We start from the raw sequence: 72,089 nt of genomic DNA, 5'->3' as shown, positions 1-72,089 counted from the left end.
TGCATGCATGGGGAGAGAGATCCTTAGGGCCTCTTCTTTTAAGGGCACCAGTCCTTAAAGGACACTCATCCTTATGACTTCATTTAACTTGACCTCCATGAAGGTCCTGTCTCCAGACACAGTCACATTGGAAGTTAGGTCTTCACCATTTTAGGGGGATAAAATTCAAGCCACACAGAACTTTACATACTAATTGATACACATGGTCAGCATTCACATTGTAGGCACACAACAAAACAGTACTAATTCATATTCCATGGACTTATTTGTCTAACCTTAGAAATTATCAGGTTTAGCAGAAAGATAGAACTGGAAATTTTAAGTTTGTTAATGCCATTTGAGCAAGTCTGTTCGCCTCCTTTTCTTCCTCTGTGAATTAAAATACACCCGTCATCAAACATTAGTGTGACCATGTGTTCATAATTATATTCTTACTGAAATTAAGAGAGCCCAAGAAAGAGAACTTCTGTAGGAACCAATCCCCTTTGTAGGAACTAGTTATATCCTGGGTACTCGAGAGCGTCCTGTGATCTTCATGGCCTATAGATCCCTGAAGTCCTGACTCAGGGCAATTCAAGGCTCTCTGCTCTGAATGGCTGTTTGAAATTTGGCTAGGCTGTATGTCTATATCCCAGCACTTTCCTCCGATGTTCACCACTTCCAGTGGAGAGCTCGTTATAAATGGGCCTTTTGTGACGCTTGTTAAATCCACAAGCTCATAATCTATGCAGTCCTGATTGTTGCTGTTCTTTTCAGAGAGGAGACCACTGCCCACCATGCAGTGCATTTCATTTGAGACCAAAGAGATCTGCTAAAGTTCTACTTTTCATGTATTTAATATCTTTTAATCTCCTATTTTCCCATCTGTTTTATGGTTGATCACGCTAATTCAGGTCCCACCTGAAAGCTAGTAATAAAGGCAAGGCAGACAAATTATCCCTCCACTTAGAAGGATGAATCTACGAGAAGGCCCTACTGTAACTCAGGTTTTCCCACGATCTCTCTGACATTTCTGTGCTGAGAGCTACGTAGTATCTAAGACTGACCTCCTGATGAATTATGTGTAAATGCCAGTTTCCTCTCTGTGACTAATCACTTCGGATGTCGCCCTTCATATGCAGATGAACCTTATCCTAACCTCAAGGACTCCAGAATATTATTATGAGTAACTGATGGAGTTGCGAAAATAGCTTTCCAAGGGGTCTTTTTTTTTTTTTTTTTTTCCAAGGGGTCTTTAAAAATGGATTCACTTCTACTGTAGGGTAAGAGTGACGTTGTACTTCCTGAATGGGGGGAAGTGGGCCAGATGACTCTGAAGAGTGTTGTTCTACCCCAAGATTGCCACAAAGAGCATCCAGGTGAGGGGATAGATAAATGAGGCTGAAATTCAACCCAGGTTCTGCTCACCAAGCTATGCACCCTGTCTTAGGGCTGTGTCCACCTGGAAGAAAAGCACTTTTCTTAATTTGCACTAAGTAACATAGGAGTTAAAGAGACCCTGCTCCAACCTACAAGTCTATAAGTGAATCTAGATCCACATTTCAATTTGTTATAACAACTATTCTATTCTACAACAATTTAATGAGCATCAATTATGTGCATGGCCAATGTCCCCCATTCTTCCTGAAATCATTTGTGCTGTTTAGGAACTGTGATTTCAGAGCATCATTCCAAACTATATACAGAATAATGATCCCTGTGCCTATGGTTTAAGGGAGTGAGAACCATTCACATCATTAAATATTGTCCAGTCATTGGGAGCATTTTTTTTTTTAATCTCTGACCTAAGAAAAATTACCAGATCTGAACCTTGATATAACATGACACGTGTATCTTTATCATATATTTTGAATTCTCCCAGCTATTTCTTCCCCAAATACTGTCCTCTTAAAGCAGCCCCTAGCTGAGGAGTCAGAACACTTGATTTCAAACATTGGCTTTACAATTTGACTCACTTTTTGACTTTGAATACAAATCACTTAAGTTGGGTGCCTGGGTGGCTCAGTTGGTTAAGAGACTGCCTTCGGCTCAGGTCATGATCTTGGAGTCCCGGGATTGAGTCCCGCATCGGGCTCCCGGCTCAGCGGGGAATCTGCTTCTCCCTCTGACGCTCCCCCCCTCATGTACTCTCTCTCTTTCTCAATCTCGCCCTCTAAAATAAATAAATAAATAAATCTTCAAATCACTTAAGTTCTCAGAGCATTACCTTCCCTCTGGACAGTAAAAGAAAAACTAGCCTCTGACTCCACAGGGATGTTGTGGAAATAAATGAGATGTATCTACAGAGTCACTTTAAGCTCTTAGGAATGAAAGAGCTTAAAGAGATATAAGGTTTCAGGAGTTATTCTTTATTTTTTCAGCTTACCAGTGAGAGAAAAAGGTTCCACTTTGGTTAAGTCTGGAAGAATACAGCCTCACTGACTACTTCCCCAAAATACAGCTTTTTCTCTTCTACATTCACAAAGTCTATTGTAATTCTGGCCATTGCCTCAGTGAAATTAATAAGGATCTGCCATACCCTCAGGCAACAAACAAGAGTGGTCACACTCTGTGTGGGGTGAATTATCTGCTACCAGTCAGGCATCATACGATACATGCCCCTGCAGTGGCTGTGAGAAAAACTCTCTAATGAAACAAAGAAAGTGTTACATTACAGAAAAGAAGAAGTTGCTGAGATGGAGTTCCCAGCTAGGATATTGATCTTACAAAGTCTAGGGAAGTCCAGAGGTAGAAAACTTCCAGCACTTTCTTTTAGGAGAACTAAAACCACATTTTGCCAGTGTCAGAGATACTCTCTCCTGATGCCAACAGTGGAGTCCTGAAGAGGATCACAAATAACCAGCTAAAACTCCTTATCCTCTCCTCTGCCCCAGGATGAAGAGTCCCTGACAGGTGATACAGATAAGTGCTGTACAACCTGTCTCTTTATCTTCCTTAAGAGAGCCGCATAATCCATGGAGCTCACAAAACCCTTCTGTGGCTTCGATCCCATTCTGACATTCAAGAGAAAAGTTGACAGCCATAGATTAAAAGAAAACACTATAGTGAAGAGATACGTACAATAGGTGGCTATGACTAAAGAAGTGTTTTGGCAAGAATTAGCTAGAAAGACATATTGGCATACTGACATGGGTCTGTAAGCGTGTGGATTAAGCTAACATCTTTGTCTTGGTCTCATTGGGGCCCATGTTTACTTACAGGCTTTGATTTTCTTCATTTGCTCATTCAATAGGTGTTCATTGAGCACTGTAATGGAAATTGATGGTAGTGTCCCCAAATCTATTCTTCTCTCCTTCCTGAGCAAGTAGCTGTCCAATAAGAACCTAAATTTTCCAACCTGTCTTACAGAGAGATGTGGTGACCTGTTTGCACTGATGGAAAGTGAATGGAAGTGATAGGGGCAACCTTGATATTACTTGCTTGAAAGAAAATCCTTGACCTGGATGTCTGCTTTCTCCTGGCTACTTACTGAAAATCGCTGCCAAGCCTACCTACCTGCCAGGGACTGTAATGTGAGAAGAAAATAAACCTCTGTGTTTTGAATCTTTTTGTTACATCAGCCTAGCCTTCACTTTTACAAATATAAGTGCCTTCTGGGTATTAAATCCTGTGCAACATGTTGGTATTCAGCTTAGCAAAATTAGATGCCACATGTCCCCAAGGAATGTATAATCTAATATCTAACCTACTCTTCTGTCTGGAAACCCAAATCCATGGGACAAATGTCCACCATACTCAACAACTTCAACTCAACCTAGCAGCGCAGAAAGCAAGAGGGTAAGAGTGGATAAAGCAGGGGCTTCCATGCCATGCAGATCTGAGTTCAAACTCTTGCTCTATTCCTCACTAACCACATCCTTGGGACAAAACACTTAACTCCTCTAAACTCCTGTATTCTTCCTTGTGAATCAGGTGTACTAGAAATAATAATATATACTTAATAAGATTGTGATGACAATCAAAAGGATTAGGCATGTAAATAGCTTAGATAGGGATTTGTGTATTACCAAGTGTGATTATCAGAATTTGGTCCTTCCACTGCTCTTGTTCTCTCTAAATTTCATGGGGAGAGGCTTAAAGAAAAGGTACGAGCATTGTTATCTTATTCAACCACATTATGTGAGGCAAGAGTCATCACTCCCACTGTGTAGATGAAAAACTGACTCTCAGAGGGAACACCACTTAGAAGTGGCTCAGCCAGAATTTGTTTCCAGATCTGCCTGATTCCAAAGCCATACCACTACACCAAATGTATCACAATCATGGCCAGTAATCACTGATCAGCTATTAGGGGCAATTCTTCAAGGTCATATCATAAGGTTTCCAGCTCTGGACCCAATGGATAAATTGGTTCCCTTTCCTATATTCTCATGGTACTTTGTACCTCTGTCATAATTCAGTTAACACTGTCTCATAATTATGTTTGTTCATCTGGCATCCCCTACTAGAGCATGAATACTTGAGATAGGGACTATTTCTTAAACATCTCTGTCCCAGGACTTAGTATGATGCCTGGCATGTACTAGGCACTCTATTAATAATTGTCATGAATGATTGTCATGTGAATAAATGAATAGATATTAAAAAATGGAGTGTGAATAAAGAAAAACCTACTAAGGTAGTTATTTGTTTGATACAAAGGAAATGGAGGCATTCACTGTTGAAAATAAAAGGATGGCAATGAAATATTTAATAAAATCCATCAAGCATAAGAAATTAATACAGAGACACCCCCATGATGGAAATGAATATTTTCCAAAAGTTATATGCTGATTGCTTTGACCTCAAAGACATAATGAAATGATATATATTATCTATAAGGTCTAGTTCACAAAAGCTTTTAAATTTCAGTTGAAACTGAAATATTGTACAATTGCATTAGAAAAATATATATATATAACAAACAATATGGCTGGAACACCAAAAAATAAAAATAAAGAGAAAAAAACTGAAAAGATAAATATTTTGTTTTTTGGTGAAAGCAAGTTTAGTTAGAGAAAGATAAGGAAGTAAATGTTGACTTTTAATGACCCTGAATGCACTTACTGTGCATTTTTCAGTGGGTTTAGAGGCTCAGTGCACTGGTTCTTTATTCTCCCTAATTCCACTTCAAAGCTTTCGGCTTTCATTCCATTTACTATAGAGATATTGCCGTCAAAACTCATATACTGAATAGTCTGGATTAACCTCTTTTTTTTTTTCTCACAAGTGGGACAAAGAGAGGGAAATAAATATTTCTTAGAAAACTGGAGAAAAAATTGGGGAAAAAATGAGTTGCATAAGAAAGGTTAAACAGGAAGAAAATAAGTAGCCTGAAAGAAAGTGGCTGGTGTGAAATTTACTGACCTATGAGCAGTAAAGGTTAAGAAAAATAGGGAAATTAAGCAAAATCTTTATAAGACCTTAAAAAATAAAAAGCAGAAGACAATGATTCATAGTATTCTTCCATGCTGACCAACAAATAATATCATCAGCCTGAAGAGTTTGGGTTGTTATTAAGAATAGACAAGAGGATCAGATACATTGTTGTAGAGGAAGAAATGAGGTATAACAGAATTTCCATTTACATAAATGGATTAATTTCAACTTGATTTATTTTTAAATTCAGAGAAACTGAACTGATGTTCTCCTTGTCTGTGGAAAGGTGAACAAAAAGAAATAATGTAAAATGGGTATTTAAATTTGCTGAAATACAAGGAAGAAACTCCCTGACATGATATGCATACAAAAGCTAAAACGGCAAACCGAGAAATCAACATGGAAAATAAAACACTAAAGGGAAATCACCTTGAACCTTTTATGTAAAAATTTTGTTACTGTTAAAAAATATAAACTTGATTAATAAATGAAAAATCCCCCCAAAACTTTAAAGCTACCCACATGGGCTTAGCAGAGTGATTTTACTGGTTAAATGAGTGAGAAATATTTATTTTCTGTGTCTAGGATAATGCTCCAACTCTCCCTCTCCCCCACCCCATCTCACGCTCACTCAAAAACGCATCAACGTGAACATCACTTTCAGCACCAAGGACAGCAGCTCTGGTTGCCGTAGGTGTCAGTAACCATTAGAAACTGGGTCTATTGATGATACCCATCTCAGGAGCGCATTTGAACTCAGATTAGAAATCCCTGGAGCCTAGCTCAAAGTTGTAATCATATGCTCTACAATACTACTTTTCCTATTCAGACTATGATTTCTAAAACAGTGAATATTTTACTATGTTCTCAGAGGAAACTATGGCAAAACTGAGGATCATAGACTACCAGGTATGGAAAGACCCTTCATGAGTCTTCAACATAGCCTATTCTGGAAGACTTACAGTTTTTTTCAATCAGATTCCCAATAATCATTTGTCACATGAAAATGCTAAAATTAAAATTTTACAATCTAGTCCTTGACTCCAATATATAACCATGTCTTAACAATAACTTGGCAATGGTACATCAGCTCATGGAACTTTTTGTTTTTTAATAAAAATATGATTAATAGATTCACATCCCATATGCCACATGCCAAATATTTCAAAAATATGACTGGAGTTTATCCTTAATTTTTTGTCATGGAGAAGGTTATATTACTTGAATTTCCCCTAGATACAAATTTAGTGGAAATAAGTTAGTTCATATTCAATTCAGGCATCACCTCTTTTAGGAAGACAAGAACTCGAAGTCTGGGCTATGGGCCCCTTTTCTTCACTCTCATGGTAACCCACGCTTACCTATAATAGTGCATTTATCTCATTATACCAAAACTACATTTTTAGATGTCTACCCTCTAGCTCTATGAGCACTTAAGAGTGGTGCAAAAGCCTCCCCATTCATCTCTGTGTTCTCAAAATGTATTGCATGAAAGACATTGTACTATGCACTGGAGATGTAACTGTGATGAAAACATTACTCCTTATCTCAAAAGTTTAAAGTTGAATAAGTGAGAGATCAGGAGAAGAAGGAACTTATTACACTGTATCATAAGAAAGAGTAAAACAGGCTCTGATGTCTTACCAATGAGGGTTTAAATCTTAGTTCTGCCATTCCTAAAACATCTAGGAAAATTAATTAAATGTAGTTAAAAATGAGATAATGGTAATAATATCTACTATTTAGAGTTTTTTTAAGGATGAAATAATTGCAAATGGAAAATAATTCCTGGCCACAGTAAGTGCTAAGGATATGCACACAGCTATAATATTGATGGTGAGAGCCCAAGATACCAAGGAAACAAAGAACAAGGGTGCATAAATTTGTTATATTTCCATCCAAGACTTAAGTGCTTCAGAGAGGTGTAAAGGCTGAAATAGTAGATAAGGAGCATTATGGAAAGCTTCCCAAAGGAAGTGGCATTTCCTTTAAGTCAGGAAAGATGAGTAAGCATTGACCACATGAAGAGGGGTAGAAAGTAATCCAGGTTGAGTGAGCATCTTTTGCAAAGAACTTGAGATAAGAAAGCACATGGTGCTTTCAGGTAATTACAAGTAGTCCTGTTTAACTGTGGCATCAAATCAGAGGCATGCTGAAGGGTGGTCAAAGATGAGGCTGGAAGGCAAGCAGTAGCAGGCTCATGAGAATCTCAGGTGTTCTGCCAAGAAGCTAACACTGTATCCTGAAAGCAATTGATAATCACTAAAGAATTTTATTCACGGAAGTAACAGCATAGAATTTGCATTTTAGAAAGATAACTCAATCTGTAATTTGAAGAACAAGTTGGGAGAAGATGTAATGTTGAAGTGGTGAGATCAGAAGCAAGATCTTTGGCTAAGAGACTGGGGCAGTAATCTGGGAAACAACTAAAGGTAGCCTAAATATTTTGTATCCCAGGGGCTTAGCACATAGTGTCTACACCAAATGAGTGGATAACAAACTTGTTGAAATAACTGAATAGTAAGAAAAGGAATTAATATACCACAGTGGGAAAGCAACATAATTCCTGGCTACATGGAATCATTTATATATATCCCTCACTTCTGTATCTTATGAAGTCCCATATAATTAAAAGTTTCAGGAGCCCTTTGAGAGGAAGGTAAAGAGATAAGAGAAGTATGATCACTTGATAGATGAATGGATAAAGAAGATGTGGTATATACATACAATGGAATATTACTCAACCATCAAAAAATGAAATCTTACCATTTACAACAACATGGATGGAACTAGAGGGTATTATTTAGTGAAATAAGTCAATCAGAGAACAATTATCATATGATTTTACTCATATGTGGAATTTAAGAAAAAAACAGCGGATCATAGGGGATGGGAGGGAAAAATAAAATAAGATGAAATCAGAGAGGGAGACAAACCATAACTTAGGAAACAAACTGAGGATTGCTGGAGGGGAGGTGGGTAAGGTGATGGGGTAACTGGGTGATGGGCATTAAGAGGGCACTTGAAGTAATGAGCACTGCGTGTTATACAAAACTGATGAATCACTAAACTCTACCTCTGAAATCAATAATACACTGTATGTGTAATCACTTTTTAGTACTGGTATTTCACAGTTAGGATTAGCACCCACTTTTATGTTAATTGTGATGTCAGGTTTTATATGTGCATATAACTTATGCTTCTTGGTCCGTGATTTGACTTACAGTCTACCCAAATCCATGAAATTGCAGAAGATACTAATACGCATAAGCCTATTTATTTATATCAATGCAAACATATATACACATTTCTATCTCCATATTTGTACATCACACCTAATTTGAAAAGAAAAAGCTGCAATATATATATAAAAAAACAACTTGTTGGTATCAGATACTCTATCCTTTTCCTGGTTTCTATTTCTGGTTCCTTAAATTTTTTCTTTCTTCACTGTTCAGTTTGTTCAAATTGGTGCTTGATGTGGGATTCTCAATGCTCATGACCATGACCACAGCCAAATACATCTACATAGGACATCCCCTCCCTGTCCAATCTATTACAATTTCAAAGGACTTTCAAAGGGCCCTGTGACTTCTGGTGGCTTCCCAGAGGCTCTTTGTGTCTAATTTCCTCCTGACCCTTCATATCTTGGCATCCGTGTTGGAACAGGTGTGAGCAGACACAGGCAGGTCCATGGAGTCCACGGTTCAGTGCTGGCACAAGATAAGGGTTATTTTTTTGCAAGAGATAACTCCAACAATGTTTTCCAGGTTGCCAACTTCCAATTAGTGTCATCTTTTGCTCCATGTCCTAGGGCAAATGTCCAGTTTATAGTGAGTAGACAGGCTGTTCTGAGAGATGGGCATTAATGCCATAAAAGAGATGCATTTCAGCTTCTTTCCCATAGTCAAGGAAGACTGGTCTGTCACCCAAAGACACAGTCATTGCTCTCCAGTGCAAGGTCAGCTCCTTGTTCGTGAACAGGGATGCTAATTTATTTTCCAACAATGAAGCCAAATGTGCTTCCAGATGTTGAGCTATGAAGCAATTGCGATTGTTGAAAGCACATGAAAAAAAAAAAAAAAGAAAGAAAATCCCACAGATAAGACCTACAAATTGTCCTTGGGAGACTATTTGTACTGGGGGACTGTGTTGATATAGACAGCAAGGCAAAATCTTCTGTCAGCCAGACTCAGAATGGTCTTTTAACAGTTATCCCATTATTAACAAAAAAACAAAAATTCTTATAGTAAATTCCTGAAGACCATAAATTTCTCTATAGCTATTGTGCAAAAAAGAGCAGGGGGTGGGAAGTGGATCCTTTTCATAAGATTATGTTCACAAGGTGCCATAACACTGATGGTGGGGGCAAGTCAATGTCAAATATGTTAAAAGGTAATTGGATAATGTCAATCATTTTTGTTTTGTTGTTTGTTTTTATTGAAGAATGGGGTAAGCAATTATCAAGGAGTGACTCTGTGTATGCAGAGAGTCTTTACAATGGCTACTGTTTCAAATGGCACTGTGTTTGGTAGAAGAACCTCATCCAGGTACAAGCAGAGATTGTTGCCTGCTCTATTTTCTTACATGAGCCTGGCCCCCACATTCAGAAGCTGGACCTTAGGCAACACCTCCTTGACTCCTTTTTAGTCCAGACCACTGGCCACCTTTGATACTTTGACATACCCTTCTGTGTCCTCATATCTGACTCTGAAGACACTTTTTTTATTAACCCTTGATGAACTCTCTCACATATAAGTCTGTACTCTCATACTTTGACACACTCTTCTGTGTCCTCATATCTGACTCTGAAGACACTTTATTTATTATTAACCCTTGATGAACTCTCTCACATATAAGTCTGTACTCACACTATGGTCTTACATACGATCAGCTATAACTCAGAGACATGCTTTGGTGTTCTTCCTAATCCCTAAGTTACCAATAACAGCCAGGCTATCATTCTGCTTCACAGTTTCCAGTGGGGGGAAAAATGGATAACAGTCAACTCTTGTGCAAAGACTAATTTTAGATATGGAGTCACTTCAGGTATTAAAGTATTTGGCAACTTTCTTCTATTTTAAGTCCCACCTAAAATATCATCTGAATTCTACCCTCTTCCAGCCAAAAACAAACAAGCAAAACAAAACAAAAACAAAGCTAAGACATGAGGACAAGAGTTTTATGAGTGAGGCAGTGTAGGGTAGCAGAAGAGGGATAAGGCTTTGGAACTAGACAGCCTTGATTCTGAAGTCCAGGTTTACACTGCACACCTGCCTGCTATAAGAGCTTACACAAGTCACTTAAAGTCTCCCTGCCTCAGTTTCCTCATCTGTAAAAATGAAGATTAAATGAGAAAAGACACATATGGATATTAAGCAGAGACTGAGATGTAGAATCACACCAGGTTTTTTTTTCTTTTTTAATTATTAATGAGGAATCTGAGTTCCCAATGATATTAGCACTTCTATAGAAGTTCTATTCAAATATAAGTATTTGTCATAACCTGAATGTGGCAAATCATATCTTCCAAAAATGGCCACAGCAATATTTACAGTCCCATTTGCTCTTCCAACATCTTGCCACACCCCTATCAGAAGGTGAAATCTATTTCCTATCCCCTTGAACTGGGCAGGCTATTGTGACTTCCTTGGCAAATAGAATGTGGTGGATGGGATTCTGCGTGACTTCCAAGATTAGCTCATAAAAGCAATACAGCTTCTTACTGGCTCTATCTAGGTACTTGTCCTTGGAACCAAGCCATCATGCTGTAAGGAAGCTTAGGACACATGGAAATGCCATATATAAATGTTCCAACCAGCAGTCCCAGCTAAGTTTCCAGCCAACAGCAAACACCAACTGTCAAGTGTATGATTGAACAAGGCTTCAGATAATTCCAGGTTTTGGCCTTTGAGCTGCCTTAGCCAATGCTAAGATGACTATCCTCATAGATTGTTGCCCAGATTGTAGATTTGTGAACAAAATATATGTTGTTGTGTTTTTTTAAGTCACAAAATTTAGGGGTGCTTTGTTATACAATAAATAACTAGAACACTGAAGCTTAGTAAATTAAATGCACTTCTATTAAGTTTAAAGTCAAAAGAATTTTTAAATGATGTCATCTGAGATTCTTGGAATATTAACCTGTAACATATCCTTGAAAATTCTCCAGTCCATCTTTCTCATTTTGTGAAGAACTGAGGACCCAAGATATGTTGTGACTTACTTGAGATCCTATAAGTAACTACCGTTAAGGGTATGGCCTAATCCAAGTCTGGTTCAGTACTTCCCTTTTTCATAATACTATGAGTGCCAAACAAGTTTGTTGGGTTCAGGGTTCAAATGATCAATTTGGGACAAATATTCTCTAAGTCTGCTAGAGTTCCGTACAATGTTTCTATGCCCTTCTGTGCTTCTTTCTTCCTTCTTGCTTAGCAGAGAGACTGATCTGAACTTGGTTGATTTAGTGTGTAATATTGGAAGGCAGAATGGGATCCAACAGGCTCAACTGTGCTAACAAGAATTTAAAAAATGTGTCAAACCATGAAATCAGCAGCTATGACTTGAAGCAAGGGAGAAAGAGGGCAAATGTGCTGAGTGTGAGGCTACTGTTTTTCTACAGTCACTTTTCTGAGCATAAATGCCTAGAAATTCTATACCATTGATCAAATGTTTTGACAGAAGCCTGCATTTGGTGGGCAGAGAGTTTTCCACATGATGCTAATAGAAGCTAATCTATTATGATGGACTCACATACCCTCATAGCCCATCAATTAGACAATTTTATATCATGTGATTGATTGCAGATTCTTCAGTCATTGAAGACATGAAGATCTGTCTTTCTTCATTGCTGCTAGACATGCAAACTCTTTAAATTGCTAACAAACTTTGTTTCTTGAGGCTAAAGTGTTCTCCCACTCTCATTTTAATGAAAAATCAAGCCAGGACTAAATGATAACTATCTATCAAAATAGCCCAAGCATTCTCTTGGAATGGATTTATGAAAGGTACATATATGCAAGTCTAAAAAATATGGGAAACAACAGAAGAGAAAATTGGAATGAGAAGGAAAAAGAGAAAGGCAAAGAAGAGAAAAGAACAGAAGAAAGGACTAGAGAATTAGGTTAACTGCATTCATCATAGTTGTGGTTCAGTGTCTTTCTTTTAGTCTAAAAGACAGTTCAGTTAGACAATAAGGCTATAGATTATGTTGATTAGAATATACCATTTTGGGGGTGCCTGGGTGGCTCAGTCAGTTAAGTGTCTGCCTTGAGCTCAGGCCATGATCCCAGGGTCCTAGGATCAAGCCCCATGTCGGGCTCCCTGCTCAGTGGGGAGCCTGCTTCTCCTTCTCTCTCTGCCTGCCACTCCCCCTGCTTGTGCTCTCTCTCTCAAACAAGTAAGTAAATAATCTAAAAAAAAAAAAAAAAAAAGGATGTTAACCATTTTCTCTTGAAGTTTTAACTCAGTACTCACAGTAATTCCAAAATCTTTTCTCTCTATTCTCCCCAAATACTTGATATTAAATCAGGGGTCAGCAAAATACAACCCTCAAGTTATACCTGCTTTGTAAATAAAGTTTTATTGGAACACAGCCAAATGCATTTGTTTAGTACGTCTATGACTGCTTCTGCGCTATAATGGCAGAGTTGCAACAGAAGCCTGACCACCACAAAGCTGAAAAGATTTACTTAAGGAAACTTCAATACTACTAAGTTTGTGGTACTCATTCTAGCTTCTGAAAGCTCTGTAGAATTTTTCTTTCCCAGTGTGGTTCTCTTTTTCTACTTGCTGGTGGGGGGAATCTGATTTTAAAGGTACAATTGAAAGGAGCACAATTGAAAGGACTAATAATTCTACTATTTCAAGTAACATTGAGAATTTGCTCCATAAAAACTCTCCACCAAGATTGACTCAAGAATCTGCTTATAGAGAACACAGCTAAGGTTTTTCGTAATTCTACCTGGTTGGTTTTGAAATATTTGCAGCATTTTGTAAAGATGTTGTTGAACAAAAAGTGGTGGGAATACCTTCTGTGAACCTATCTTTAGCCATTAACTACAGACAACACAACCACTTCTTGAACAAATTCTGCTTCAGTGAGAAAGTCAGATTTCTTTCTCATTTAGCTACAAACCACTGATTTTCTTGTTCTAGGGAGAGATAAATGAGAAAGGTGAAAGTCAAAACAGCATTGTCTCTTCTGTAGTTTGGTGCTAGATCTTTTGAGCTATAAAGATCCTAGGGAGAAACTTAGACCTACTTCACCCCCCAAAAAGGAGAAAAGAGCAAGAGAATGGAGTATAAAAATCACAGAAGAGAGTAAAGCTGTTAATCATTTTTATTGTTCTTACCTGAGTTGTTCTAAAGGGTCACATTGAATGGTTATCTAAGCAAAGTAGCTTATTTTTGATGTTTAAAATAGAATAAAATGTAGATACTGACTGGCTACTGCAATGGGACATCTGAAATTGCCCAAAGGGTGATAAAACACATCTGAAGAAGGACCCAGGAGAAGTAGCACTAATGTTGGTATTTGACACTCAGACCGATACACACACCAACGGCTTGAAAATGAGGTTGAAGTCAGAAAATGAAAATAGCAAGTTAAAACATGAAGGATAAGGAATGAGGAAGCTTAGAGAGGCTGAACTTTTTGTTTGCTTTGTCTGAATTTATAGTGTGGATTTATATATTGCTCTGAAAGAAAACCAGATTGGAAAAACTTTGGAAATCGTCTCCATACATACCTCAGTGTTCTGATGCCTTTCCAATGCACACAAGCTGGGTGCTAATGGCTCATTATAGCATGCAAGGCACATGTATGCTCTCACGATCCACAGGCAGTTACTCCACACTTGTCTGTAGATGGTGAACTTCCATCACATTTAATCGCCAGTTTTGTCAACCCCGGCTGGTTACATTCCCAGATGTTGACTAACTGTGAGGATTGATTGTCTTCCAGATGTGTTAGGTTTTCACACATCTCTCTCAACTCCAAGAGAGTATGTGAACGCTTGTTTGCATCAGTGACCACTGATGGATCTCTCCCAGATGTCTCCTGGCAGAAGTGCCCCCTTTTCTGAGAAATCAAGTTGAGCAGTGGCTTCTATAAACATTAAAACACATTCACCACCATTCTCCCCAATGTCACCAGTTGGTTTTAAAAAATGAAAAACAGATGCAAATCAGCATACCTGATATAAATGATGACTTGATGATGTTATAAACTAAAAAATAAACAAGCCTCAAACTTAAACCCAAAGGAAGTAATATCAGCAACACAGAGAGCTGTAGGGAATGGAATACAATGTTTCCCAAAACTGTGCAACTACTGTAGTTCGGACCTAGAGATTTCATAAAATGTTGATTGTTTTTTGTTTAAAAATCACTTTTTGATTTCTATTTGCCTTTGATTTTTTTTAATTTTATGTGAAAATACCAAGTACTTTCATAGAGGAGGCTTGCAATGTCCCAAACCAGACAAAAAGTTTGAACAAGTTTCAATTAAGCATCCAAGTTTAACCATTCTAAACTTGGTTAGAACTCTGGGCTATTGCAAATCCTCCATTTTTGATAAATCTGACAATGTCCCCACCGAGACAACATAAACAGTCAAAGGATAAACCAAAACTTGGAATAATCCCAAAGTAAGATTTCAAGAGTTTTTCTTTTCCAAAGCAGGAAGACATTTTTGTTTTGTTTTGTTTTTTCCTCTGCCATAGAGACTTCTTTTCAATCCATGATAAAAATGAAGACACCAAAATGTTATTTGGTAATTACTCTTACAGGTCATTAATATGGAATCAAGCAATTATACTACAACCAGCTTGCCACTGTAACAACTGAACTAATCCAGTCTGTGATGCAGAATATCTGGATGGACAATGAACATCTCAATTAATTCTAAGCCTTTCCTAACATTCTGGATATCTAGAAAATTCATCATTTTCCCATTTTCTTTAGGACATTAAGCATCAAATACATAGCAACTTACTGTGAACTAACTTCAGGTAGCCATCAAAAAAGAGTTCCCAAACTCTATGTGTTTGACCCAAAGCATTTTTCTCATCCTGATATTTATTAACACAGAGTTAAAACAGAGTTTTATTAACAAAGAGTTATTAACACAGAGTTTTTAGCTCAGAGTCTGCATTTACACCCAGTTAACACAGAGTCTTCAGAATAATTTATGATGGGATCTCATATAGAAATGCCATAACTTGACTGAATAAAACATCAAAAACCAAAGTTTTAAAGAAAGATGTGCAAGAACAGACCTAATCACTACACCACATCACTGGGGAGAAAAAAGCAGAAATCAAAACACAAGTTTATATATTCTTGGCCAAAACATTTGCCCAGCAATCTACAAGCTCTTCTAAAACCATTTGACTGGCTTCTTTATCAAACAATTTAATTTAACTCAAAGAGAGAGAGAGAGACCCATAAAGAAAACTATAAAATTGTGGAACCAGATTTTCCTCTAGATTCATGATTTCCATAAAAATGTTTCAGGAGCAACCACTGGGAATGAGCCAGAGGGCAGAGAGTAAGGTACCTTGCAACCACCTCCACTTTTGTCTGTTTTATACATGAACATTCTATATAAGATTTCACATAAGAAAGGGGTGATGCTGCCTGCAATGAAAACCATTTTGAAAGTGGTCCTCAAATTATGGTCCCTGGACCAAGAGCACAGCATTACCTGGAAACTTGTTAGAAATGCAAATTCTCCGTCCCCATCTCAAATCAACAGAATCAGAAACTCAGGAGGTAGGGCCCAGCAATCTGTGTTTTAATAAGTCCTCCAGACAATTTGATGCATGCTAAGGTTTGAGAGTCACTGTGTCATATGATCCTCAGGCATCACCTCCTCCCAGAAGCCTTTTGTAACCAAACACTTTACCTGCTTCTTCAGCCACACCCCACATACGCTCACTCTACGTGCTCACACAAATGCTAAGTTAGGTGTATATTTTAGTCTGTTTGAGCTTCTATAAAAATACCATAGACTGGGTGACTTACACAACAAACATTTGTCTCACAGTTCTGTTGCCTGGGAAGTCCAAGATCAAGGCACTAACAGATGTGGTATCTGTCGAGAGACTGCTTCCTGGGTCATAGATGGCCATTTTTCTCTTGTATCCTCACATGGCAGAAACAGAGTTCTCTAGGGTCCCTTTTATAAGGGCACTAATTCCATTCATGAGGGCTCCACCCTCATGACTTAATCTCTTCCCAAGGTCCCCATCTCCACATACCAATTTTTGGGGATTAAGCATCAATATATGAATTTGAGGGGGACACAAATATACAGTCCATATTGATGCAGTACCCTTCTGGATTTGTATTAATCAAAGCAGGCATAACCTTTTTTAGTGCTGTTATGTTTTTTATGTATCTACCTCTCCTACAACAATTTGAACTTATGAAGAACAACCATCATAGAGTACCCATTTTTTTTCCATTTCTAGCCTTTAGCATAGTGGCTGACACAAAATAGGGGCTCAATAACCATTTCTTAAATGAATGATGGATACATTGATATTTATGTATTTGATTTACTTATTTACATTATACTTTCTCCAAATAAACAATTTGAGGTCTTACACAAGCACACTCACACAAATACAAGATGACTAAAATTAAACCAAGTAACCAAGACAAAGACAATGAAGATCAGAGGGTTTGATCAGTCATCCTAGGAGTCATGCTTCTATGTCTATTAATGTTTGTAGCACCCGAGAGTCTCTGCTCATGACTGTTTAGTCCTTCCAAAAAATTCTCTGACCCTCAGCCTTCTTGTGAGAGCAGACTATGCTGCAGGCTACTGTACTAAGTAACACATAGGGATAGCTGTTTCATTAACAGTAGTAATTCTGAGAAGAGAGGACTGGGCTATGTATTCTAACAAATGGATAGATGGGAGTCAGCAGTACTAAGGAAAACCCTGGGTGTTTTTCATACTCTTTTCACCATAACCCACAATAAAATAATACAATTTCCCTTTTGCCAGAGTACACACATACATGGATATATACACCCATGTTTTCTGAAGCCATTCATCCTTACTCCATACGTTGCCCTCTGGTATTTTCTATTTTATTTTATTCTATTTCACTAAAATTAAAATGTTTGAGATATAATAAGGAAATTTCATGAATCAGTATTGGGTTGCAAACAACAGTTTAAAAAGTACTATACTTTATTATATAATGTATTGGATGATTTTAATGTAATTAAGTGGTTTTTGATTTGTTTTCATTTGCTTTTAAGTAGATCATTGTTTTTCAAATTATCTCTTCTCTTCTTATACTTAATCTCTTCTTTATCTTTCAAATATAGAGAACATTAATGGGTCCCCCAGTATGGCCAACTCTGCAGCTGAATTTTCCAGAACTCCCAGGGATAGTTACTAAGCTATCACACCTTGGGTGTACAACCTGAGTGTTGCTTTCCTGAGCTGTAAAGCAAATGTCCTAATACCCCTCTTGTAGGATTGTGATTAGGATCAGGGAAAAAAATACACAAAAAGCATCTGACCATAGGTATTCAATCAATGATAATGATAACTGTTCTTATCATCCCAGACCCCTGAGAGGACCACCAGTTAACTACATTTAAGGCATTCTCAGATTTCCATGTTAAGAGGCACATTCAAAATTCTATGCTTCAGATCAAATTGTGCAGAAACAAAAGTTCCTACCCAAACTGTGATTCCATCCCACAGGAACAATCTTTACAACTCCAAAACAAGTCACACCTGTCAGGAGCTGGCAAGGTCTCTTTTGTGATGAATAGAACTTGGATCTCTTAGGCCTTTCCCACTATCACCTTGCATCATCAACAAATGTATGATGCCCTCTCTCCTGAGATTCTTTGGAGTTTAAAGAGCCATGTGCCACACAATCATTTGCTACAGCTACTGGTGCAAATTCCATGTCCTTATTGGTCTCATCAAACCTGGTGCCTAAACATTACTGTTACATTTCATTTTCAGAAAGATAGCTCTGAAAAAAAAATTAATAAAAATTCAGAGGATATATCTGCTCATGTGATCCCAAGATACTGGATATTTAATAACTGAGTAGAATTTAAAATGTCTCCTGTTAAAGCAGACGAAAACAAACAGAAAGCAAATTGTAATACAGGCTAGTCCTTAACTTAAAAACTCAGGTCCTACATTATCAAACAGATGCCCACCAGCACTCTAGTCCTCGATGCTAACTACCCCGTTCCTCCCAACTTTCCCAGAGCTTTGGAACCTTTTTGAGAATATTGAAATAGATAAAATATGTGTTCAGACATTGAAGGAATGGAAAAGGCTATAAAACAAGCACAGTTTAGAGCAACCAACTACTGGGGCCATGCCCTTAGGCAAAAAAATATACCTAATATCCGAGCAAATATATTGCCCAAATATATTTTCCAGTGTGTCTCCAGATTATGTTCATCCCCTTTTTCACTCTTCTTGAAATTTCCCCATTCAGAGGTGTTATCGGTTTGATGAGCAACATTTATTAAAAAAAAAAAAAATTGGTTGTTGAGCTATCAGTTACACATCAAGGCAAATAAAGTAAATGAGATGATTTTCCTCATAATGCCAGGCTAAAATCAGAAGATGAATTTAGGAAATTATAGAGCATGATGATGCTTCCAAAGAGCTTCTAGAATTAAAATCCCCACAGCACTGAAAGCCTGAAAGTGACTCTTCCTTTCCTAGATCCCTAAAGCAGGACTTGGGGTACACTGATGGGGTGGTGTCAGTTGGAACAAGTTGATTTCCTAGAGCTAGAGTGTTGGGGAGAGTCAGCTAGTGGAAACTGGTTTTCATGAAAACCAAGAACCTCTCAAATGAAAACCAAAACTGAGCTGAGTTCTCAGTACAGCTCTGGTTTTTGGAGACCTTTCTTCTTCTCTGCCTGTGTGCCTTAACAGCTTCCTACTCATAATTAGAAGGGTAGCAGAAATAATAGCCAACATGAATTGAGCATATTCTATGTGAAAGACTCTCCCATAATAAATTTATACATGGTATCTCATTAAATCCTCACTACAGTCCATGAATATGTGTCTTTATCATCTCTACCATACAAATAAGGAAACTGAGGTTTTGAAAGGTTAAGTAACTTGTCCATCAATACACTGGAGGTTTAATCTAGAACTTGTTGAGCTATACTGCTTCCATTATTCATTCCCTATGGAAGGATCTGGGAGAGATAATGTAGTGGAAAGATCTAGGAGAGGAGAGAGAAGCAGAAGGGCCAACTCTCAGGAGAGCACTTGGGTACTATGTAGGTTGAATGGAACCTCCCATACGGTTAGGAATGCCTCCTAACAATGTCCATGCTCACGTCCTAATCCTCAGAACCTGTGAATATATTACCTTATATGACAAAAGGAACTCTGCAGGTGTGATTAAATTAAGAATCTTGTGATGAGGAGATTATCCTGTATTATCAGGGTAGGTTCAATGGAATCACAAGGGTCTTTTCAGAGGGAGGTGGGAGGGTCAAAGACAGAGAGAGAGAAAGATGGAAAGATGTTACACTGCTTTGAAGATGGAGGAAAGGAGCTGTGAGTCAGGGAATGCAGGCAACCTCTACAAAGTAGGAAAGACAAGGAACAGATTCCCTCCAAGAGCCTTTAAAAGGAGCTCAGCCCTGCTCACACCTTGATTTGGTTTCTTCTGACCTCCAGAATTATGTAATGAATACATGGTGCTTTTTTTTTTTTTAATTTTTTTATTGTTATGTTAATCCCCATACATTACATCATTAGTTTTAGATATAGTGTTCCATGATTCATTGTTTGTGCATAACACCCAGTGCTCCATGCAGAACGTGCCCTCCTCAATACCCATCACCAGGCTAACCCATCCTCCCAACCCCCTCCCCTCTAGAACCCTCAGTTTGTTTTTCAGAGTCCATTGTCTCTCATGGTTCTTCTCCCCCTCCGATTCCCCCCCTTCATTCTTCCCCTCCTGCTACATTCTTCTTCTTCTTTTTTTCTTTCTTAACATATATTGCATTATTTGTTTCAGAGGTACAGATCTGAGATTCAACAGTCTTGCACAATTCACAGCGCTTACCAGAACACATACCCTCCCCAGTGTCCATCACCCAGTCACCCCATCCCTCCCACCCCACCCCCCACTCCAGCAACCCTCAGTTTGTTTCCTGAGATTAAGAATTCCTCATATCAGTGAGGTCATATGATACATGTCTTTCTCTGTTTGACTTATTTCGCTCAGCATAATACCCTCCAGTTCCATCCACGTCGTTGCAAATGGCAAGATCTTATTCCTTTTGATGGCTGCATAATATTCCATTGTATATATATACCACTTCTTCTTTATCCATTCATCTGTTGATGGACATCTTGGCTCTTTCCACAGTTTGGCTATTGTGGACATTGCTGCTATAAACATCGGGGTGCACGTAGCCTTTCGGGTCCCTACTTTTGTATCTTTGGGGTAAATACCCAGTAGTGCAATTGCTGGATCATATGGTAGCTCTATTTTCAACTTTTTGAGGAACCTCCATACTGTTTTCCAGAGTGGCTGCACCAGCTTGCATTCCCACCAACAGTGTAGGAGGGTTCCCCTTTCTCCGCATCCCTGCCAACATCTGTCATTTCCTGACTTGTTAATTTTAGCCATTCTGACTGGTGTGAGGTGGTATCTCATTGAGGTTTTGATTTGGATTTCCCTGATGCCGAGTGATGTTGCTATTGGCCATTTGGATGTCTTCTTTGGAAAAATGTCTGTTCATGTCTTCTGCCCATTTCTTGATTGGATTCTTTGTTCTTTTGGTGTTGAGTTTGATGAGTTCTTTATAGATTTTGGATACTAGCCCTTTATCTGATATGTCATTTGCAAATATCTTCTCCCATTCTGTCAGTTGTCTTTTGGTTTTGTTGACTGTTTCCTTTGCTTTGCAAAGGCTTTTTATCTTGATGAAGTCCCAATAGTTCATTTTTGCCCTTGCTTCCCTTGCCTTTGGCGATGTTTCTAAGAAGAAGTTGCTGCGGCTGAGGTCGAAGAGGTTGCTGCCTGTGTTCTCCTTTAGGATTTTGATGGACTCCTGTCTCACATTGAGGTCTTTCAACCATTTGGAGTCTATTTTTGTGTGTGGTGTAAGGAAATGGTCCAGTTTCATTTTTCTGCATGTGGCTGTCCAATTTCCCCAACACCATTTGTTGAAGAGACTGTCTTTTTTCCATTGCACATTCTTTCCTGCTTTGTCAAAGATTAGTTGACCATATAGTTGAGGGTCCATTTCTGGGCTCTCTATTCTGTTCCATTGATCTACGTGTCTGTTTTTGTGCCAGTACCATACTGTCTTGATGATGACAGCTTTATAGTAGAGCTGGAAGTCTGGAATTGTGATGCCGCCAGCTTTGCTTTTCTTTTTCAACATTCCTCTGGCTATGCGGGGTCTTTTCTGGTTCCATACAAATTTTAGGATTATTTGTTCCATTTCTTTGAAGAAAGTGGATGGTATTTTGATGGGGATTGCATTGAATGTGTAGATTGCTCTAGGTAGCATTGACATCTTCACAATATTTGTTCTTGCAATCCATGAGCATGGAACGTTTTTCCATTTCTTTGTGTCTTCCTCAATCTCTTTCACGAGTATTTTATAGTTTTCTGAGTACAGTTCCTTTGCCTCTTTGGTTAGATTTATTCCTAGGTATCTTATGGTTTTGGGTGCAATTGTAAATGGGATTGACTCCTTAATTTCTTTTTCTTCTGTCTTGTTGTTGGTGTATAGGAATGCCACTGATTTCTGTGCATTGGTTTTATATCCTGCCACTTTACTGAATTCCTGTATGAGTTCTAGCAGTCTTGGGGTGGAGTCTTTTGGGTTTTCCACATAAAGTATCATATCATCTGCAAAGAGTGAGAGTTTGACTTCTTCTTTGCTGATTTGGATGCCTTTTATTTCATTTTGTTGTCTGATTGCTGTGGCAAGGACTTCCAATACTATGTTGAATAGCAGTGGTGATAGTGGACATCCCTGCTGCATTCCTGACCTTAGGGGGAAAGCTCTCAGTTTTTCCCCATTGAGAATGATATTCGCTGTAGGTTTTTCATAGATGGCTTTTATGATATTGAAGTATGTACCCTGGATCCCTATACTCTGAAGAGTTTTGATCAGGAAAGGATGCTGTACTTTGTCGAATGCTTTTTCTGCATCTATTGAGAGGATCATATGATTCTTGTTCTTTCTTTTGTTAATGTATTGTATCACGTTGATGGATTTGTGGATGTTGAACCAACCTTGCAGCCCAGGGATAAATCCCACTTGGTCGTGGTGAATAATCCTTTTAATGTACTGTTGGATCCTATTGGCTAGTATTTTGGTGAGAATTTTTGCATCCATGTTCATCAGGGATATTGGTCTGTAATTCTCCTTTTTGATGGGGTCTTTGTCTGGTTTTGGGATCAAGGTAATGCTGGCCTCATAAAATGAGTTTGGAAGTTTTCCTTCCATTTCTATTTTTTGGAACAGTTTCAGAAGGATAGGTATTAATTCTTCTTGAAATGTTTGGTAGAATTCCCCTGGGAAGCCATCTGGCCCTGGGCTTTTGTGTTTTGGGAGATTTTTGATGACTGCTTCTATTTCCTTAGTGGTTATAGGTCTGTTCAGGTTTTCTATTTCTTCCTGGTTCAGTTTTGGTAGTTGATACATCTCTAGGAATGCATCCATTACTTCCAGGTTATCTAATTTGCTGGCATAGAGTTGCTCATAATATGTTCTTATAATTGTTTGTATTTCTTTGGTGTTGGTTGTGATTTCTCCTCTTTCATTCATGATTTTGTTGATTTGGGTCATTTCTCTTTTCTTTTTGATAAGTCTGGCCAGGGGCTTATCAATCTTGTTAATTCTTTCAAAGAACCAGCTCCTAGTTTCGTTGATCTGTTCTACTGTTCTTTTAGTTTCTATTTCATTGATTTCTGCTCTGATCTTTATTATTTCTCTTCTCCTGCTGGGTTTAGGCTTTATTTGCTGTTCTTTCTCCAGCTCCTTTAGGTGTAGGGTTAGGTTGTGTACTTGAGACCTTTCTTGTTTCTTGAGAAAGGCTTGTATTGCTATATACTTTCCTCTTAGGACTGCCTTTGCTGTATCCCAAAGATTTTGAATAGTTATGTTTTCATTTTCATTGGTTTCCATAAATTTTTTTAATTCTTCTTTAATTTCCTGGTTGACCCATTCATTCTTCAGTAGGATGCTCTTTAGCCTCCATGTATTTGAGTTCTTTCCGACTTTCCTCTTGTAATTGAGTTCTAGTTTCAAAGCATTGTGGTCTGAAAATATGCAGGGGATGAATACATGGTGCTTAAAGCCACTAAATTTGTGATAATTTGTTTACAAGAGCAACAGGAAATTAATACAGGTGCCTTTACAAAGAAAATGCATGGTTTTTTGTGTTTTTTTTCACGCAAATAACATTCAGGTTTGTTTGCCTTCCAGCCCCTGGCAGAAGCAACTCAAAGCTGCCTACTTCAGACTCTGGGTGGGAAACACCTAGCCTGCCTCACATGGCAGTCACACCTCTGCCTCCCCCAGCACACGTAGCACAAGTCTGGCACCCAGGATTCTTTTCGAAATTGCTGAGACCTTTAGTTCCTTGGTGCTCCAAGCTTTCACAGCAGTTACTTATTCACATGTATTGTAGTTTCAAGGCCTTGTAACTTTTCTGATTTCACGTCTCCCTCTTCCAGTGACTTACACTCCTCAAGAGAAGGTATCATCTTGTCTTTTTCTCATTTCTGCTTCTCCAGCATACCACCACCCATGGTAGTGGTATCCAAGTATGGGGTGGGGGGGTGGGAGGGGGCCGTGGGAAAAAAGGAGCATGGGAAGATGGCCCAAAGCCCATCCATATTTAATGGTGAATTCCTCAAGCCAAGTATGTGCTTCGTCCTCACATAATCTGCCCTGAGAAACAGAGCTATCTCTACCCCAAGGTGGAAAGTGATTGCTACTTTCCCCACACCATCCTCAGACTTACATCTTCTGTCTCACTGTGACCCATTCTGTATTAAAAAAACTAAGTCTATAGAGCCTGAATTATGATATTTCTTGTGTAAAAAACAAACAAGATTTGTGGTATCTTTTTGTCTAAGCTTTGAAACTGATTTCTATCCGTGGGATCTGAAATGATTTTGACACTTGGATTTCAGCTGACCCTTGGATTTCAGCCATTTGAAGTAAATGTCCTTTTGTCTGGAAAATCTTACACTATTTCTGCCCAAAGAAAGCCTCCATCTCAGAAGTTCTCTAACAGTTACACTATGCTCACTGATTTGGTACCAATTTTATATATCTTGCATTGGGGGGCATCTTGGTGTCTTCTCTTTTTTTTTTTTTTTTTAAAGATTTTATTTATTTATTTGACAGAGAAAGACACAGTGAGAGAGGGAACACAAGCAGGGGGAGTGGGAGAGGGAGAAGCAGCCTTCCCGCTGAGCAGGGAGCCCGATGTGGGACTTGATCCCAGGACCCTGGGATCATGACCTGAGCCGAAGGCAGATGCTTAACGACTGAGCCACCCAGGCACCCCCCTTAGTGTCTTTTCTTAATACCTAATGTCTCTCTAACTAGAGACAAAGCCAATTGACATCTCTGGAGGGACTCCTGCATGCAGGCACCGTGGTAGACTCGGGATGCAGTGACTTGAAAAAGCCACTGTTCCGTCTCACACGGAGTTGACAGAAAACAAGAATCAAGGTTTTTTTTTGTCCCTTTGTACCCTTCCCATCCCCTCCACAGAGCCTAGCACACAGAAAGTGCATGACCTATTTGTGTTTGTGGATTGGCTTCTTGACCAAAATAGATAATAGGAGATCTAATCATGGACATATTACACCTCACGTGGTTAACTAAAACCACAAGGATTACAGGTAATCAAGCCCAAATCTTTGATTTTCTAGATAAAGACACTGAAGCACAGATAAATAAAGTTATACAACAAAATACACAACTAGGGACAGGATGAAGGTTGTATCCCTGTCTTCTGGCTCCTAATCCAGTGTGCCTTCTAATTGGACCTGAGGTGACAGTTATACTAAATTCTGGGGACAGCTCAGTTTGACTCAGCCTGAACTTGCTACAAACAGCTCAGTTTGACTCAACCTGAACTTGCTACAAACGTTCACTAAGCTGTGCACATGTCTGATGACACCCCCAGTCCTTACCCACGCCCGTCCCCTCACTGTCATTCTCTTGGCAGTACGAAGCTGCAGCTGGTACTAATGACCTTCAGGGTCCCTGGCAAGCAATTTATTTCATTTTTTAAAAAATAAAGGAAATGTTAATATCACAAGATCTATGTCTAAAATGCCCCTGGGCAAGTTTCCTCTCTGACTTTATTCTCTCTCATTTTCAACTTCCTTTTTTTTTTTCCTTTCTCCACATCAAGCTGTCAGGATGACTTTGATCTTGGAGACACGTGTCTTCTCCTTCCCTGACTCTGACAGAGCTCCCACCGGCCATCCTGAGACAATTCCACAGAAACCCATTAATTCTTTCACGTCTAAGATCAGTCCCTGTGCTCCGTCCACTGGGGCAGGGAGTGTCCCCAGCACAAAAGATAGGTGTAACTCGAAAGAAAAGTGTAAGTGCATACACATATCAATTGGCCTTAAAAACCTAAAGCAGTTTGTCTTCATAGACCCAAGATCACCATTTCCCACACTTACTATTTTAAGACAACCTTTGGAAACCAACTTTCATATCAAGCCAAAAACATAGCAAATAGAGCTCTGTGTGTTATTCAGAATAGTAGCTGCACATCTGAGCTGTGGCCCAATTACTTCCAGTTGGTAAGAATTGCATTTCAGATTATGAGGACATGGTTTCAGGTTAGGGAAGTCCTTCGGTTACAGGCAAATGGAGCAACTTGAAGGGATATTGTCCCTTTTAACCTTCCATTTTCATAAACAGTATAGTTAATTCTGGGTAATAAAACTGTGAAGTTTAATCAATGGCAAACAAACATTTTGGCAGGAAACTGAAGATAGTTTACTGGTGAGGACTAAGCAAAAAGTATTATCCGTTGACCAGTCGACCCCTGCCAAGTTTTCTTCACACCTTGGTTCTTACCTCTCCTGCTCCACCCCCCTCCCCTCACCCCCTAGCCCTCTCCAACGCTTACTCCTCCACCCCCCTCCCCCATCTGCTCCAGAGGACATGTGAGGACAGGAGAGAAAAGGAGAGAGATGCAGACAAGAATCAGAAGAACTGGATGATTGCCTTACAAATAATGAACTTCTATTTGTAAATTACCTACTTTTTGAGAAATTTCAGTTCATTTAAAATGTTTAATAGATGTGAAGAGCTCTGAGTTCTATAGAAGACAAGCAACTAAGACAAAATATCTTTGAAAACAAACAAGAGAGGGGAAACATCCATCACATGCTTGCCCTTCCATCTTCCAAGAAGTTGCAGTCCTGGGAGGGGAACCATAATTTTTATTTGAAAACTTCTCAGGACGGTCCTTTTGTATTTTCCCTTTCTTTCTTCACAGATCACAGCAGCAATTTTCTTTTATCATCACCTATTTATAGTTTTCTTTTCTCAAACCTTGGCCAGAAGGAAACTGGGCAGAAAGCATTTCTTTCAAAAGCCATGTTATTTTGTAGCACTGTTCAAAACTATTAAGTACAATCGTAAGATGCAAAAAAAAAGAAGGAAGAAAGAAAGAAAGAAAAAAGAAATAACCCCCAAACTTGTTTGACTCTTTTTTTTTATGTAGTCTGTTCTACCTTAAGAAGTGAAAGCCAAACAAATATTCTCCTCCTGCCCCCAGAATGGCTGTAGATAGAAGCACCACTCAAATACTATCTTTCCTATTCAGAAATGAACATGCCCCAGTAAAGGAAAACACTCGGTATAATGAAGTTGGCATAAATCTCACTCCTATTTCCTATATCTCAGACATTTCACTGGAGTTTCAAAATACTCTGGAAAGATTGGGGTGTATATGGTCAAGATTTAGAGACCTGTCAACTAACAACATCCCCCTGGCGTTTAGTCATTTCTTTTGGACCCATGGTAGAGTGGTTAAAAGATTATTTGTAGTCAGACATGTGTGACTCCACATTCTGCCTCTACCTCTTGCTAATTTGGTGACCTTGGGGAAAAATACTTGGCCTCTTTCAAGCTCAGTGCCCCATTCATAAAATAAGGATAATTTAGACCTTAGCAAATAGAAAAGGCTTAGCAGAGTGTGACCACTTGAAGCACAAACAATGCTTATTCCCTGTTGTACTGCCTTGTCCTGGGCTTGCACACAAGAAGGTGATACTTCACAGGCTACTATTAGCTGGGACCATGTGACTGAGTTCTGGACAATGTGATGTGGATAGAGGTCATTTCAGTCACTTCCAGACCTAGCTATAAAAGTTCTCTCTTCCTCCAGATCTCTTCATGACAAGCCTCGAAGTCAGGTACAAGCTTAAGCTCCTGTCAGCTTGGGTACTCAGGAGGCGCAGAGCCCCCCCAAAACCTGCATTCATTGAAGGAAATCCCTATGATAGATAAAGAGGAGAGGGAGCAGGAGTATGCAGGCAAACCTTCAGACCATGATGCAGGTCGGGTCTGACACCCAGAAGGGAGAGGGGGAAGGGAGGAAGGCTGGGTTGCAGGAGTCTCACATGGTGGTACAGCTCTGTGAAGATCTAGGTCAGGGGATGCGGAGCTCCCAAGCAAAGAGTGCCCCCCACCACAGAGGAATCCTGTATTGGGCAGAAATATCCCTACTGTCCTCAGTCACTGGCTAGGAGCAACCCAGGAATGGGGCGGCCTCAGCATACATAGCACAGTGGATCACACACGTATAGCAGCTGGAGGTCATCAGCTAATATATTCCTTGTCTTGGGATGCCTTTTGAAGGGGGATCTGAGTAGTGCACCTCCAAAGCTGCCACAACCCCTCAATAAGTACTAGCTATTTTTTACCATCCCATAACCCTTTGCCTCTCTTTATCTCCCTTTGATGGCATTAATCCAAGATGTCTGCTCACTAGAAAGTAAGCTTCTTGAGGGCATCATCAATGACTTACTCATCACTATATGTCAGTGTTTGGTTGGTATATAGCAGGCACTTAATAAATGCCAAATGATGGAGTGAGTGACTGAGTGACAGAGTATGAATCCTTGGAGGAGTAGAGGTAAATCTGAGGAGGTTAATGTTGAGGGGAACTAATTCTGAGCATCGTGGGCTACTTCATCCAGAGAGATTATTCCCCCCACCCCACCCCCCCACCTAAAGTCGGGATTTCAGGGCTGGGCCCAGTGGAAGACATTTGTATGCTCCGAAGGACCTAAGGTTATGGAGAATGGGCAATGCAGTGACATCCCCAGCCCCTCACGCTGAGAAGCTCTATGCAGCTCTCTTGGGGCTTTAGATTTGCTGCATTTGGCTAGGAAAGGTAGGATAAAGTGGGAGAGACAAGAAGAGGAAAGATGAAGAAGCAGATGAAATGGGAGAGAGGGAGCAAGATGGTGGAGGAGTAGGAGACCTGGATTTCGTCTGGTCTCAGGAATTCAGCTGGATAGGGATCAAACCATTCTGAACACCTACAAACTCAACAAGAGATCGAAGAAAAGAATAGCAACAACTCTCTGAACAGAAAAGCGACCACTTTCTGGAAGGTAGGATGTGCGGAGAAGTGAATCCGAGGCGATATTCTGGAGGATAGACGGCGGGGGAGGGGGCCTCCATCGGCCGCTTCTGGGAAGTGATAGAGCCGCGGAGCACAAAATCGGAACATTTAGAGTCTGCTCCACTGAGGGACGTCGCTCCAGTGGCTAAGCGGGGGGGTGGAACCCTCGTGGGACAGTGTGCTCTCAGGACCCTCAGGGTCACAGAAAGACGGGGGGTGCCTGAGTGCAGCAGAGCTCCCAGGTATCGGAGTGGGGAAGCCGGCTGCAGAGACGGAGCCCAGGCGTGGGCTCTCAGCTCGGGGTGGCCATAAACCGTGATCCACAGCACAGTCGGGCCACTGCTCCTCCAGCAGGGACCCAACAAGCGGCAGATCCGGGGAGACTCACCTTCCTTCCCCGGGAGGAGAGGCGCGGGAGTGCACCGCAGGGATCTGCTGGGTTTGGAGACTCCACACAGGGTCGGGTGCCAGAGATAGAAACGCTCGGTCACAGGCCGGGTGAGCACGGAGTGCGGCCGGAGACCGGGGAGACAGGAGTGACTGACTGCTTTTCTCTGGGGGCTCACTGAGGAGCAGGGCCCCGAGTTCTCGGCTCCTCCGGGGCAGAGATTGGGAGGCCGCCATTTTTACTCTCGGCCTCCAAAGCTGTACGGAAAGCTTGCAGGGAACAAAAGCTCCCGAGAGCAAACCCGAGCGGATTACTTAGCCCGGACCGGGCAAGGGTGGGGCAATTCTGCCTCCGGCAAAGACATTTGGGAACCACGGCAACAGGCCCCTCCCCCAGAAGATCAGCGAGAACAGCCAGCCAAGACCAAGTTTACCGATCAATGAGAACGGCAGAACTCCAGCGCTAGGGGAATAATGCACATAGAATCCATGGCTTTTTTACCATGATTCTTTCGTCTTTCAAAGTTAATTTTTTTTTAAACTGTCTTTTTTTTTTTTTTTTGAATTTTTCTTTTTCCCTTTTTCAACCAACATCTTATCAATCCCTTTTTTAAAAAATATTTTTATTTTTCATTTTTAGAGTCATATTCTATCCCTTCATAGTAGTTACCCTTATTTTTGGCATATATATATAAGTTGTTCTCTCTTTAAAATTTTGAGATAGTTTCTTCTAACAGAGCAAAATATACCCTAAATCTCTAGTGTATGGTTTTGTTCTACTCTCCTGCCTGATCACATTCTCTCCCTTTTTTTCTCTTTTTTTCTATTTTTAAATCCTCTTTTCTTTTTTCAAACAACTTCTTATCAATTCCTTTTATAAAATTTTTTATAATTTTCATCTTTACAGTCATATTCCATCCCTTCATCATATCAACCCTTATTTTTGTACATACATAAGTTTTTCTTTCTTTAAAATTTTGGGAGGCACTATCTTCTAACAGACCAAAATACACCCAAAATCTAGTGTGTGGCACGGATCTATGCACCAGCCTGATCATATTTGATCATATTCTGTTTTTTTTTTTGTTTTGTTCTGGGTTTTTTTGTTTTTCTCTTTTTCTTTTTCTTTTTTTTCTTTTTTTTGCTTTTTCTTTTTTCTTTCTTTCCCTTTCCTTTTCCCCCGGCTTCAGGTCTTTTCTGATTTGTTTAGAGTATATTTTCTGGGGACATTGTTACCCTGTTAGGATTTTGTTCTCTCATTAATCTATTCTCCTCTGGACAAAATGACAAGATGGAAAAAATCACCTCAACAAAAAGAACAAGAGGTAGTACCGACTGCCAGGGACCTACTCTATACGGACATTAGTACGATGTCGGATCTAGAGTTCAGAATCATCACTTTAAAGACACTAGCTGGGCTTGAAAAAAGCATGGAAGTTATTAGAGAAACGCTTTCTAGAGAAATAAAAGAACTAAAATCTAACCAAGTCGAAATCAAAAAGGCTATTAATGAAGTGCAATCAAAAATGGGGGTGCTAACTGCTAGGATAAATGAGGCAGAAGAGAGAATCAGTGAGATAGAAAACCAAATGATGGAAAATAAAGAAGCTGAGAAAAAGAGAGATAAACAACTACTGGATCACGAGGACAGAATCGAGAGCTAAGCAATACCATAAGATGAAACAACATTAGTATAATTGGGATCCCAGAAGAAGAAGAGAGAGAGAGAGGGGCAGAAGGTATACTGGAGCAAATTATAGCAGAGAACTTCCCTAATTTGGGGAAGGAAACAGGCATCAAAATCCAGGAAGCACAGAGAACCCCTCTCAAAATCAATAAAAATAGGTCAACACCCCGACATCTAATAGTAAAACTTAAAAGTCTCAGAGACAAAGAGAAAATCCTGAAAGCAGCTCGGGAGAAGAGATATGTAACCTACAATGGTAGAAACATTAGATTGGCAACAGACCTATCCACAGAGACCTGGCAGGCCAGAAAGGACTGGCATGATATATTCAGAGCACTAAATGAGAAAAATATGCAGCCGAGAATACTATATGCAGCTAGGCTGTCATTGAAAATAGAAGGAGAGATAAAAAGCTTCCAGGACAAACAAAACTAAAGGAATTTGCAAACACAAAACCAGCCCTACAAGAAATCTTGAAAGGGGTCCTCTAAGCAAAGAGAGAGCCTAAAAGCAACATAGACCAGAAAGGAACACAGACAATATACAGTAACAGTCACCTTACAGGCAATACAATGGCACTAAATTCATATCTTTCAATAGTTACCCTGAATGTAAATGGGCTAAAGGCCCCAATCAAAAGACACAGGCTATCAGATTGGATTAAAAAACAAGACCCATCGATATGCTGTCTGCAAGAGACTCATTTTAGACCCAAAGACACCCCCAGATTGAAAGTGAGGGGGTGGAAAACCATTTACCATGCTAACGGACACCAAAAGAAAGCTGGTGTGGCAATCCTTATATCAGACAAGTTAGATTTTAAACCAAAGCCTGTAATAAGAGATGAGGAAGGACACTATATCATACTTAAAGGGTCTATCCAACAAGAAGATCTAACAATTGTAAATATCTATGCCCCTAACATGGGAGCAGTCAATTATATAAGGCAATTAATAACAAAAGCAAAGAAACACATTGACAACAATACAATAATAGTGGGGGACTTTAATACACCCCTCACTGAAATGGACAGATCATCTAAACAAAAGATCAACAAGGAAATAAAGACTTTAAATGACACACTAGACCAAATGGACTTCACAGACATATTCAGAACATTCCATCCCAAAGCAATGGAATACACATTCTTCTCTAGTGCCCATGGAACATTCTCCAGAATAGATCACATCCTAGGTCATAAATCAGGTCTCAACCGGTACCAAAAGATTGGGATCATTCCCTGCCTATTTTCAGACCACAATGCTTTGAAACTAGAACTCAGTCACAAGAGGAAAGTTGGAAAGAACTCAAATACATGGAGGCTAAAGAGCACATTACTAAAGAATGAATGGGTCAACCAGGAAATTAAAGAAAAATTAAAAAAATTCATGGAAACCAATGAAAATGAAAACACAACTGTTGAAAATCTTTGGGATGCAGCAAAAGCAGTCCTAAGAGGCAAGTATATAGCAATACAAGCCGTTCTCAAGAAACAAGAAAGGTCTCAAGTACACAACCTAACCCTACACCTAAAGGAGCTGGAGAAAGAACAGCAAATAAAGCCTAAACCCAGCAGGAGAAGAGAAATAATAAAGATCAGAGCAGAAGTCAATGAAATAGAAACCAAAAGAACAGTAGAACAGATCAACGAAACTAGGAGCTGGTTCTTTGAAAGACTTAACAAGATTGATAAACCTCTGGCCAGACTTATCAAAAAGAAAAGAGAAATGACCCAAATCAACAAAATCATGAATGAAAGAGGAGAGATCACAACCAACACCGAAGAAATACAAACAATTATAAGAACATATTATGAGCAACTATATGCCAGCAAATTAGATAACCTGGAAGAAATGGATGCATTCCTAGAGATGTATCAACTACCAAAACTGAACCAGGAAGAAATAGAAAACCTGAACAGACCTATAACCACTAAGGAAATTGAAGCAGTCATCAAAAATCTCCCAAAAAACAGAAGCCCAAGGCCAGATGGCGTCCCAGGGGAATTCTACCAAACATTTCAAGAAGAACAATTAATACCTATTCTTCTGAAACTGTTCCAAAAAATAGAAATGGAAGGAAAACTTCCAAACTCTTTTTATGAGGCCACCATTACCTTGATCCCCAAACCAGACAAAGACCCCATCAAAAAGGAAAATTACAGACCAATATCCTTGATGAACATGGATGCAAAAATTCTCACCAAAATACTAGCCAATAGGATCCAACAGTACATTAAAAGGATTATTCACCACGACCAAGTGGGATTTATCCCTGGGCTGCAAGGTTGGTTCAACATCCACAAATCCATCAACGTGATACAATACATTAACAAAAGAAAGAACAAGAATCATATGATCCTCTCAATAGATGCAGAAAAAGCATTTGACAAAGTACAGCATCCTTTCTTGATCAAAACTCTTCAGAGTATAGGGATAGAGGGTACATACCTCAATATCATAAAAGCCATCTATGAAAAACCTACAGCGAATATCATTCTCAATGGGGAAAAACTGAGAGCTTTCCCCCTAAGGTCAGGAACGCGGCAGGGATGTCCACTATCACCACTGCTATTCAACATAGTATTGGAAGTCCTAGCCACAGCAATCAGACAACAAAAAGAAATCAAAGGCATCCAAATTGGCAAAGAAGAAGTCAAACTCTCACTCTTTGCAGATGATATGATACTTTATGTGGAAAATCCCAAAGACTCCACCCCAAAACTGCTAGAACTCATACAGGAATTCAGTAAAGTGGCAGGATATAAAATCAATGCACAGAAGTCAGTGGCATTCCTATACACCAACAACAAGTCAGAAGAAAGAGAAATTAAGGAGTCGATCCCATTTACAATTGCACCCAAAACCATAAGATACCTAGGAATAAATCTAACCAAAGAGGCAAAGGATCTGTACTCAGAAAACTATAAAATACTCATGAAAGAAATTGAGGAAGACACAAAGAAATGGAAAAACGTTCCATGCTCATGGATTGGAAGAACAAATATTGTGAAGATGTCAATCCTACCTAGAGCAATCTACACATTCAATGCAATCCCCATCAAAATACCATCCACTTTCTTCAAAGAAATGGAACAAATAATCCTCAAATTTGTATGGAACCAGAAAAGACCCCGCATAGCCAGAGGAATGTTGAAAAAGAAAAGCAAAGCTGGCGGCATCACAATTCCAGACTTCCAGCTCTACTATAAAGCTGTCATCATCAAGACAGTATGGTACTGGCACAAAAACAGACACGTAGATCAATGGAACAGAATAGAGAGCCCAGAAATGGACCCTCAACTATATGGTCAACTAATCTTTGACAAAGCAGGAAAGAATGTGCAATGGAAAAAAGACAGTCTCTTCAACAAATGGTGTTGGGGAAATTGGACAGCCACATGCAGAAAAATGAAACTGGACCATTTCCTTACACCACACACAAAAATAGACTCCAAATGGTTGAAAGACCTCAATGTGAGACAGGAGTCCATCAAAATCCTAAAGGAGAACACAGGCAGCAACCTCTTCGACCTCAGCCGCAGCAACTTCTTCCTAGAAACATCGCCAAAGGCAAGGGAAGCAAGGGCAAAAATGAACTATTGGGACTTCATCAAGATAAAAAGCCTTTGCAAAGCAAAGGAAACAGTCAACAAAACCAAAAGACAACTGACAGAATGGGAGAAGATATTTGCAAATGACATATCAGATAAAGGGCTAGTATCCAAAATCTATAAAGAACTCATCAAACTCAACACCAAAAGAACAAAGAATCCAATCAAGAAATGGGCAGAAGACATGAACAGACATTTTTCCAAAGAAGACATCCAAATGGCCAACAGACACATGAAAAAGTGTTCAATATCGCTCGGCATCAGGGAAATCCAAATCAAAACCTCAATGAGATACCACCTCACACCAGTCAGAATGGCTAAAATTAACAAGTCAGGAAATGACAGATGTTGGCAGGGATGCGGAGAAAGGGGAACCCTCCTACACTGTTGGTGGGAATGCAAGCTGGTGCAACCACTCTGGAAAACAGTATGGAGGTTCCTCAAAAAGTTGAAGATAGAGCTACCATATGATCCAGCAATGGCACTACTGGGTATTTATCCCAAAGATACAAATGTAGGGATCCGAAGGGGTACATGCACCCTGAAGTTTATAGCAGCAATGTCCACAATAGCCAAACTATGGAAAGAGCCAAGATGTCCATCGACAGATGAATGGATAAAGAAGAGGTGGTATATATATACAATGGAATATTATGCAGCCATCAAAAGGAATGAGGTCTTGCCATTTGCAACGATGTGGATGGAACTGGAGGGTGTTATGCTGAGCGAAATAAGTCAATCAGAGAAAGACATGTATCATATGACCTCACTGATATGAGGAATTCTTAATCTCAGGAAATAAACTGAGGGTTGCTGGAGTGGGGGGTGGGGTGGGAGGGATGGGGTGGCTGGGTGATAGACACTGGGGAGGGTATGTGCTATGGTGAACGCTGTGAATTGTGCAAGACTGTTGAATCACAGATCTGTACTTCTGAAACAAATAATACATTATATGTTAAGAAAAAAAAAGAAGATGATAGCAGGAGGGGAAGAATGAAGGGGGGGAAATCGGAGGGGTAGACGAACCATGAGAGACGATGGACTCTGAAAAACAAACTGAGGGTTCTAGAGCGGGGAGGGGTGGGAGGATGGGTTAGCCTGGTGATGGGTATTAAAGAGGGCACGTTCTGCATGGAGCACTGGGTGTTATGCACAAACAATGAATCATGGAACACTATATCTAAAACTAATGATGCAATGTATGGTGATTAACATAACAATAAAAAAATTTAAAAAAAAAGAAGCAGATAAAATGGAAGAGCATAGACTGGGGAGTAAGGAAGGCTACAGGATGCTCCAAGGGTTTAGCATCCTGATCCAAAGCAGGGGAATATTTGGGTTGTGTGTAGGTACCCTGTAAAATGTGGCTTTTGGGGAGAGACTTCGGTCCAGACCTCCAACCCTGAATGGCTGTGTGATTCCAGAAAACTCACTTAGCCTCTCTAGTACCAAGAAGCATGTTAAATGAAGGTCAGGATCACATTGTTCCTGTTTATGCTCTATACCCGGTACCCGGCATGGCTCTGGGAACATGACTGACACTCAGTTATGTCATAGTAAAGGTCTCAGAACTGGAGTTGGGCTGTCTGGATTTAAACCCTGGCTCTAACATTGACTGAATATGTGGCCTGAGGACCCATGAAACTCTTCTGCCTTGCTTCCTCACCTATAAAATAGTTACATGAATGGTATGGAGATTGAAGATTGAAATGGGCTGTTATGAAGGTTGATATGAATAATCCAGGTAAGCACAAAAACAATGCCCCACACATAACATGCACCAAATAAATGTTAGCTTTTATTATAATTATTGTTATTTGTTGTATGAGTGAATCTTCCAGACCTTCCATTGTCTCACCCGCAGAAGGAGACTAAACATCTACCCTGTACATTCGTTCAGAGAATTCAGTGAGATAGTGTAAGTAAAAAGCTTCTTTCATTACTTGGCACAAAGTTGGTCTCAAGAAGGATCATTATTCCCAGTCCCATTCCCCCAAATCTTAACCCCAGCATCACTCTGAATTGAATTCTTCCCCTCAAAGGTCTTGTTCAAACCTGCCATAGCCCTTCCTAGACCCCGGAATGCATATCTGGGTGTCTCCATAGCACAGTCCTAAGCCCTGAGCCAGGATGCTCTAGAGCTTAGGATTGCATTTTAGCCCCTTCACTCTATGTACCAGCCACCCTGGGCTCTACCCAGCCATCAGAATTTCCCTCCCTCTGGTCTCAAGATAGGGACTGCAGGCTGTCACTGGTGCATTTTCCGGAAAAGAAGAAAAGCCTCAGCCAACACATCTTCCTTCCTGGCTTGGGTTCCTCAGTTGCTCTCTTCAGCTTCCATCCTTCACAGATGTGTCCATCAAGCTGCGTTCTGTAATGCATTCTTCATTGAATCTCTGCTTCTGGCTGAAGCATATTGTGATGCAGCTTCTATGAAGAACATTATGCAAACCAATGTTGCATTCTACTCTATCTAAATCTCTAACCTCAGGACATTCTTCTAGAAGTGTAGCAGTCCCAAAGTCGATAGAGATCACAGCAACCAAAAATAGAGTCATCTGTTTCCATTGCAGAAGATGCAAACCCGAGCAATGCTGTGCTTCCATTATAGATGAGCTTATGTTAAATGCTTCGGTGAATGCTAGACAGAAAGAGCAAGGGTTAAACAAGAGCCACATGGCTCAGATAGCTGGCACCAAGGTTTGTAGAGCACTGAGACCATCAACCCTGCCTCTCGGAAAGGAAAGCCCTTCCTCTCTCCTTATGGGGACTCTATGATACAATGAAAATACCAGGACACACAGTCTTGCAGGTAAAAAAAATGTATCTCACTGAACAGTGGGCCAAATATGTGGATTTGAGTTTGATATTGATTAACGAGCCACACAAAATCATCCCTATCTCAGATCCTGCTCAGAAGGGAAGGGCACGATACGAACCAGTCAGTGGGTCTGAAAGACATGTAATAGCTACTTCTTCTCACCTTTCATTCTTGTACTGATTAGGTCCTTGGGGTGTTATCCCAGACATACATCTCTGAAGAGGAATTTGGAAGATAAAGTGTAGGGATTTCTCTTCTTTAAGTTTAATGATGAGATGAAGAGTTAAAAAAAAAAAAAGAAGAAGATTAAATCTGAAAACGACCAGGAAAGCAAGACTTGTAAGTGGGCATTGCCTATATATACATATATGGGTATGGGGAGCAGGGGAGTGTCATTGGCTCCCCCAACAGGACACCTTCTAAGAAGCCCAGTCATTTCCTTGTTGTTAAGTCCAACGGGCATTATTACCCTCGTTTTATGAGTCTTCCCCACAGCTTCAACAACATTGCATTGTAAAAAGGCACTCTTTTCTTTCTACTCTGACAGAATGATTTTGTCCTTTTACACAACTTTAAACATCACATGCCAATGAAAACCAAAAGTTAATAGCCCTAGTCCAGACTTGTCTGGTAAGCTCATACTCACGCCTCTACCTGGCTATCCTACAGGCACCTCATTCTCAGTGTGTCTGCTCTATACCAAACTCATGGTCATGTTGCTGCCTACCACCCTCCTTCTTCTCCTTCTGCCCTCCATCCAGCTGCATAAGCCGCAAAACTTCCCTTGTCACCATATAGATATGTATACATATTTATGTGTGTAAGATTGCAATTTATAATAAGAAATATATATTTGGTCTTCATCACCTTTTCTTTCACAGAGCTCCTAAACCCCTTGGAATTTCCTAAGTGCTGGGAGTACCTTTTGTTATGTTAATGAGGTGACTTTTGGCAAGCACCTAAGAGTAGGATCTGGTGGCTAGTGGAAGCAAGCGTGTGATTAGAAGGTTCAGTCCCACCCGTCCACCTCTGGGGGAAGTAGAGGAGCTGGGGATTGAGTTCAATCACCAATAATTATGAAATATTTTATGGATATTTTTACTCTGAGAATTCTTTTCGAAGGCAGCAATGAAGCCACTGTGCTCATCTGCCTTTAGACCAAGTAGTGCTCCCCATGTGTTCTGGGAAAAGATAGTTCTTCACTTCCAAACCCAAGAAAACACAAGAAATGTCTCTGTCCTGATTCTGATGCAAATCCTCTTCCACTCGTCAGGTTTTCCATTGTTCTCTGATCTGTGTTCTGTGTTCTGTGCACTGGGAGGCCAAAAAAGGGTACAAATACGTGAAAAATCTGTGTAGCTAATATCACCCTCCCTGGTGAGAAACCATGTCTTCTGTGCCCTTTCGCACGTTGCCCATCAAAGGCCCTAACCCAACGATGGCTCCTCAGGCTGTAGTTTGACTGTTTTCCCTCCCATTTGCCTGTATGCTACAGCACCTCTCAAGAATCTCAGAAAAGGTTCTGCTTCTAGACACACTGTGTTACCCTCACAGGCCTGTGCCTGTGACGCAGACCATGAACTGGACTTTACCTCAAGAGGAGAAAAAAAAAAATTCTTGGTTTGACTCAAGACTCATTTTGCTTCAAAAGCAAAGTAAACAATGAAACCAAAACTTAAGATAACTTTTATTCCCAATTCCCTTAAGCCCAGGCACCTGATACCCAAGTGTGGTTCAGAGTTCATCCCACCCACAGACCTCTCATGCTCAGAGCCCTGCTGTGCTTTTGATGATTGCTGACTGCAAAATAAATCTGAGAGAAGTGCAGGTCTTGTCCTTGGGGTGGTCCAACAGCCCCTTTAGATGCACTGTTCTTTCCTCCATTGTGTGAAGCCATTGACCAATAGAAGCATTGTTCACTCCTACAGGCCCCAAGTCCCTGCATTTGGCCATCAAATATTATTTCAGGTGGTGTGAGGGTCATGCCGGAGCCCCTACAGGCCGTAAATGACATGGAAGAAACAGACACTAAAACCACAAATGCCTGGTGTTCACTAAACTAAGCAATCTGGCCTCAAAGAACTCACAGATACTGTCACCCTTACACAATATTTTTCTCCCACTTTCTTTAGGCACAGCCGATCTCTATGTTAACCCTGTATATGCATGCTTTCTGTCTCTTTCCTCTACCTGGTGGATGAAATAAAATTCTTTGGTAAATTTAACTTCATATTTTGTAAGGATTAATAAGTTCATACTTAATGAGGATGAATGCTTTGTGGAAAGGAGTGCAGGTGAAAAGAAGGCTGGGTTTGGATCCCAAGACCTAAATTCCAGGACTGGCTCTGATAATACCTGGCTAGGTCAATTGGGTGAGTTCCCCAACAACTCTGAGTTTAATTAATCCCATTTTACAACATGGAAACAAGATTTTCCCTTTCCCGTCTCCCATGTATATTGTGGCAATCAATGGGAAAACAGTAAGAAAATTGCACTGAGATAAAGGCAATGTATGAACCCAAGGTTATATGCCTCAGTGGTCATCATCACCATCATCACCATCATCATCACCATCATCATCATCATCACCATCATCATCATCATCACCATCATCATCATTACCATCATCATCACCATTATCATCACCATTATCACCATCATCACCAACATCATCATCATCATCATCATCTTAACACCATGTAGTGTCTTGATGCTTTTCATGTTGTACTGCTGCCACCTAATGGCAGAGCTGAATGAACCTGAAGCTTTCTTAAAGTTGCACAGTTGAGTTTTTGCTTAAATTTGTATTCACCTGGACTGAAGTCAGAAAATGTGCAGGCTCAAAAAAGAAAAAAAAAATTAAACAGAAATGATTGCACTTGTTATACTTGGCAAGTGGAATTCAACCCCAACTTTGAATAAATGGGGCAGAAATGAGCCCAAGGTCTAGATTAAAGGGAAAGCCCACCAGGTGGTCTTATTCATTTTTTATTAGTCCAAATGTGTTTTGCATGTTAGAAACCATGCTCCTATTAACTTCCAGACATAAAGTGAAAACATTTAGGGCAAGCTGTGGACTGATTGTCAGAATTGGAGGGAGCATGGCATTTTGAGACTCTTGAGACAGAAAGCTGGGTCTATTGCTGTGAGAAGTTGTTAGCAGCAACTGGTTGAAGCAGCTGTGTGCAAGGCCTGGCAGAACATCTTTCTGAGGAGGTTCAGACTCTACCCTCACTCCCAAAGGGGCAAGAATTTCTCCTCACACACTTTATGAAGAAACAAATGCTCTGACTCCTTTTTGGTCCCCTTCTCTAAACATTCTAGTTAGACATTCCATAGGGCAATAAAAAACTAATAACTAGCCAATTGCACTTTTCATTTCCATGGTAACTTTCCTGTGGAGGTATTCCAACGTTCTTATGAAAACTGGGAATGCTGATTGAGCTATATCCAGGAAATGAGGCGATGGCTTCATTTCGGGTCCAAAAGCAGAAATCTTCCTGTATGAATATGAATATCTGTCCGCCGAAAGTCAATGAAGCTCCGAGTGCATGGACAACACTTGGACAGAAACATGTCTCATTAAGACAACTAAAAGAGATTGGTTAACTCAGGCTTCGCTCCAAAGGCGTGAAAGCCCAAACCAGGTTGGTAAAATGATTCCTCTGTCCCAGCGTAACTTGGAACTTTATAAAGATACCAAAAGATATTAGAGAATGACTGGTCTTATTATCCTTCAAAACAAGAACTAGACATATTCTACTATATCTTTAATTAAGAATAAATTTTCAATATGATGGAACGTCTTGGTGAAAAATGAAAACTATAGTAAAAGAAAAGTAGAAGACAAAAATATAAATTGTTAAATTGGAAGAATCTACTCAAATTCATTATTTTAAGCAAGAAATACATTTTCCAACTCGGTAAATGATTCAAAAGCAACAGCTTCAACTTTTCCCAACATTCAGGCATAATTCTGGTCTGTACAACCAATTGGTCAACAGTCCACACCCACCATCTTGGCTAGTCTGGAAAGGTATTGTTTTTCAAGTGAGTCTGGTAAAATTACATGCATAGGATGAAAATAGAGTATATAATGCATTTACTATAAGCCTAGAAAAGTAACCCTAGGAGGGAATCAAAATAAAGGTAAGAATAAGAATATAAAAAAGAATTACAATAAAAATGGAAATAAGATTAGGAATAGAAATAAGAATAAACATGAGAATGAGAATAGGGACATGAAAAGCCACATTTTAATTCATTCTATTTGCATTATGATACTAAGTTCTATTGTAAGCATAATAATTTGTTAATCACTGAGACATTTTGTTTGTGTTCTATCTGCATCTTAGCACGTTTAAGCATTTTTGAAAACTTCTGGAGATCTGCTTTTAATTAAATCATCAGGAGAGCTTTATGAAACAACTTTAACTTTGCAGTCAATGTCTAAGTATTTAGGGAAATTTATTTTATTAAATCCATAAGTTTTATTTAACATGACCTAATAGTATGTGACTACTTAGAAGAGTGTTTATTGTTTACTGGTCAAAAATTATTTGATAAATTCATAATATCAATAATTTGGACATTAAATAAACATCAAAGAGGTAATAAAAAGGCTTTTCTGTATATAAGAGTCATCTGGGTATTGAGAATCTATTCACAGACAGTTATACAATATCCCTAATAGACGGTGGATTTTGTAAATGCTCGGCTTTTCTTCTCAATAGAACTGATAGGAACCTTACTTAGCCCATTATCCAATCTAGTGGTCAGTTTCTGGTGATCCTTTCCTGAGAGTCCTTACCACCTTTGGGGAGATGTTACTTTTTCATTTCCAGGCTCTTATGACTATTATTGTTTTTTAAGTTGTCCATAGTTTTGTATCTATGATTCTAACTGGGTCTGTGTTTTATTTCCTCCATCCTATCATTTTCAGTGTTTTCTACCATGTTAACTTCATGGAAAGGATATGTCCCTATTGTCACTTTGGTGTGAACTGGGGTTTATGTTAATGAAGGACTCCCTGATTGCTTGTCAGAAGTCCCTACTCAAATTACCTTAAACAAAACAGACCAACAAAAAATATTGGCTCATGTGCTCTGCACAGGCAAGGGTATCACTGGGGTGATCAGATCAGGCACTCAAAGGCTGCTGGATCTCTCGTCTCTGCTTCTCTCTGAATGAATTCTGGCTTTATTTTCTCTTAACATAAACAGGCATCCTCCACACTATGTAGCTGCCTGTGTCAATGGACTCACATTCTAACAGTTGCCTGACTAAAAGACAAGAGTGTTTTTCTCTCCCAGGTTGAGTTGGAAAGATCCCGTGGAAGGGCTGTTATTGGCCAGACTATGATCATGTCCAGCCTATGGCTAGAGAAGCTGGAGGACTATTATTGGCTCACTTTGGCTCATATATTAATGTTTACCATCTAACAAATGAGGTCTGTTTCCAAATTAAATAGGATAGGCTCAAGTATGGTCACTGGGGAAACTGTCATGATCTGGAATATCATGAACAACCTAATTTCTACCCAATATAGGGTGTGCCAACACCCAGCAGTACCATGACAAGTTAAAGATCCCAACACTGATAACATCTGCTAATGGAGATTAAGACCCAACCACTTAAACGTTAAGTACCTACAGTCTACAAAGGATATATAGACAGAAAGTTAATAATAACCCAAATACCCATGATATCTATTTTAGTTCATTCTAATAAACAAAATAATATATCTTTGAAGTATACTTATGTGGCTCATCTAAAATGCTTTTTTGTGTGTAAATGAACAAATTTCTATTTTTGAGCTGTAATTTGTGTAGGCAAGGCAAACTCACATGTGTTCAAAAGACTAAGAGGTTGGAACAAATTTGTGTAGCTTCTGCCACTGCCAAGGCCTTTAGATGAATTTCAATGAATTAGATTAAGTCCCTTGGCCATATCTGTTTCCCCCATGTCATAATAAAACCTGAAATTACACTTAAATGTAATCATATAAAGATAAAATGTAAGTTGCATTAAGTCTTCAGGCTCCTTTTTGGATTGAGACTGGGAAAGACAATTAAAAGAAAATATAAAGATATCTGGATGCAAATTAAAATTCTGAGTGAGTGGTAAGAAGCCCCACAAGCACCAAAGAAGCAAGTACAAAGTCTTAGTTAACCACTTGATTGGAAACTATGTGGACACCTTGCAGATGTTTTTTGCCTAAGAGAACTGCAAGTCTTGGTGGAGCTAAAACAAAAACTTTGTGGTGTGACTGGCCCCCCTCAGTAAATTAGGAGCTTTGATATGTGCTTCTTGCCCTCTGAATTGTTTTTCCAACAGGAGGAATAGATTTTCACTGAGCCTGCTATATTTTATCCAATCTCTGCTTTTGATCAAGGTCACACATTTTTAAAAACACTGGCTAGGACTCCTTGATGCTTTGTCATTCTAAGCCCAACTCAGACACTGGAGGAGAAATGTTAGTTGTAAATTTCAGCACTTACTTCTAGAAGTCCATGCCTAAGGCTAAATACTCAGCCTCACAAAGACTCGAATGCCTTTTTACCTTATTCTTGCAAGCACCCTCATCTTCCTACTGGAAGTCATAGGAAATGGGACAATAGAAGATGGATTTCCATGAAAACAACAATTATTGAGGACCACCATTTGGTGCCTTGACCAGACCCCTGCCAAAAATTTGCTTGGAGTCCGGGAAACAGGACTCAGACAGGTAAAAACCACATAGCAGATGATCTAAGAAGGATATTTAAATCTAGTTTTCTAAAGCCACGTTGAGAGGTAGAAGTTAGACACCACTGTGCGAGACTCCCATTATTTTAGCCTCTTGCCTTAGACTCGGGAGCCCATAATGGTTGATGTGTTGGGTACTGGGCAGCTGTCAATACCAGCAGTGACAAAATGTACACCCACCTCTACAGAAATCCTTCTGTTTAAGATCTCTGCTGTGTATCTCCCCCCACTATTCATTCCCCCAAATATTTATTGAGCATGCTCTATATTGCAGCCGCTGTTCTTGTCAATGGGAACACAGCTGTGAACAAACACAGATATGTTCCCTGTCCTCCATGGCATTCATGTCCTGGTGGGGAACGCTGGGAAATAAACATCGAAACCCACAAATTAGGTAACTGCAGATCATTTCTATGAAGTAAATAAAACTGCTTTGTTTTTCAAAATGGAGGTGAGGGGATGTGCTACTTTAGACTAGAATGGTGATGGAAAGCCTTTCTAGTGGAAGACTAAGCTAAAATCTGAATGATGAGAATGAGCCAGCCATGTAAGGACCACATGGATGAGCTTTGCAGGCAGAGGGAACAAGGGACAGAGGCAGAGAGACTGAGAAGGGGAGAGGTTGGGTGGCTGAAGCTTACTGGAGAAGTTGGGGGCAGGGTTGCAGTGTGTAGATTAAGTGGGGGAGGACGGAGAGGTGGGTAGAAGAGAGAACATGCAGAGCCCCAGGGAGGCTACTCCATTACCACCTACATCCTTTCATTATTATACATATAACAATATATTATAAAAGTTAATTTACTCTTCTTTCTCTTTGAGTAGATGGTGAGTTCCTTAAGTACACTATATCTTATTCATGATAATAATTATAGCTCCCATTTGTTGAGGAATAGCAGGCACTAAGCTAGCTACTTTGCATACATTATCTCCAATCTTCACAACAACCCTGCAAGGTAAGTATTAGCATAATTTTAACAGATAAAAAAAAAAAAAACAGCTAAGTGATTTACCCAAGGCCAGACAGCTAGCATGTGGCAAAGCAGGCATTTAAATCTCCATCTTGTCTGGCTCTGAAATCCGGCCTCTTCTTACTATCTATCCCACATTGTCTTCAAGTCATTGTGCTTATTTATCTTTGTAGTCCCGGCTCCTAGCACGCTGCCTGGCACATTCAGTAGCCTCAGATAATCCAGAAACGTGTATAGCGCTGAAGTGGAGTGAACTGAACGTAAGCCCACACAAGAGGAGGCCGCAGGTTTGGGGAGACTTTACAGGATGATGCATGATGGTAAAGATAGTCTTCTGTCTCGGGACAAATGGGAAAAATGATAGAAAGTGGCAGAGAGGAGACTGCACTTAATAAAACTAAATGAAAATGAAGTGGTTTCCTGAAAGCGAAATGTATGACACATGGGCACAGCTACATATCGTGTTCAGAAAAAATTAATGGGATTTTAAACAGAGAGGCTGCTCAATGTGCTTGCAAAATGGAGACACAGAAGAATGCGCCCCGAAGATGAGGAGAAAAGAGCAGGGAGGGAGGAGGATGGCACCGTTGTAATTGCCTGTAATTCTCACCCCCTCCTCCTCCTGACTTTAATTAGGACACTTGCGAGACGCACATATTTGTAAGAGTGACAGAGCTAATTGAAGAAAACCGCACGTCTCATCAACAACCAAATCAGGAATAATAATCAAAGCAGCAGAAGCAAAATTGGAAGGCATGGAGCTGTCAAAAGCAGGAGGAACTCAAATACAATGAGGCATGTAATTTAGAAAAAGCGAGAGGTTTCTATGGAAGCATTAAAAATGAGACATGAAATAAAACAGGTAACTAGACTCAAACTGAAACTTTCACACCCCCAATCTGGTCACAATTAAATCTGGTCAAAATTCATCTAGTCCTTTCAGCCTGTGTTCTGGGATGGCTGCATTATTCCATTTCACTGGCTAGCATGGCCCAGGTGAGTGAAAGAACCCACTCTCTCCCTAAGTTCTTCACGACTACACATCGCTCTCCTATCATCACAGTGGCCAGTGCCGTCCTAAGTGAAGATGGAAAACAACAGGTCCTCAGCCTTGATTTTTAACACTGCTTACACTCAGAGGTCATTAGTAAGTCATTCCTCAATCCTTTATTTGCAAACCTATAGTAAAAGTTGAATTAGCAGGTTCAATTGAGGAAGAATCCTCCTCACTCATCCCATTTCTTACCTGACTGGGCATCTGTTGCTTGCCTCCCCACCATCCATTCTCCCCTCTCTCACCCATTCTACCCCCTGGGGCTCCATCCCCAGGCAAAATTCAGTGCATGAGGGTGGTTCAGGGTGGGCAAGTGACCCAAGCTGACCGATCAGAATATCAACACATTCCTGGTCCTGCTGGGACAATGATGCCTGCTCTTTCTCATGATCTGACTCTTGCAACTGTTTAAGCAATTGCAGAGGAGAACACTTCTCCCATACCCTCTTAGGTTCTCCAGCTGGGTCTGTGAAATAAACCAACAGCAGACAGATTAACAGAAGAAAAGGCAGACATATTTATTTGATATTAAAAGTTTTGTGCAGTGCAAGGGGACTTCATAGAAAGAAGAGAAAATTCCCAAAGAAACAGCTAGGCTCAGAGGCTTTTATACCATTTGGACAAAAAAAGGACAGATTTAAAGAGAAGTGACAAGACAAAGGAGAGGGACTTTGAGCTTCTAGGGGCAGCAAATTGTAGGAAGGCAAATATAAGAGAAAACCAATGGTAGATAAGGGCTAGATAGTGAGGTTTGTTTGTGTGGACTCTTTCTTGGTGCCATGTCATTGCCAGTGATGAGGCTGTTATCCTCGTCCTGGTACAGGGAAGGCAGGGGGAGGTAGGGATACCTTCATAAGTAGAATTTATGATCTATTTTGGGGCAGATAGAAAGAAAGCAGAGAGGTCACCCTGTGTCTGCTTTTCTTCTCAATTGTCTTCAGCTCAAAATAATCCTTATGCCAGAGTAGCATATTTTGGGGTAGCATATTCTGATCCCCTATGTAATCTTGCTGCCACATGGAGATTGAGAATGAACTAATTACATTTCAAGAAAAAGCTGGCGGGACATCTTTGTCACATTGTATAAGCCCTGGATCAGCCATTCCTGAAGTCTGATCTATTCCTGAATTTCTCAGTTTTATTTACATATAAAACCAGGTGAATATTGGTTTTCATTGTTTGCAGACAGGAAGTCTAAACATAATTTATTCGTGAAATAGTAAACATGGCCATAAAAGAGTGATGAAAATAACAGCTGGTACTATCGAGTGCCCTTTAGGTGCCAGACACAGGGTCCTCAATTCTCTCAATACATCCAGTATATATTATGATTCACATTTTACCAGCACAGAAATTGTTGTTAGAGAGTTTATGTAATTCTCCCAGGGTAAGCAATGACATTAAGACCCAGGATTTTCTTTGGAAGTAAATATTCTCAAAATTCATTGCAATGGCAACAAAAGAAGAGAGTGGGTCAAAATGTCAATTCTAAACTTCTTGTGTTCATCAGTGAAAAAATAGAGAAAAGTGGTCTGCCTTTCTTTTTGCTTTTTCTCAGAATACTTCTAGATATCCCTGATAAATTCCATCAGGCTTTTCATCAAACCTCTTTCTTCACACATATCACAGATGTGCCGATGTTTTCCTTAATCACAGTTCCACACAAGAGAAGCACACTGCAGAAATTGGAATGTTTGTCACCATTCACATTGGCAACCACCCAAATGGATGTGTACGAGCAAAGGTCACACTTCCAGAGAGAGCTGCTGAATTTCAAAGCTGCTCAGTAGCCACTGAAGTACATACAAGTTCCCCAAAACTAACCACACAGAGTCATAGCAGAGTGCTATTGTCTAGGTCAGGTGCAATATTCCTTCATGTTCTAATTCCATTACTAGAGTCAGAAGTTACCAGGTGGTTCCTGACTTCCTTTACCAGTATATGGCATCATCTGTAAATCGTACTTATACCTCCTTCCAAATCTACTCCACTTTCTTTTCATCTTGTTCCTCAGTGCAGGTATGTCAGCCCTCACCACATCCAGCCTGCCACTTCTCAAATGTGTGGCACCGTGGAGGGCAGCGCATGAGCTAGAACAGCGAGCATGGACCTTATTTCCCTCTTTGCTGTTCTGACCAAAATGCTTGAGTTGATCTAGGAGTAATAGAAAACCTGAATTCACATAAGAAAATGAAGAACGATGTCATGAACATGCAGGAAAGTTTGAGAACATTTTCACAGATGTAGCACCAATGGCACATATGCTGAAAAGAGCTTGACTTCCATGAGAGGTAAGTGAGGTGCTGAGGAAAATAAATAGGGGAGATCCCAGAACCAACAGCACTCTTCATGTGGAAGATTCTAGGAGGAGGCATAGGAACCCATGGAAAAGATGGGGAAAGCTCATGTAGCATTTCTTAAGCCACCATAGCTCAGCACCATTTAGGGTAGCCATGAGGTAGGCTTCATTCAGTTTACAAGCAGCATCAGTCTTGCCCTGATGTGGCAGGCTCAGCACCAGGAAGGAAATGGAAACACAGAAGTCCTCCTATGTAGGGGAAACTCTATACAGAAAGAAAATCCCCTCCTTCTTCCTTCATACTGATGGATCACCAAACTGGTAGCCAACCCTATAGCTTAAAAACAAAAAAGATTCTCACAACATTCTAGTGAAAAATAAAGAGTACTTTTTAAAAGAAAATGCCACATCTGGATAGAACTCTAATCATTCTATGAATATGAGTTAAATATATATATATATTATATATCAAATAAAAAGATTCTGTAAAATGAAGAAAAGGGAATATGCACTCAAGATACAGAGACAAAATGTGTGTTTGAAACATATTTATTTCAAGAAGCATAAATAAGAATTAACATTTACTTTCTGCTTACAATAAAATAAAGCAATATTCTATAAAACAAAAGAAAAAAAGATGAATATCCTCAACAGAAATGAAAACAGAGCTGAATGAGAAGCAGCAGGTAGTAAAATGAGAGCCAGATGGGATAAAATAGAATACTGATAAATTAAAAATTACAGCAGAATTTGAAAATGGATTAGAAGTAGTAAGTTGACACTAAGAGAAATAAAATCAGTAAAATAGAAGACAAACTTGTTCACCCAAATCCAAAGAAAAGAAAAAAGAAATAAAAACGACAAGAAAGATGATGATAGCTTTGGGCACAGAATAGAGATGCGACCAAGAATTTACTGGGGAAGAAAACAATGCACTGAAAGAGAATCAAAAATCAAAGATATAATGGGAGAAAACTGTCCTGAGGTAAAAGATCTGAATCTGCAGATTTAAAGAGAAACCATTAGTGTACGGAATTGAGTTTAAGTAATTGCTATTAATATGGTTACAAAATATAAGGTTAATGTCATAAATACTGAAAAGAATATATAATCAATATTCTAATTTAATTATACGAAACTAGGAAGTTTTGCCACAGTTGAGGTTCAGATTCAGCAACAATTCTGTGGAGGTCTCAAAATGAGTTCCAACCACTCTCCTTTCCCAACTACAACCCAACCATACTCTATCTCTTCTAAGAAAAATGCCAACCAAGAGACCATTGGGGTGATCATGGAAAGGGGGTTTAGGCCTGGGGTTCTGATGGGGTCCCACGGGATAGCTCAGGTACAGGAAGTTTTCCTTCTGAGGTCAAGGGAATCATGCAAACCTGAAGTCAAGAGACATGAAACAAGGTCTGGACCTCATGTTCCCTGAGAGTTTGGACTGAAGAAATCCACAGAATCCAAAGAAGAAAGGGGGTGCCAGCCCCTGTGCATGGTCTTGGGAGAACCTGCTGATTTCCCTGTTGTATGAAAGCACCACACAGGTGGACTGGGTTCCTCCTTGACTCTGAGACTTGGAACCATAGCAACCAAAGATATCAGAGAGCAAAGAAGCTTTCTCCTGGCATTCACCAGAAGACTGACAGCTTGCCATTTGCTAAATCCTTGACCCACAGGGAAGAGGCAGGTGTTGCTGTGTCAACCATCACTCAGGGGCTTGTCACCTCTCAAAGTACTCGCTAGCTTTACCCATGCACCAAGGATAAATAGAGCATAGGCAAAGGAAATTAACAATGCACCCAAGGGAACCCCACAATTCAAAAGCGGAGGAAAACAAAGAAATTTCCAATTGTACCTTTAAAGGAGATAAGATTCCTGGAGGATATAGCTAAATTTTTAAGAAAAATTCAATGAAATAGCATTTAAATAAGTAATTTTAGCACCAAAAGAATATTTTGCAACTAGAAAACATGGCTCTCCTATTTGTAAAGTGAATATATTGATGTGAGGAAAGGATCGTCATTATTGAAAACTAAATTAGTGACCTAGAAAATCAATTGGAAGAAATATCTCACAACCTAGAGGAAATAAACTTAGAGATGGAAGTAATGAACGAAAAATAAGATTCTTAAAAGATGGACAACTAATGGGAGTTTCAGAAAGAGAAAGAGGAATAGCTAGAGGATAGCCAAAAATAGTAAAGGAAAAAAATGTTCTTGGTTGGAACACTTGAGTCTGCAGATTAAAAGGGTTGAGTTGCAGAGTGATGAGGAAGGGAAAGGGGAAAGGAAGAAAAAGAGATGGACTTCGAGGGAGGAAGGGAGGGAGAAAGAGAGATCACTTCACAAAAGGAAAAGAATAAAACAGTTAAGGGTTGACTTTAGTTACCCCAAATTCATATGGTGAAATCCTAACTTCCAGCACCCAGAATGGGACAATATCTAGAGATAATGTCTTGAAAGAGGGAATTAAGTTAAATGGCATCATTAGGGTGGGCCCTAAACCATTATAACTGGTGTCCTTGCAAGAAGAGGAGATGAGGACATAGACACACATGGAGAAAAATATGTCAAGCCAAGGAGAGAAGCCTCACAAGAAATTGATGCTGCTGACACCTCGGACTGTACTTCTAGCCTCCGGGATTATGGGAAAATAAATGTCTATTATGTCAGCCACCCAGTCTGTGGTACGTTATGCCAGCCCTAGAAAATTAATACAAAAACTAACACTAAATTTTTCATCTATAATTTTAGATGCTAAAAAACAGGAGAATGATATCAATTGGTTAATGAGAGAAAAGGATTGCAACAAAAGAATCTTATATCCAGACAGCAGAAAGGAGTATATTTATAGATATATCAAGGATTTGGAAAGCACATCACCCACAGAACCCAACTGAGGAAAATACTTAGGAAAGGACGCTAATCAAATAAATGAACAGAACAGATGGCAAGATAAGGACGATGACAAGGAGAGAAAACAGCAGGAGGCAATAAACTTTGAATGGATATAATGATAGAATCATTAGGAATTTGTAACATTAGAATTCTTGAACTAGCTGAAACCCACAATAGCGTGGAATTAAAAATAATAAACTATCTCAGCAAAACTTTTGACTTGGGAGGGAGCAGAAGCTCACAATCAACATTTTAATGGCACACTAATATGTATGGCATAGGTTCTGCTCTAGACACTTTGATTAAATCCTCACAACAACCCTATGAAGAAAATGATATTACTATCCCCACTTTACAGATGGGAACACTGAGGCAAAGATGCCCAAGATGACACAGCTAGTCAATCACTCTAGAGTCTGCTTTTCACTGCTGGGCCATGATGCAGTAAGGAGAGAATTAAAGGCACTCTAGTGGGTGTGTACGTGGGAGGGGAGTGGGGAGGTCAAAGTAATCTAAAACATTTAATTTATTATGCTAACTAATCATACACATATAATTTATTATACAAACGGGGACAGTTTTAGATTAAAGGGGCACAAATACTAATTGTGCCAAGAAAAGAGGAACAAATCAGAACTAGCACAAGCAAATCAGCACATATAGTCACCCTATTATCTTTACATCTCAGCTTAATACTCAGAAGCAATACATAACCTTGGTTGAGGGGTATGGTTAATATCTTTATTTCATATAATAGTAGAGAAATACAGGCATACCTTGGATATACTGCGGGTTTGGTTCCAGACCCCTACAATGGAGCAAGTATGACAATAAAGCAAGTCAAATGAATTTCGGGGGTTCCCAGTGCCTAAAAAGTGACATTTACACTGTATTGTAGCCTATCAAGTGTGAAATAGCATTATGTCTAAAAAACAATGTTCATATCTTAATTGAAAAATACTTTATTGGGTGCCTGGGTGGCTCAGATGGTTAAGCGTCTGCCTTTGGCTCAGGTCATGATCCCAGGGTCCTGGGATCGAGTTCCGCATCGGGCTCCCTGCTCAGTAGGGAGCCTGCTTCTCCCTCTGCCTCTCTCTCTCTCTGTCTCTTATGAATAAACAAAATCTTTAAAAAAAATAAAAATAAAAAACACTTTATTGATAAAAATGCTAACCATCATTTGAGCTTTCAGTGAGTCATAATCACTGATCACAGATCACCATAACAAATATAATAATGAAAAAGTTTGAAATATTGTGAGAACTACCAAAATGTGACACAGAGACACAAAGTGAGCAAATGCTTTTGGAAAATGGTGCCTACTGACTTGCTGCACAAAGGGTTGCCACTGAACTTCAACTTGCAGAAATATCTGCAAAGTGCAATAGAGAAGCACAATAAGATGAAGTAAGCCTATATCTATTCAATTACATGTGTCGGGAATAACAAGATTGCAATTGATAGAAGACAAAAGTACCAAGAAACTTCTAAACTAACACAAGTAAAAAAGGAAACACACAAAACTTGATCAAAGGCACAAAAATAAAAAATAAGAAAAAAGAGGAAACAAATTAAGATGGAAAGAATAAAGCTAAGGCTTTCAATTCTTAAATTAAATGTAAACCACATATATTTTCTTATCAAATGACACTGTAAGATTAAGAACAACAAACAAAATACAAAAAACAAAGCAGAAAACAGAAATTTTAAATAAAGGTAGAGCACTGACCAAGAAAGAAAAACTGATAAAATGAATTCTGCCAAAATTAAAAGCTTCTTCTCATCAAAAGACATCGTTGAGAAAATTTTTTAATTTATTTATTTTAGAGAGACAGAGGAGGGGCAGAGAAAGAGAAGCAGACTCCTGTAGAGCACAGAGCCCAGCATGGGGCTTGATCTCACCACCTTGAGATCATGACCTGAGCCAAAACCAAGAGTCCCATGCTTAACCGACTGTACCACCCAGGCGCCCCGACATCACCAAGAAATTAATAAGCAAGCCACAAACTGGGAGAGAACATATGCAGTGCTAGCTGACAAAGGACTAATATCTAGAATATATAAATAATTCTTACAACTCAATAAAAGACAAAAGTACAGTTTTAATCATGAGAAAAGAATAGGCACTCCACAAAGGAAGATACACAAATTGGCAATAAGCATATGAAAAAGTTCTCTTCATAATTAGTCACTAGGAAAAGCTAAATTAAATCCACAAAGAGATATTGCCACACACCTATTAGAATGGCTAAAATAAAAAAGACTGACATAGTCAAATGTCAGTAAGGATACATTGGGGGCGGGGGGGGATGGTAAAACCACTTTGAGACTCATTCTAGAAGTTTCCCATAAAGTTCAATACACATCTACCCTATGAAGAAGCATTTCCACTCTTGAGTATTTGCCCAAGAAAAGAAATGAGAGCATATGTCCAAAAAAAGACTTGGACATGAATGTTCATAGTAGCTTTATTTATGATAGTCAAAAGCTGGTAACACACCAAATGTCCATCAACAGAAGAATTGACAAATTGTGACTTAGTCACACATGGGATGCTACACGGCAAAGGAAAGCAATGAATTACTGATACATACTTTACATGGATGAAGCTTCTTTCTGGTGAAAGAAACCAGACACATGTTCTAATTAAGTTCTACAGACAAAACTATGATTAAAGAAATCAGAACATCGGCTATCTTTGGAAGAAGGAGTAGGGACTGATTGGAAAGGAGCACAAGGTATCTTCCAGAGATGATGTTCTGTGCTTGTTATGAGCATGGGCACTTGCTAAGCACATCGAACCATGTACTTAAGATCTGTGTGCATTGCACTGTACTTAAAGTTCTATGAAACTGTGCCTTGTAAAGTCATAGGCAAAGAGTCCTTAGGTAAAGAAAACAAAGCAGACGCAGTAATTAATTACTGATATTAAAGGAAACAAGTTTAAAAGTACTAAACAGAAACAAATTGTATAAAAGTAACTGGGCTGGTTATAGGGCAGAACACAGCAGGTCTAAGGCTGCAGCAGTGAGGAACAAGGAAAATTGTGTCGCATTATCTTCCACAGGATGCAGGAGTTTCATTATTACATTCACAGGAAAAATATTTTTTGGCTCCACAGATCTTAAGAGAAACTACTAATAGAATGAAATATACTGTTTTCTTATTTATGAAGAAAAGCAACTTAAGTCCAGAAAACAAAGAAGTATCAAGAAAGTGTAAAAAACACAGGAAGCATGAAATAAGATGTTTGCTCTAAGACCTAGCAGCGGTGATATGGAATGTATATGGGGTTTTTTGATGTGGGGGGAATCAGAAAAAGGGATGACAGATGATAAAATTGGCGAACTCTTGTCTAATTGATAAAAAAAGGAACAAAGAATCAAGATGAAATAAGGAATGATTTTTTTTTAATGTTATTATGTTAGTCACCATACAATACATCATTGGTTTTTGATGTGGTGATCCACGATCCATTGTTTCCGTATAACACCCAGTGCTCCATACAGTATGTGCCCTCCTTAATACCCATCACCGGGCTAATCAATCCCCCCTACCCCCTCCCCTCTAAAACCCTGTTTGTTTCTCAGAGTCCATAGTCTCTCATGGTTCATCTCTCCCTCCAATCCCCCCCCCCCCCATTTTTCCCTTCCTTCTCCTAATGTCCTCCATGCTATTCCTTATGTTCCACAAATAAGTGAAACCATATTAAGGAATGATTTCTAAAAGATAATGCTTTTTTGTAGAGCTGCACGTCAGCACCATCTCCTCCACCGTGCGGCCGGTAGCCAAAACCAGAGACGGGTGTGGGGAAAGAGCCTGGCTAGCAAGCCAGGTTAGCAACCCCTGCCCAGACCAGGTCACTGTGAGAAGGGGAGGAAGGAAGGGAGGGGAGCGAGGAGCTGTGCTTACTCCAAGGTCTCAGGTCTGCCTAAGAGACAATACTATTCAGCCTCAGCGTCTTATTAGCAGCAGGGAGTAATTGAGAAGGGGAAGAGGCTTCAGGGAATAAAGAAGAAGACTAACAGCCTTGTAATCAAATCATCTCAAACTCAGTTCTCAATTTTGCTTGAAGAATTATAAATTTCCACATTAGAAATATGCATATTTTAAAATTAAGAAGTCTATACTATTATCCCAATTGGCTTCTACCCCTCAAAGCCATAAGTGGGCCATCAGTTCTTGTTACTTTAAGTCTTAGCATCAAATTATTACCAAAGCCAAATGCTGAATAAGACGGTACATACCTGGTTGATCCAAGCTGTTAAAAGTCCGGCAAAATGTTCATTGTTCATGTATAGATACAATTTTATTTTGCACTAAGGGTGCATATTTTAGAAATGAAAAGAAGAGCTTAATGATGTAAAATATTTTTCACTGTCCACACCCTGTGGGTCTGGGTCTGAGATACAGCTGAAAGTGAGGCCGTCTGTCGCTGGGTTTCCTGCTTCAAATCACCTTAAAGGTTTTTATAACTACATCTGTAGCAAACAGTTCATCACAGGACTGATCTATTTTCTGCCCCATTACCTCTAACTGATGAATTGAATCTTTTTAATGAAGCAAATTTCCTTAAAACTCAAACTATGAATAAATAAAAATGTTATCCTGGAAAAAAATTGAAAAAAAAAAAAAAATACAGGCTGACTTACAGGCCTTCAAGCCATTGTGCTAGGCCAAGATCCAGAATATAATTTGATTCTTCAAATAAGTATTGGGTCAAGGTTATGGTCACCAACTCCAGGCACTAACTCTGAAATACAGATTTTTAAACCTGGCAATGATGGGAGAAGGTGGCCAAGAGGCTTAATTTAGACGTTTAAAGATGGGGTAGGGGATAGGTAAGGATGATTGCTATTCTGGGTTGGCATCAGGAATGTAGAGAGCTAACCTAGAAAATAAAGCCTTGTTTAATAAAGAAATTTTGCCAGAGGGGCTTTTGAAGATAACATTCATTAGAATTCCAACCAATAGAGAATGAAAGGAGAGACTATGTGAAAAAGCAAAGGAAAAATCAAAGAAAACACCATCAACTAAATTTCCATAAATATAGCCTGTAAGGAATTATATTTTTTGTTCCCTAGGATACAAAAACCACCACAGACAGCCACCAAATAGAGATCCATCCTTGTTTGACTTGAGGTTTGCTGTAACTATTAATCCTGGACAGTTGAATAGGCCCATAAGCGCCCAAGATATGAGGGGAGATAAATAAGCAACTAATAACAACTCACTAACTCAATGCATTCACTTCATGATGAAGAGAATCTGTTTTAGGGCAAGAAGTAAAGATGTCCCCATCCAACAAAAATGACACACACACACAAAAAAATCCAGACCAACTGGATGTGATTATTGGACTCCAGTTATTATTTGGCAAGAACTCTCAAATTCAATGTTCTTACCCACATATGAATATAGAGAATCCATTCAAAGCACAGCTACTTCCCTGTTTCATCCCAAATGGAAGTCCTGGGATCCTAGAACTTGCAACTGATTCAACACCAACATAAAAGCTTATTAAAAAGTTAAAACTTGGGCGCCTGGGTGGCTCAGTCGTTAAGCGTCTGCCTTCGGCTCAGGTCATGGTCCCAGGGTCCTGGGATCGAGTCCCGCATCGGGCTCCCTGCTCTGCGGAAGCCTGCTTCTCCCCCTCCCACTCCCCCTGCTTGTGTTCCTGCTCTCGCTATGTCTCTCTCTGTCAAAAAAATAAATAAAATCTTTAAAAAAAAAAAAAAAAAGTTAAAACTTATTACCGCCCACTTTGGTACGCATGACCTCGATTATTTCCGAATACTAAGATGACAGTCGAGGACGCCTGGGTGGCTCAGTCAGTTAAGCGTCTGTCTTCGGCTCAGGTCATGATCCCGGAGTCCCAGGATGGAGTCCTGCATCGGGCTCCCTGCTCAGTGGGGAGTCTCTTTCTCCCTCTGACCCTCTCCCCTCTCATGCTCTCTCTTGCGCTCTCTCTCTCTCAAATAAATAAACAAAATCTTTAAAAAAAAAAAAAAGATGATAGTTGAATGCTGATTGTTTGTTTGTTTGTTTTTATATTCTGAAAATCCAGATTGGTAACCTACAAAGGGTACCATATCCTGCTTCCAGACTAGACATTCTAAATATGGCTTAGGTAAGAACAAAAAAATCTCAATGCAGTATTTCACTGTTGTCTGAACTCTTTCAAGTATCATAACAAAAAAAAATTTAAAACAGAAAAGAATACCAAAAAGTTGCCTGCTATCATCTTCATCATTTTCAAAAAGATATACATTCATCCTGGGAGGTTTCCATACCCTGTTCTAGCAGCTCAACATCTTGGATATCTCTGGAATTCTGTATCAAAAGGCCAAATGAATACAGAAATTGTATAATCTGACTAGAATATAAATTCCAAGAAGGCAGGGAGCATTTCTGTATTTCCCACTACATCCCCAAACCTCACTCATATCAAGTGCTCAATAAATTTTTGTGAATTGCATGAATAATCAACTAAGGGAAGTATGAAGTCCAAATGTACCAAAGCAGGAAGTTTTCAGGTTATCACTTGGACGTCTAACTGACAAAACGTTCAGTATGTCAAAGGGAATGTTGCAACATTGCTCAATCATGAGGCATAGTAGGGAAGAAGTCAGTTCTGGAGAACTTTGAACACTGGTGCTACGAAAGCTCCTCCAATTCTGATTAAAGTCATCCTGAATATATAGAAATAAATGTTTATAGCAGCAATGTCCACAATAGCCAAACTATGGAAAGAGCCAAGATGGCCATCGACAGATGAATGGATAAAGAAGATGTGGTATATATATACAATGGAATATTATGCAGCCATCAAAAGGAATGAAATCTTGCCATTTGCAATGACGTTGATGGAACTGGAGGGTGTTCTGCTGAGCGAAATAAGTCAGTCAGAGAAAGACATGTATCATATGACCTCACTGATATGAGGAATTCTTAATCTCAGGAAATAAACTGAGGGTTGCTGGAGTGGTGGGGGGTGGGAGGGATGGGGTGGCTGGGTGATAGACATTGGGGAGGGTATGTGCTATGGTGAGCGCTGTGAATTGTGTAAGACTGTTGAATCGTGTAAGACTGTTGAATCACAGACCTGTACCTCTGAAACAAATAATATATTATATGTTAAAAAAAGAAGAAGAAGATAGCAGGAGGGCAAAAATGAAGGTGGGGAAATCGGAGGGGGAGACGAACCATGAGAGACGATGGACTCTGAAAAACAAACTGAGGGTTCTAGAGGGAAGGGGGGTGGGGGGATGGGTTAGCCTGGTGATGGGTATTAAAGAGGGCACGTACTGAATGGAGCACTGGGTGTTATGCACAAACAATGAATCGTGGAACACTATATCAAAAACTAATGATGTAATGTATGGTGATTAACATAACATAATAATTTTTAAAAAGAAATAAATATCCACAAAATCATGTACCAAGCAGACAACAAGATAACCTTGTCATGAGAGCCCCCTTGGACATTGCCAGAGATGATTTGGACTGCAAGTAATAGACTACCAAACCAAGAATGGCTCAAGCAATAAAGACATTTTACTTTCTCACATGATGAAAGGTCTGGAATTAGGTGGTCTAGGGTTGGGAGAACTGTTTAGCAACACTGTCGAGGACCTAGGTTCTTTTCTATCCTTCTGCAAGTCTCTCCTCAGCATATTGGTTCTTCATCTTGAGGCTTTTAGTCTCATGATTTCAAGATGGCTGCCATAGCTCTAATCATAAAATCCTTGCACACCACTTCATGGCAGAAAAATATTACCATGAGAGATTTTCTTCTATGCATCATTGCCTGGAATCTGTTCTGCTCACCCCTAAAGCAAGTACTAGCAAAGGGAATTAGATTATGCTGCCTGCCTTAGACAAAATATGATTTATTTTTCTGAGGTTGTGAAGTTGTCTAGTTTTCATGGTGGGAGAAAAGCAAAGCTTTATAAATAAAGAAGGATGGGGTGAGGATCAAGTTTAGATGAGCCACTAAGAGTAGCGGCCTAGATCCTGAATTACTTTTAGAGCCTTGTGTGGCCTCTATGTAAATCTTGGCTGCTTTTCTCCATGAAAGATTTCCATCTCGGGGGTGCCTGGCGGGCTCAGTCAGTGGAGTGTGAGACTTTTGATCTCAGGGTTGTAAGTTCAAGCCCCACATTGGGTATAGAGATTACTTAAAAATAAAATCTTAAAAAAAAAGATTTCCATCTCTCTCATTCTCACTTTTGTCCTTGAGATAGGCTGAGTGAGCTTCAGGCTTTTGTCATAACCAAATAGCCTAATCTATATTCTAGGGAAAGGGAAAGGAGCTATGTTTTTTAATGCATATATTTATTTTTAACGCATATTTACATATGTGGTGGGGGTACACATACATAGATATGGGGGATGTGTATGTATCTAGACACACACATAAAAGTTTATATCGACATCTATCTTTACAGCTGAACTTAGAAAATTATGTTGAACTCTCTAACAGAAAAGGCTTCCCTTATATACTTACTCAACTATGTGACAGACAGTGTGATGCCTTCAGTCTATTTACCCAGGGATTTCCCATCAATCAGCACCACTGAAAATAATTACAATTTCATTTAAATAAATGCTAACTACCCCAAAGCTAACAAAGGGTGGAATTAAATCCAATTTTGACATCCTCTCTTTCAGTTTGCAAAGAGCTGTTTCCACTGCTGTCCACTGCCTTGGAAGCTCTCATTTGCTTTGAAAGTCATTAGACTACAGCTATCCGCTAATGAGGCAGTAAGTGTTTGGAAGCAGCCTGAACTACTTCAGCATGTCCAAGTTAAAATAAGGCAAATTAGTAGTGAAATCAAATTGGTTTAAACTATGAAGTGAGTGTGAAAACTATTCTCCTGAAAAGTAGTATTGGGTCAAATTGCTACACTGGGACATTGAGAATGATTTCAACTTGCAAGGGAAAAAAATGTTACTTTTAATGAATTTCATTCTTTAGAAGGCAGTGTATCTTAATTATCTTAGAAGTCCAAAAATTTTATTCATGGAAGAAAAATGATACCCTGAGAGGTAAGAGTACATGGTTTCCCCATCAAAGAGACAAAATGTATTAACACTGGGACACACTGGGGAGAGGGAGAAGGGGGTGGATATTAATAATTGCTCTGAGATAGCAGGTGTAAAATAGGGTAAATATATGGTCGCTCTTAGTATCTGACCCCTTTAGGAAGGGTGCCAAAAACATGAAGACAGAAGAGAATCTCTACCCCTAATATTTACAAAAATCTAGAAATCCACTTCTTCGGCACACTTTGAAGGGAGGGAAAGAATGAAGTATTACTAAAGTTACATGGTACTTGCTACATGATAAGTGTTACACAAGTTACATGGTACTAAGGACAGGGAAAACTAAGTTCCCTCCACTTTCTCCTTTCTCACCCACACACAAGACGTCCAGTTCCTCTCTTAAGCAAATGGTGGACTTATATTAACAGAGATGCAAAAAAAAAAAAATTATCACTCTTCAGGGGTGCCTGGGTGGCTCAGTCAGTTAAGCATTTGTCTTCAGCTCAGGTCATGATCCCAGGACCCTGGGATCGAGCCCCGCATCGAGCTCCAAGGAGTCTGCTTCTCCCTCTACCTCTGACCCCCCCTCCACTCTCCCCCTCTGCCCCGCTCCTGCTCTCTCTCTCTCCTCTCTCTCTCCAATAAATAAATAAAATCTTTAAAAAAAATATATCCAAAACTTCAGATACAGGGATTAGATGACTCAAATTCATGTCCTTTTAGCTAAACCTGGCCCAGAGATGTGTTTTGTCTCGCTTCAGAGGTCATTCTTTTCCTTAAATCAGAATTATTTGCCAATACAGAAAGAAAGATTGGAGTATTTCACTTACACATTTGCATTTCCAGCTTGTACATTGGGTCTGGAGCTGGCTAGTCGCTGCCCCTTGTCTTGACTGTCTTTGATTGAGATGGAGTGTTGTATGCAAAGGGTTTCCTGGAGGTACTCCTGGGAGACACACTGTGAGAAAATGAGAAAGAAAGAATCTGGCAGAAGGAAAAGTGGCCTGAAAGGCATTTGGTTTTGAGGCCTCGGGCAATCCTATGGGGAGCGCTGGAGCGGAAGCAGACCTTCAGGATTGCTGCACACTGAGGCACAGGAGTCAGCTCCTTGTACTCCCTCATCTACCAGAATTTGGCCACCAGCCACCCCACGGATGGGGCATAACCTTGGATGAGGTACTTCCCTGTGGCTGAGGGCAATGCTCAGAGAGGAATGCAGCTGTCAGCCATTAACGGTCAACATTTCCAAGGCACACTGTCCCCGAGGATGAGGATCTGGGTAGAGCAGTACAACATACACTATATCCACCTGAAACTAGCTAGCCCTCTCCAGTTCACCAAGCCTCCACCAGCCCCATTTGCCTCATTTCCTGGTACCCTTGGCATCGATGTTTGCAACCCCCTCTCTAGATGGATCCGCCACAGTTTCCATTTTCTGCACATACTTCCATGAGCTCCACTCACTCCATCTCTAGAAATGGAACGTCTCCAAACCACCTCCCACTCGCCTGCTTCGCCGTTCCTCAAGTTAGGTTTTTTCCATTCTGACTTTCTTATGTTGGCTCAAAACCTCAATTTTCAGTGTCCCTTAGCCCTTAGCCCTTTGAATGGTCCACTTGATTTGGTTGCTATTCCTGTTAACTGCTCTTCCTGTTAACTGACCCTCTGGCTTCATACACCAAGACTGCAATTAAGGGGGCCAGGTTTTTAGGACCAAATCATAGCTTCCACCTGTCTCCCTCTCCCACCTGAGAGGGAAAGAAAATAAATGTTCCTTGGGTAGCTCAAAGCAGATTTCTCCAATATTCTAGGTATTTGTTTGTTCCAGACTGATGGAATTAGTGCATAGATGGACTACAAGCCTGGACTATATTAATTACATATTGTTGTGTAACAAATTACTCCAAAAATCAACAGCATAAAACAGCAAACATATTACCTCACAGTTTCTGTTGATCAAGAATCTAAGCTTGGCTTCCCTGGATATTTCTGCCTCTAGGTCTCTCACAGGGTTGCCATCAAGGTGTCAACCAGGGCTGCATTCTCATGTGAAGGTTCAACTGATAGAGAAGCTGCTGATAAGCTCACTCAGGCGATTATTGTCAAAATACAGTTCCTCACAAGTAGTTAAGCTGAGGGTCTCATTTTTTTTCTGGCTGTTGGCCAGAGGCTTGCCTCAGCTCCTGACCATAGGACAGCTCACAACATGGTGCCTGGCTTCCACCACATGGAGCAAGCAAGAGTGAGCCAGAGAGTGCTAGCAGGACAGGAGTTATGAACTTTTTGTAACCCAATCTTGGAAGTGACATCCTAACACTTTTGTCTTATTATATTCATTAAAAACAAGTAATAGGTAGGGGGAAGGGATTACACAAGAACATAATAGGGAGATATGGGGCTCATTGGAGGTTATCTCCGAAACTATCCACAACCTGGACCTTAACAAGAAGTTCACGGTCTAGTTAGATAAAAACAGACTATATATCAACATTGATTAGCCATGTATATGTTAATGATAAAACTAGATGAAAATATAAGTTTTATTTATGAAGCATTTATATATGAATGTCGAGTGAGAGGTCAAGGCAATTGGGGGCATCCAAGTAGCTCCGATGAACCACTTGCGGGGAGCTAGAATAATCAGGAAAGCTGCATGCCCATGATGTGCCTGGATGTGAGCCATCGGAATGAGGGTCCCATAACTAAAAAGGTAGTAATCAAGTATCCTTTAATGACATTAGGAAAGATGAGACATACAAATATGACACAGACATATGGTATATGGTTGAATGCCAGAAGTTAGTTCAGATGGGCCTCTAATTGCAACCCACCCCCCTCCTTGGTATAAAGCCTATTAAGACTCTTTTAGAGTCCTCCCATAAGCAAAGGACTGAGGAGTAATGCAAAGAGAAAAATGTTAGGATGGGGAGAGGACAGAGAAAATGGAATGAGAGTGATTTTTGAGGGCCTTGATTTTATGCACAAGGCACTGTAGCTTCAGAGCGGGGACTCTGCAGGTTTATCTCCAAAATGGCATAACCAGTCCTAAACCTGCCATAACTTTAAATCAGAATAATTAACATTGAGAGCTTGCTATGCATCAGACACTTAAGTGCTTTCTGTCTCATTTTGAAAGTGAACCAACAAATAAAGTTAGCTGGCCACTCTCTGGTCTTCCCTTTCTACTCCCCTCTCCCTGCTTATATCTCTTTCTTTCCATCCAAGCAAAAGGCTCTTTCTTCCCTTAATCATTAAATGTATTCTCAAGAGTCCAGACTCCAGTCACTCCTCACACCTCAGTGTATTCTGAAGTCACACCTAAGGTACTTTCATTATGAACCTTATTACTGACTTCTAAATGAAAGGCATTTTTCCTATAAAAGACATTTCAGGCATCAGTGGGCACATAGGAACCATATTTCCCATTTGGAGGATCAAGGGAGCGGTATTTCAGTTCCCCAAATGAAACCATATGAGGAGTTGCCTACTCATCAGGCCGGCCTTGGACTTGACCCATGTAATGGCTATTTGGTTAATAAATAGGGCCTTTCAGTCATACACACATTGACCTCCTGATCTGGCCCAAAGGGGCCACTGTTTTCCATTGGTTAATGAGGTAGACGTTGGCGTCTCCCTGTGCCAGTTGCAAGTGTGTGATATTTTGTTTCTCTTTAAATCCCTAAAATCTGAGAGAACAAAGTTGTCAGAAACTCCTGCTGGTAAGTATTGAAGACGATCTGAGCCATTAGAGAAAAAATTTGTTTTTCCTCTTCCCAGGGAAGCTGGTGAGGATCATTTAACAAGCCAGCGAGAGACCTGGTACTGGCTGCAGTCACCACCACCCCTCCTGCCCACGGCTTTCCCTGTCAAATGTGCAGGCTTGCAGTGGGGCTGACACCAACTCTTCAAAAGCCCCCGCTTCTCCTCACTAGGAAAGAGAGACCCACTCATCTGGGTCCCCACCAAGAGTGTCCACAGTGCAGCTCTTCTTTTTGAAAGGAGCTTTTTCTAGAAGAGGTTGGAAAGGAAGCCAAATGTCTACTTTTTATCGATAGTTATCTCCGAGGCTCTACCTTTACACCTATCGCGACCTTTAACAATCTATTATGAACAAGGGATTATTATGTTGAACACTTTTTGTTGAAGCTTTTTGTTTTATCACATTCCTGTTTAAGGCTGTGTGTGTAACTGACAGAAGTCTGAGTGGCATCTTTAAAATAAGAAACCTGTCCAACCACACACCTTCTCTCTCATGGGCACTCCCAGCAGCACTAAACTTCCTTGGATAGGAGCTGCTATGCTTATTTTAAGTTCTTAAAATTCTGTAAGACTCGAGTAATTAAGTCTTGGACTCTGCTTTGGCCAGAGCAATGGTCATGATATGCCTGCTTAGCTCACAAAATGCTATTTTAATTGGATTGTGCATTTCCAAGATGGAAAATTTAAAGATCGCTAACTCCAACCTACATAGAATGCAAAGAAGGAAATCACACATTGGATCTTGTGGGGTGGATCAAACCATTTTGCCCTCTAACATTTTGGATTAATTCCTTTCTATGGGTCCTCACTTCTCCCTGCCAAACTGGTTCCAGAACCTAGACATACACATTCACACCCATAAACATACACACATGCATCCATGCTGCTGTTAGTCAGGAAGAATCTTCACCTTGGCTTGTATAACATTTTCTGGGCTTCCACCCAAGAAAAAAAATCTTATTCCACTTTTAACAGCAGGACTTCTTCACACGTCTGCAAAAGCTAAACATCACACAGTTTATGGTATGAGCCTTAAAAAAAAATCTTTGTGTTTTTCTGACTAAAGGGAAAGAAAGGTCAACATAAATATTGAGAGGGAAGAAATTGGTTCTGGCAGCCAGGCAAAGTGAGAAAAAGGAGTTAGCATTTGCTTAGTACCTACTGAGTTCTGAGCTTTATTTTTGTGTTCTCATTTCGAGAGAATTTCTTCGTTTTTGTTTTGTTTTGTTTTGTTTTGCTTTGTTTTTGTATATTACGTTCTGCATCTGAACAACCAACAGCACTTTTCTTAGAGCAATATTGACCTACGTGTCCACTCAAACTAGTGTTTCTGCCTCAATCGTCTCATTTGGTGGGAAGAATGAATTCAAAATGTTCGTGTGGAATTTATCAGGCTAGGAGATTTGTAACCACATTTTAATCAGAAGGAAAAGGGAACTGGTGGTATCCTCTCTTGTGTTAATCATAAGGTAATGAGGTCTTCTTTCAGCAGAAGTTCTCATTTCTGGTACTCTTAGCATAAATCAGATTTCTAACATAGGAAACTAAGCTATAGACTAAAAAATGTGAATCTATGAGAAGACTGGATCTCTATAATAGTCTCTTTCAATTCCTGGTTTATCAAGAAAGACACAACTCAAAGCAATTATTTGTAATCCAAAGAAGGAATCTAAGAGACACTGTAATATGGAATAAGACTCTTTTTCTAATTTCTTATTTATCAAACATAATATGGGGCACCTGGATGGCTCAGATGTTTAAGCGTCAGCCTTCAGCTCAGGGCATGATCCCAGGGACCTGAGATTGAGTCCCACATCGGGCTCCCTGCTCGGTGGGGGGTCTGCTTCTCCCTCTGCTGCTCTCCCTGCTTGTGCTCTCTCTCTCTAATAAATAAGTAAAATCTTAAAAGTAATAATAATAATATAGTGTTCAGACACTGCTTGAAGCATGTCAAAAATATTCTTATTTAATCCTAAGACCAGTAATAGTATTCTGTTCCTCATCTTATAGATGAGGAAACTGAGAACAGAGATTAAGTAAATTGTCCAATGTGTCACAGCTGTTCAGTGTCTGAGGTGGGATTAGAACCAGGCACTGAGGGTAAAGGATCCATACTCTCAATCACTGTGTGATCTTGCCTCTATTCTAAAATGATTGTAAAATAAAGAGCAGATCAATTAAAAGCCTTTTGTACAATGAGTACAAAGCTCTAGATGTATAGCTCTGTGTATTTGAACGTGAGCCCGTGGATTGAAGCAGAGACCTGCAGGCCAGGACAACTAGCCAGGACAACTGGTCGGGTGCATGAGAGAGAAGTCTGGCAGTCCCGAAAACAAAGACCAAGTAAGTGTAAGACTCCCCCCATAAAATGAACAATGCATGGTGCAAAGGCACAGAGAGCCTGACTTGAGGACATGTTTGTTATTCTGGTTTTCATGCTTCATGAACAATTAAGGACTTGAACAAAGCCTAGAAAGGGTTAAGGAGAATGGTCACTATTTCTGTAGATAAGCAAGGAAGATAAGACTCCCTTAGGCTAGAGAAATGGAGGAAAAAATCAAACACGTGTTCTCTGGATGAACACACCAGACAAATAAACCAAGATTCTCCTTTCACAAGACTTCTAGTTTGTTTAACTTACTGGCTCAGGAGATGACATAATCTAAAAGTATAACAACGATTTGAAAAACAAATCTAACAAGAGGAGTTAAATTCAGAGGTGATACATTAATGGTGAGTTACTTTCTATATCTCACTTTCCTTTATCTTTTATAATTCTAGAGTTAAAGGTCTGTAATGTCATGAATCCATTTGCTGCCTCATTTAGAGTCTCCCTTGTGCTCCATGAGGTCCCGCACTAGGCTGTAAGCATCGTGAGAGCACAGACCCCATCTCTAACGTCCTCATGTTCCCCTGAGCGCGCTCAGGCGTATATACACAAAGTGCTCAGACACAATCATAAAAAAAAGATGGAATGAGAATCCCAACCCAAAGTTAGAGCGTTGGAAATATTAATTTCATCTTTGGGGCACCTGAGTGGCTCAGTTGGTGAAGCGTCCAACTCTTGATCTCAGCTCAGTTCTTGATCTCAGGGTCGTGAGTTCAAGCCCCATATTGGACTCCATGCTGGGCGTGGAGCCAACTTAAAAAAAAAAAAAAGAAAAAAATATTAACTTCATTTTTATTTACCTACTGATGTGCAGGCCTATAGGTCATTCCTATGATATATGATATTTGATATGATATTTCCCCAAAAATGAAGGTTATCCTACTTCCCACAAATTTATCCAACTCTTGTTTATCCATGAGCATCAGATAGTCGGTGGATTACCCATAAGAACAGACCAGAAAGATTTGAAATTTTAAAATTCTATAGGAATAGTAAGCAGGATTTGAACCTGGGTCTGCCACATTCTAAAATACCTGCTTTTTAAGCTTCACCATGTTGCCTTTCTTAGAATCTTTACTAAACTCTACCTCCATTGAGAGTCCAAAACACGCCTTTCACTACTAAAGACTATTATTTATTTCTTTGAGAGAGAGAGAGAGAGCACAAGCAGGGGGAGTGCGAGAGGGAGAAGCAGGCTCCCCACTGAGCAGGGAGCCCCATATGGGGCTCGATCCCAGGACCGCAGGATCATGACCTGAGCCAAAGGCAGATGCTTAACCAACTGAGCCACCCAGGTGCCCCTGCCACGCCTTTCATTTCTTACCCATCTATCAACCCACCTTTTGCCCCTTCCCAGGAGCCCCCACAATGTGCCTCAGAGCTCCCTGCAGGTGGATGAGGTAGGAAAGAAGAAAGGCTGGAAGGATAAGTCTGCAACATAATTGACTGTGTGCAAGTGAGGCTGCTGCCGTTGGAAAGGCCTGCTGCAAGGTTGTCCCCTGACTGACATCCAGGAACTCACATTTGGGGAGGGTCCCCACAGTTTCCAAGACTGGTAAGAATGGCTCACCGCACCTAAACAATCTGTGCAATAGTTTATTCTCAACACCGTTTTTATACTGGGAGTCTGGAATTTTAACCTGTCAGGCAGAGGATGTCTACACAACCAGCCCTCAGTTACAAACCTTGGACATAGATTCTCTAAGAAGCTTCTCTGGAAGGCAGTGTTTCACATGTGTTGTCACAATTTGTTGCTGGTGGGGGGGTGATTAAGATCATCCCATATGACTCCACTGGGAGAGGCTTGAGCCTGGTGTCCTCCAGACTTCACACCACGTGCCTTTTTCCCTTTGCTCATTTTGCTTTGTAACCTTTCACTGCAATAAATCTTAGCCGTGAATGCCACCATGTGCCGAGTCTTGCAAGTCCTCCTAGCAAATTATTGAAACTGGGGGTGTGTGTTCTTGGGAGACCTTCAACACAGTATTCTTTGCAACTCTGCGGAAAATTTTCTTGGGGGGAAGAGAGAAGATTGAAGAATGAGTTGAAGTTTGAAGAATCTGGAGATTCCTAGGTCTGCGCTGCCCCCTTTCCAAGGGTTATTCTGGAACTCTATTGCCTACACTCTGCTATTTAATATGTTTATGGGGGAAAAAATCCTATTATCCTCAAAAGCATTACACATTTTCTTAACTACAGAATAAGGATTTGCTGGCACTGCAAAATGGCCAGAAAGCATGGGTATAGAGCAGCCCCCAGGATCTGTCCTTAAGGAGATAGGCAACGTGAATGCTCTAAAAACAGCTTCAGATACAAACCATGGCATCCTCTGGGATGGAAAAGCTCTCTATAAACAAAAGGTGGTTTGCCTGTGCTTTGTTCTCAAAATAAACATGTTTTTGATGAAAATATGGCCTTTCTTGCTAGCAAAAAAATTTCAGGAGAGTTTCCTTTTTCTCCCTCCCCTATGATTAAAATAAGTACGTATCTGGATTTGTATTTCTGATGACAGCAAAAGATGCACAGAGCCATCACCAATATCTCAGTCCTTGGAACATCTCCTGGGGAGCAAGGAAGGGCAATAAACATGACTATGTCAAAGAATGCTGTGGAGAATGAAACTATCTTCACGAGGAAAAGCAAACTCCAGAAACTTTTTCCCTGCAAATATTAGATTGGGAGAAGCAAGCAGATAGATAAAAGAAAAGTCTATAATCTGAGTTCAATTTTCTTGATGAGTGCAGTTGAGTTAGTTGTTTTGTGGAGGCAGGTTTTTTTTTTTTAATCGTTTTGCTGCAATGCAATAAGGTTTGCATGGATTTTATCCAAACCAGGCTAGGGAGCTAGGGCTTTCTGCATCTATTGCCAGATTAGATCCTTGCCTAATAAATGAGTTTTGTGAATCTTGACTGCGGCAATTTACTCCAGAGAATTTCCTGCTGTCAATTTATCTGGCGTAGGGAGATGGTGGAGGGGAGAGGGAGTAAGATGGGGGGCTGGGTTTATTACTCCCAATATGCTCTGTGCTGTTGTGCCTGGCTGTGCATATGCCTAGGACTCACGGCATATGGCCCAGGGGCTGCCAGTGGCCCGCTTAGCAGCTGTCTCCAGCATATTTTGACATAAAAGCCATTATATTTTTGGCTGGCTAATTGCTTTTTATTAAACAATTGTTGGAAGTTGGCTGATAACTTTTATGAATTTAAAATGAAAGTCTCGCTGAGAACTTCTGAAAGCAAACAGTGCTTGGTCCACCTGGGAAAATGTGAAAGGGCTGGCATTCCATCTGCCAAATAGAACTCCTATCGGGCACAGCAACCAAGAGCTAGTGGGTGACAGTTTCCATGTCTCAAAGTACTAGGTTCCCCTGAAAGGCTATTGTATGGCTTTGGGAAAGGACACACAAAACGTTACCCTCTTCAAGGTCTGTGGGGCAATACAATTTAAAAAACAAAATCTTCTTCCAACCCAGAAATCCTCTCCACAAAGGTAGTACAGAAAGAAATCACTTCTAGGGGCGCCTGGGTGGCTCAGTTGGTTAAGCGACTGCCTTCGGCTCAGGTCATGATCCTGGAGTCCCGGGATCGAGTCCCACATCGGGCTCCCTGCTCAGCAGGGAGTCTGCTTCTCCCTCTGACCCTCCCCCCTCTCATGCTCTCTGTATCTCATTCTCTCTCTCAAATAAATAAATAAAATCTTTAAAAAAAAAAAAAAAATTTAAAAAAAAAAAAAAAAAAAAAAGAAATCACTTCTAATTATTAAATAAACATTAAGCCAGAATGTGAAGTACGTTACAGGCAATTAATTCACCAAGAGATTGCAAAGACAGAAGAAAATCTACCCTTTTATATAGCCAAGCAGATACAACCCATTGTATACATGTTTTCAAGAGAAATCATAACTAGTCCTCAAGTAAGGGGAGTGGACAGCACCATAGTGCTTTGTCACACAGAGTTCATCCTGACTTTACCTGGTAATTGGGGTGACCATCTCTGTGAGCTTAGTGACTTTATCTAAAAGGAACGGGGTTCTTTATGACAGAGGTAGTTTTACAACTTGGAGCAAGGCACTCACTGAGGTTAGTGACTTATCCTCCCAGAGAAACCGGGAGACAGGGATTCTACCTCCTTTGGTGCTTACATTTCAAGGAGTTGCCATTTCCAGGTCCTTGAGAAAGATATCCCTGGGTCATAAAGTTAACAAAAGGCTATTTCGTTTCTAAAAATAAAAAAAAATTACATTTCAAAGCGACAGAGAAAGTACACTTTACAGTTTTCTAAGGTAGATGTTCTTACAAGAAGGGAAGGGAAGGAAAGTGTTTAGGAAAGTGTTTCCCTTATTGTCAACAGAGCAAGTAAGCCTCTAGTCTTCACTCCTGTTTGTCCTCATAGGTCTTATTTTCCAATGACATGTATTAGGATTTCTCTAGGGACCTACACTCTTCCTCAGATTCCCAAGCCACTGAAGATAAAATTAAGTGCAATGAATTATTTTGTTAGTTTTATAGCTGAGTCCTTCTTCAGAGAGAAAAAGACAAAAGAAAGGCAGGGAGGGATAAAAGAAGAGAGGAAAAAATATAAAGAAGATAAAAGGGAAATAGCATAGTAGTTTATAGATCTTTTTTCAAGTTTTATTTAGTAGTTATTACATGGGTATTTAGCAGAGAGAGGAGAATTGGCCTTTAACAAGGAAAAAAAATGAAGTAAAGGTTCTGTTTCCGTCAGTTTTCTTCTATTTCCAGGCTATACATGGATTCTGTCCTTAATTCCAGTTTAAGCTCCCCCAAATGTGGAGCACAGGGGGAGGCAGGAAAGCCTCTGGAGCAATTCATCACAAATCCAAGAAAAACTCTTCAAACCGCAGGTCCTCTGGGCACACCTCTCCAGACATGCTGAACTTTCCACTCCTATAAGACACCAAGTCTTTCTTGTTAGAGCCTCCCACATGGACCCCTCCACCTGAAACACCTTCATCCCCTTGCCCACTCCATCTCCATCTTCAACCAGTTAACTCCCTCTCAACCTTCATGTCTTAGCTTCAACACCATTTCCTCTGAGGTCCCACAGGTCAGGCCCCCCTCTTCCATGTTCCCACGGTCCCTGTGCCTCCCCTTCTGTAATACATCACACGTCTGGAACACATCACAAGTAAGGCAAATTCAAGTGCAACCAGGGGCCAGGCAGTAACATTGTGTGGGACCTGAGACCAGAGTAGTACATGCCCCACATAACAGGATACAATTCACTTTCTTCTAAAACATACACTGGCCAAAAAACCTGCTGGTCCAATTCCACTAAGTGGTTATGGAGCTATGGCCAAGGAGGGAGATGCCAAACGCCAGATCATGTAGCTAGAGTGAAGGGATGGACTTTATTGGGGA

The sequence above is a fragment of the Phoca vitulina genome, unplaced genomic scaffold, assembly GCF_004348235.1.
Source record: "Phoca vitulina isolate PV1807 unplaced genomic scaffold, GSC_HSeal_1.0 scaffold7, whole genome shotgun sequence".
Classification (NCBI taxonomy): domain Eukaryota; kingdom Metazoa; phylum Chordata; class Mammalia; order Carnivora; family Phocidae; genus Phoca; species Phoca vitulina.
This window is presented reverse-complemented; position numbering follows the sequence as displayed.